At 40.7% G+C, this 70658-nt stretch overlaps 5 protein-coding genes across 7 annotated transcripts in view; 1 reads left to right on the top strand and 4 right to left on the bottom strand.

The window, feature by feature from the left end:
* LOC102307210 (adenylate cyclase type 2) overlaps positions 1-9368 on the bottom strand; it is a gene marked incomplete in the record, with an annotated part of 25986 nt that extends 16618 nt beyond the window's left edge. Inside the window, 6 exon segments of the mRNA XM_014329958.2 lie at positions 10-164; positions 898-1047; positions 3052-3213; positions 3413-3610; positions 6273-7523; positions 9074-9368. Of these exon segments, the coding sequence (XP_014185444.1) occupies positions 10-164; positions 898-1047; positions 3052-3213; positions 3413-3610; positions 6273-7169 (1562 nt within the window).
* Positions 9369-17718: 8350 nt separating this feature from the next.
* Positions 17719-34336, bottom strand: khnyn (KH and NYN domain containing). 2 transcript variants are annotated; one of them, XM_005949309.3, is made up of 9 exons: positions 33618-34336; positions 31395-31653; positions 29011-29145; positions 25230-27046; positions 23526-23656; positions 21483-21579; positions 21237-21344; positions 20912-21013; positions 17719-20825 (listed from the first exon to the last, which is right to left on the bottom strand). In XM_005949309.3, exons 2-9 carry the CDS (start codon positions 31614-31616, stop codon positions 20432-20434), a joined length of 3006 nt encoding a protein of 1001 aa, XP_005949371.1. In that variant the 5' UTR covers positions 31617-31653; positions 33618-34336; the 3' UTR covers positions 17719-20431. The 2 variants fall into 2 exon arrangements, with proteins under 2 accessions (XP_005949371.1, XP_014185442.1); XM_014329956.2 differs by lacking the exon at positions 33618-34336 and having other exon boundaries at positions 31395-33611.
* A 4461-nt stretch (positions 34337-38797) lies between these two features.
* On the top strand, positions 38798-56776 carry ripk3 (receptor-interacting serine-threonine kinase 3). Its single transcript, XM_042215049.1, has 15 exons — positions 38798-38912; positions 39754-39917; positions 39994-40159; positions 41141-41296; positions 42766-42917; positions 43321-43370; positions 45062-45223; positions 45909-45991; positions 46433-46496; positions 47671-47735; positions 49911-49962; positions 50086-50276; positions 52053-52274; positions 54506-54538; positions 55841-56776. Exons 2-13 carry the CDS (start codon positions 39760-39762, stop codon positions 52272-52274), a joined length of 1521 nt encoding a protein of 506 aa, XP_042070983.1. The 5' UTR covers positions 38798-38912; positions 39754-39759; the 3' UTR covers positions 54506-54538; positions 55841-56776.
* A 628-nt stretch (positions 56777-57404) lies between these two features.
* On the bottom strand, positions 57405-62599 carry si:dkeyp-74b6.2 (cerebellin-1). Of its 2 annotated transcripts, none has more exons than XM_005949310.3 (4): positions 62380-62599; positions 60850-61462; positions 58934-59053; positions 57405-57941 (listed from the first exon to the last, which is right to left on the bottom strand). In XM_005949310.3, exons 2-4 carry the CDS (start codon positions 61153-61155, stop codon positions 57744-57746), a joined length of 624 nt encoding a protein of 207 aa, XP_005949372.1. In that variant the 5' UTR covers positions 61156-61462; positions 62380-62599; the 3' UTR covers positions 57405-57743. The 2 variants fall into 2 exon arrangements, with proteins under 2 accessions (XP_005949372.1, XP_042070984.1); XM_042215050.1 differs by lacking the exon at positions 62380-62599 and adding an exon at positions 61559-62363.
* A 2561-nt stretch (positions 62600-65160) lies between these two features.
* On the bottom strand, positions 65161-69858 carry LOC102306609 (E3 ubiquitin-protein ligase TRIM39). The gene is made up of 10 exons (XM_005949311.3): positions 69642-69858; positions 68316-68550; positions 67348-67714; positions 67131-67226; positions 66803-67036; positions 66567-66714; positions 66455-66481; positions 66296-66360; positions 66020-66142; positions 65161-65731 (listed from the first exon to the last, which is right to left on the bottom strand). The coding sequence occupies exons 1-10, from the start codon at positions 69655-69657 to the stop codon at positions 65330-65332; spliced, it is 1713 nt and encodes a 570-aa protein (XP_005949373.1). The 5' UTR covers positions 69658-69858; the 3' UTR covers positions 65161-65329.
* Positions 69859-70658: the final 800 nt, after the last annotated feature.

The raw sequence follows: 70658 nt of genomic DNA, 5'->3' as shown, positions 1-70658 counted from the left end.
GATGCTCACCTGACGTCTCTGTGCTGCCGTACATACAGGCTGTGAAAGTTGTTTGAAGTTGATTTATTCTCGTCGTCGCTCTTGGGATTCGACAGCCTGCTTATTACCTCCGTCTTCAGCTCCACGGCGATGTACCGTGGCAACACGGACAGCAGGAGCTGCTCCTGTTGCCGGGGAAACAGACAGGACGGGGGTTACGTGTGTGTGTGTGTGTAGAGAAGGTGGGTGAGGAGTTCACAATGGCTGTAAAAGAAAGAGATGGCCATCAAAAGCCTCCTTGAAGCGCTGCCATGTTTACTCGGTGGATCAAGTTTCATCTATTTGTTTACTTGCTGTAAACGGTTCCCATTCAGGCTCGCCTATTATATACGCTGCTCGACTTCAGACAAGTGAATGATTAATCTATTGGACTAATCGCAAGAAAAGCATACAGTGTCACATAAAGAGGACTTTAATGAGAGCGATTACACATACGAGTCAATTAAATGAGCTGCCCCCAAGAGGAATGGAGGAGAAATTAATTTATCAAATTATCTCATTTGTTTATTTTACTACTTTAGCTGTAGGATGGATTAAAGCACACTCTTGTATCTTTATTTCAGAAATTTGAAGCAGGAGCGAAGAAAATTAACTTTCTGGCTCGTCACGCTGGCAGCGAAAGAGACATCGAAACAAAATCATATTTCATTAAAGGCAATAAAACGCTCCAAGCCAAAATCAGTAGAGGGCGGGGTCAGATACTTTAGTTTTGTGTCATTCATGTAAGCAAATAACTGCAATGTACTAAACAAAGGTAAGCAGAGCAGACGAATGCTCTGCCCAAATGAAACGACAATGAAACGGGTCTGAAAGGAATTCGTGGGCCTGATGTGAGTCACGTCTGTTTGAGAAGCTGACCTGCTGATATTTCTTTATTTCCTTCTGGGAGCGTATGGCGCTGAACTCCTCTCGCTTCTGATTGGATATCCGGAGGTCTTTCTCAGTCCTGTACAGGTGAAAAACTCCCACGGCGTTCACGCATGCAAACAGCACAGCGTTCGCCACCAGCTGAGAGAAGAAACAGTCAGAGGAGAGGGGGTGGTTATACTTTAGCCGTCCTCTCATATGCGCTGTTATATGAAAATTAGAGACACAGAAAACGAGATATGTTTCACTAACTGAGAACTGCAAACTGCACAGCTGCTTACAAACACATTTAATTTGATTTGATCCATGGATCATGAGCTTGAATGAATGCCGTGGCAATTTTTGGACTTTTAATGATTTCTTTGAGCTGTTCTTTGTCCAGGGTGCACAAGGTTGAACATATACTGCTTAAAAGTATACATAGAGGCTCAAATATATACATGCACTCACTTAAACATTTAATATGTTCTACAGTGTCTCCTCACTAACTTCTCGTAAGTGGTCATGACTGACTCCAACTGGTAGTTTCTCTTTGCAGCATAAAAATGATTTGTTTGATAGAAATCATCGAGAAGATCTGAGAAGGAAAGATTGTAGATTTACAAAAGCTCATCAGTTTAAATGATTTTATGTAAGTACAAGTTATCCGATGTGTCACCACTAAGACCTGAGAGAAGACCCACGGATGTTCAGGAATAACCCACGAACCACCAAGGCTCAAGACTAACATGAAGTGGAAACTGCTGGAACACCAGCATCACTGTCCACAGTTTGAAGCCAATATTACATCATGGATTGAGAGGGCGTTGACCAAGGGAGAAGCCTCTGCTTCAATCTCGACAGGAATTTGCAGCTCTCCACATGGACGAGCCAAATGCCATCCAGAGAAAAGTTTTCTTGTCAGATGAGACTGTTATGAATTGCAAAGCACGTACCCAAATACAGACTCAAAAGCTGAGCTGAATAAACAGACACTGACCTTTGTTTACAGAAGCAGAAAAATCCCAGACCCCCAAAACAAAGTCCTCAAATCCAAATGCGGAAACATGCAGGCAATGTACAGGAAACAGAGGAGGAAAAACAGTAAAACAAACACAGACAAACAAAGGCTTTAAATAGACACGAGAGTTATCGGGAAAAACCAAACAGCAGGGCAATTAAGAACCAGATGAACCTAAACCAGGACAGGAAAGGAAGGAAAACTAAACACAATGTACATGAGGCAAAAGACTAGCAAACAAAACAGAAGGGCCGCTAAGCCACTTACAAACAACTTGACATGAAGTAACCCTAGATACTGAGATTTCCAAACATACATAAAAACTGGTTTTGGATCCGATAGAGTAGGCTAACATTAAACTTCTGGAAAGACCTTCAAAAGTCCCCTCGACCACCTTATTGAGGCCAGGGGCTACTTATCTTCGCTAGCAGGCCTACCACTTATATTACTGCAGAGGTCCATGACCTTCGTAACACACAGTTATTACTGCTTTCTAGGGGATGCCTTCTTTGGGGATCTGCCAGGCCCAGGAGCAGTCCCCATCCTCACTATGCTTAAAAGCCGGGTCTGTGCCAGGAAACCAACTTATTTAAATGAATTCTAGTGATTCTGCCAAGATAAGTAGTCACACATCTAGCCAGAATTATGCCAGAAGCTTGTTGATGGATATCAAAAGCGTTTTCTTGAGGCCCAACATGTCAAGAGACAGTAACCCAAATATTAGTGGGGGGTGTGTCTATATCTGACCCTTGAAAATCCAAAAGAAATCATTAAAAGTCACGCACATGATGAGTGAATATGAACATCTGACCACAACTGCATGTGTTTATGACTTCACTAATAATAACAACAGGTGATTTACATTTTTCCAAAGTAACTGAGCCCTGTTGATACCGCTATATCACTCTATTTGAATTTGAGGTTTGTTTTTTTTCTTTTCTGGCTCATGCAAAAGGAAGCATCTCTCCAAAATTTACATATGAACTTCCAAAGCACACACACCAATTACAATTTCAGCACGACCAAACCCTTTTCATTAATAAGAAATAGGGAAAAACAATTAACGTCACAAGAGGAAGGCTAACATGACCCTCGTGCCGTTAGAAACTAGTTTAAATATATTCAAATATGATATGTGTGTGAACCTGCACAGCCAGATCTGGTGTCTCTGGTCTGGTGACAGGAACGTAGACGCTGATGATGATGACGTGCGAAACACTGGTCCCTATCCCGACCATGAGGGCCCAGGCCAGCGAGAGAGGCAGCACCGTGTACACGCTGAGAGAGAGGAAGAGGAAGAACGCGACCTAAGAAGAAAGAAACATGCAGCAGTTTAGAGCTTATCCCAGCTGTCCTGGGCGTCTTTTCACTTTTAACTTCTCCTTTGTTTCCCAAGGAGTTGCCACCGTGGACAGATGTGTATGTGTATTTGGCGCAGATTTTACACCGGAGCCCATCCTGATGTAACCCTCCCATTTATCTGTGCTCAGGACCATTGGGACTCACCTGTTCCCACGCTGTCACTTGTCCGCCCGTGAAGACGAAGACCATCGCAGTGATGTATAGTATCCCCCAGACGAAGAGGGCCAGCGCTCCTCGACAGCGCCTCACCGTGGCCAGCCAGGGCAGGCAGACGAGCAGCATCGTGCTCAGGCAAAGAACAATGCTAACAATGGACAGAGCGCCCACATGTTCGCTTATTGTCTGTGAAGCGACAGAAAAAGTGAAATAGTGCTTTAATGTCACCAACATCTTAGCTGTTTGAAAGTTTTAAAAAATGCTCTAAAAGAAAACTAAATTGTCTGCTCCTGCACAAACTCCTGCACAGCATTAACAGTGGCAGGGAAAGGAGCACTTCCTATTAATATTAATGCATTTGGAAGAGCTTACTTTGCTGTTTACTATATCCAAAAAACACCTGCCTGCTTAGCACAAAGGAGCAAAATTAAAATGCTTTTATTCATCAGACGTGAAAGCCGGGCTCAGCTTCAAACAGGTGGTGCCATGTTTTTAATCTGCTTCAGCCACAGGAAGTAAAGGTATTTTAATTTTCACAATGACAGGGAGGATTGGTTATTTTTAAAATGGAAATATTAGTTTTGACTAAGTGTTATGGTCATCTATCCACTTTAAAAGTTGGTATTTATAAATTAAACAGGAGGGAGATTAGCATGCTAGCTTGGTGATGCACATGCAGTGTGCGGCTAGCGTTAGCACTAAATACTGCCGTGCAAACACAAGACTGGACAGTATTATGACTCAAATGTAGGTTTATGTGTTTCAGAGAACATAAAGTGAATTGAAATTCACGAGTACAATGAAAAGAAGTGCTTTCTCCTTTGTCATTATATAGCTTAGCTGGGCTATAAATGAGAAGCAAAATGTGATTATATTTTATTTAACTTCTTAGATGTCTTTTAGACCTCAAAACAGAAAACTTGTTGAGCAGGTAAAGGTGAATAGTGAATGTTTGGGATAAGCTCGAGTGAAAGCCTTTGTTCAAGCCTAAAAAGGCGATTAATCAACTTTCTCCCCCCCCACCCAAAATTTAGATATAAAGGGAAGCCTTTGTAAATACCATTAGCGAAAATGTTACCTTGCATATATGTACATTTTATCTTGTATAATATTATTGTTCTTTGGTTATACTGGATCTATTTATTCTTGCTCTGTCCAATCTACTGCTGTAATGATATGAATGTACCTATCTACCTATCATTTATGGGACTAATAAATAGGGGTGGGGGAAAAAATCGATACTGTGTAGTATCGTGATATTTTGTTTGCTAATAATGTATCGATACAGGGACAGCAGAAATCGATATTTTGTTACAAAAAAAGTTTTTGTGGACTGGAACATGCTCTGACTTCAGAGCAAGAATCCTGACATTCCTTCGCTGTCCAAATGTGTTTAACTTTTTTTATGGCAGCAATAAACACGACAGTTTACTTATTTTAATTTAAGACATGTTTTATTTTAATTAAGTTTAAAACTTTTTTATTTAATGTAAAATTATATTTCCTTTTAATTTACTTTCAAATTCTTCAGTTGCTGAATGGGCTGCATAGTTTTCATAAATTGCATAGTTCAGAATAACTATAATTGTACCAGATGGTTGCATTGAGTTAAGTTGGAGTGTGAGACTTTGATATTAGATAAAATGAATATTGATAAAGTTTACCTTTATGTACAGAATCTGAATATCGCAAAATATTTAAAAAAATTGCAATAATATCATATCGTGCGTTAAGTATTGTGATAATATCGTATCGAGGAATGTATGGTGATTCCCACCTCTACTAATAAAGGATATCTTAACTTATATGATCTTATCTGAAAATGATAATTTTTTTTTAGCTTTTTAGATAATTTGATGTTTTATTTTTATTGTATCGTCTGATACGATAGCAACCGGTTCTTACAGATTTTTCCCCCCACCCTCTTACAGATCACCCTTTTTTAGAGACAGAAAACAGTACTTAAAACAGACTTTTCAAAGGCAGGTAATACTTGTATGTACGGCTTTCATGGACAACAGTGACTTGCAATTGTAAGAAGTCATGTGGTCTAAGTGAAGTGCAACAGGAATGCTGTTGCGTTTTGGTGAAACAGGTTTAATCCTCCATTTTCTTGGTGCCGCTGGCTGTAAGATTTCTCCTTTGCTTACGCTCATGTTGATAATCTCAAAAGTGGCAGTTCTGATCTTTTCTTTTAATTCTTTGGCATGTACGTGACTTGCACTTATCTGACTCTATATGCTGGCTATGTTTTGCTGCTTTAGGTCTCAGTCACAGGCCACCTACTGGCAACCATCTGTGCAACAGAAGTCGGATTCACACTCACACACAGTTATAGAGCTCTTTACTGTTTACTGAACTCTAAGAACTTTTAATCTCTCAGCCTATCACACCTCGATGGATGCATTTTGGGGTGAAGTATCTTGTCCAGGGAAACTTGGACTAAAATAGCCATCAATGAGGCTACTCTGCGTTAAGATAAGATAAGATAAGATAAGATAAGATAAGATAACCTTTATTAGTCCCACACGTGGGAAATTTGTTCTGTTACAGCAGAAAGTGGACAGTGCAAAGTTACATAGCAAAAACTAGAAAAAACTCTGAATACGATAAGAATAAGATACTGATTATGTTGTCTGATCTACAATTTCAATCAAATTTTGAACTCAAGAAACTACAGATCCACGTTCTTTTATTTTGGAAACAGCAACTGTGTGTGATGTGGACATCTACTTCCCTCTTGCATCAAAATCAGACATAAAGGGCCCAGGAAATGGACCTCTGGTGCTCAGTGGGGTGCATTTCCCAAACTGAAGCATGGCTGGTTAGTGTTCATTTTAATTCTCACCCTTGTGGCGGCGAGGACGATGATAATGACCAAACTGAAGACCAATGTCAGCACCAGTCCAGACACCATTAACGGAGTCTCCTCCACGCACTGCAGACAAGCCCTGTGGGTGGCCTGATAGCAGCAGCACACGCCCTCTATCACAGTCTGCCTGGACAGGTTGCTTCGTCGATCGTCATCTTCGTTGGCCCACCTGATGTCGATGCTGTCTCCGGATTGGCTGGCCCTGGGGGAAACACTGGGTAATTCTGGCGAGCTTCCACTCAGTGAATTTTTCGTTTTTGCTTTAGTAGTTATGTCAGTTTTAGAATCAATGCTATAGTTGTCATGACTGTTTTTAGGGGTTTGCTCAAGCTGAGAGGTGTTCAAGCTGGATTCAGACAGATTGATGGGAGAGATCCGGCTAGCCTTTTCGAATACATTTCCATCGAGCTCAGACAGCTCTTCATCACAGGAATCAGCGCTTAAACTTGCGCCACCGTAACCGGGAAGGGATTTTGAGCTGCCGTAGTCCGAATCACTGCAGCTGTTCTTTTGCATCGAATCCCTGCTGTCACTTTGTAGCTTATCACGATCTGCACCTGCTCCCCTCACCAAAGAGTTGGCTTTGTTTGGTTCGGGGGCCTGTGCAGTCTTGGCCACTCCCACCTCTACGGAAACCTGGGATGCACTGAGTCCTGACTCGCCTCCGATGACGAGGCTGCCTGTGCTACCATTTCTGCTTTTAGCAGAGCGCTTTAAGTTGTCTGTGAAGTCCTCCAGCTCAATGATGTTGCGCCCGTTGACTTTGCCCTCCCCGTCGTTGGAGACGACAACAATATTTGGCACCAAGGACAGCTGCGAAGCTTCTGCTCCAGGCTTCCCCTCGTCCTGGATGCCCCGGGACTCGTCTGGCATGGTGACCCAGTGTGAGTGCGAGGGCTTTCACAGTCTGCCAACCTGTCACTTTGCTTTTCCCCTTGTGCCCGTCAGCTCCTCTGCATGACAAAAACACACTAGAACAGTGTTTGTTTGTCTTTACTTTCCCTTGTCGGATGCTGTTAACGTCTGAGCAGCAAGGAGAAGAGTCAGAGAGTATTTCAGAGAGAGTCCAGCTCCTCTGTTTTCAGCACTCTGCAAGTCAGGCGATGAGGCTAAAGACGCTCCCTCTGGATGTGTTACGGACTCAAAGATTGTCGATAAGGAATCTTAAACTGCAAGATAACCTCTTTAGATGAGCTCTGATCCATACTGGGGGGAAGAGGGGTCTCCCTGTCAACAAGAAAAACACAGAAAGACCACACATTCAGCAAAGGTTAAACCAAGCCAAGCCAAGCCTTCAGCTTCCAAAGCCTGATAACACGCGCACTCAGTTTGTACCTGCCCTCGGTTTTAATGCTATTTTAATGACTGACTTCTTCTAGTCCTTTCCCCATTATGCAAAAAAAACTTGTTAGTCTGGCTGCAGGCACTTCCCCAGTAACACACTGTTACCCTGTTCAGGTGTGTACTGGAATGACACGCAGCTGACGCACTCACTGAGCATTGTAAACATTTTTTCAAGCCACCACCTAGATGCAGTGGTTTGCTCTGATCTGCCTCTTCCCCTTTCCTCACTCTATCTGATTAGTATGCAAAACATCATGACTGCCACTTCCAAGTCCCCATCAATTCACAGATTAAAATATCCTTTTGATCTGTCCAGTCTGCTGCAAAAAAACCATCAGATATCAGATTTAATAGCAGAGTCATGGAGGGATTACCCGGTAATTCATCTGATTCAAACCGCTCACCTTGACCAACCTGCACCCAGCGCAGGAGGTCAGCTTTAAGCCGCACACTTTGAGATTGAATGACAACAGCGTGGTTTCTTTCATTCACTCTCTAACACAGGAGCACTGTGTCTGCTCATGTGGCAGAGACAGCGCAGTTATTGTTCTTACTTTGTGGTCCTTTTCCCATGCCTGCTGGTTTCACTACTCTATTCTGTGTCTGTGAAGCACTTTACAGAAAGAAGAAGGGGCTTTCCAAGAAAATCAATGCAGATACCTGGTCCAGGTTCTCAAAACTGTGTAAAAGACTATTTCATAGTTAAGATTGACAGTTTAATAAAGTGTACAAAACAGGATCTCTTTTTTAACACTTACAGGACACTTAAAGCCATTTTAAACCACCTTTTTTTTTAGGTTATATAACAAAGAAAGGCAATTTGAAAGCGTACAAAAAAAAATCTCGTTATAAAATTATTTTAAACTTAATTCTGTGTGCTGAATGCCACAAACTCGACCCACTGTCTTGACTTTGGCGACTAAAAATCATTGGTCAAGCCAAAGAAAGTCCCACAATTTAAGGATTTCTCGCACAAGTTCAAGGACAGCTGGTGAAGTTTAGAAAGAGCCTCTCACAGAGAGATTTTACCTGCACGGAAAACCTGGAAATCAGAGTTTGTAGAGAGCTTTAAAAGCAAATTCAGACAAAAAAGATAAAAGGGGGAAGGTAACAAAGCCACCTCTGTCTCTGTTTCTGATGGATGATGGAAGCATCTGTCAGAGTTTAATAAACTAGTAATTGGCTAAAACGAGAGGGATAAAATATTAAGGAGTGAGAACAGTTTAAAATAGGTCTATCCGTTTGACGTGCGGCTCTTGCTTTTGTTGGGTGGTTATTGTCGCTTTAAAACCGATTTAACTGTAATAAATTAAAGCGGCGACGTGAACTGTGCGTCAAGGCGGAAAAAAGGCGCTTTTGCGCATTAACATCTGCGCTACAGTTACTCGATTTAAACGGCGTCAGTGTGTTAGAAAGACAGGTGAGATTCTTACCTCATTTTTTAATGATGTTAACGTCTCACTCACTGTCACTTACAGCCTTAGATCCCCCCCACACAGTAAACCTCATTTCCCTCTTTACGCGTAACTTCCTCCGTCATCCACGGAGCGCTCACACGCAGGCTTCACTTTCACAGAAGTTCACAAAAAATTAATAATAAAATAAAAAAGGTGAAAAATATCCTGTGAATTTAGTCCTTTCTTTTCGAGAACAGACGTCAGAAACTTGCTGTATGTCTGTGCGCACCGAGCGACCGCTGGATTGGTTCTGGCGCGAGGCAGGCAGGTGAGCGGGGGCGGGGGCGTGTGTGAGCACGCGAGGACGAGCGCTCCGGTCAGGCAGCAGCAGCTATGCAAATATGATGAAAGTAAACAGAGAGGCAGAGACTGCCGAGGAGGACGGGTCAAAGGTCAGGCTGCAGGTGTGTCGTGTTTTCCTCAGCGATCCTGCGTGGAAGCTGAAGATCTGACGCTGTTTCGGGGTTTTAGAGGTGATATTAGCTAATGAGAGAGCTGCTTCAGTGCTGGACTGTTTTCAGCAAAGCAAACCTCAGCTCTGGAATTTTGGATTCTTGTTTAAAACAACTGAATTCTGACTCCTGTGTTGATTTCACAGCTCCCCCCCCCCCCCCCTCAAGTTGCTGATTCTAATCTTTAGCTTTTGTGATCTTCCCGATTTCTTTGGGTTTTTCCCCCCCCCATATTTATCATGACTTCAAGTTTCAGATCACGAATCAAGTTTTAAAATAAGACAAACATAACAAGTAATTAAAAAAAGCAGTTTTTAAATTACGGTTTCATTTATTAGAGACAAAAGCTACCAAAACTGAACCCACACTTCATGCAGAAACTCAGATGGGATCTTCTCTTTGGTCAGAAAAATGGTTCTTCAATTTCTTTTGTAACTGTAGACTGCAAAACAACTGGAGACATGAGATGAAAACAGTGCAAAAAAGAGTACACTGTGTGGAAAACTGGTGACAAAAAGTGGCCAACAGGAAACGCAAATATATGATGAAAACGGTATAGCTCAGCAGAAACAGCAAAGATGTAGGAAAAGAGAGAAAATGGGAGGTACAAATAGTTCACAAGGAGTAAAAATATGCAACGAAAGGGGAAAACATCACAGCTGTTTCATTGCATAGATGTAAGAGGTCGAAATCACTGCACCAACTTGCAGGTATACATAGAGCCTGTTTGTTGACCCCTCTCAGAGGAATATTTCTGCTATTTGTTGAATCGCTTCACACTGACCTCTGAATCATTCAAGCATAAAACAGGGATGAACCAGTGTTGTGACAACTTAGCAAATAACCAATTTTAAATTGTATCTTTAGGCCAAAGATATAATAGACTGAAAGGCACACACTGCACATATAGTACGTAAGTAATATACATTTAAATCTAGTATCTTTCAAATCAGGTTTATTGGTCAACTAATATTTTTTCTATATTGGCAAACCAGTCATTTTATGACATCAGCAAACACACACATTCGTACCATGGTGCAGCTGCTGGTTTTACAATCCTGCAGAGCGTGCGTGATGAATGCGGGTGCTAAGATCAGGTATGCACGATAACACTAAATCTCAAATTACAAACACACAGCAGTGTGCTAATTGTGTACTGACAGGGACTAGAAAGAGAGAGCATATTTCTCCTGTTTTGGCTTCCCTTCATTGGCTTCCTGTTAAATCCAGAATTGAATTCAAAATCCTGCTCCTCACATACAAGGTCTTAAATAATCAGGCCCCATCTTATCTTAATGACCTTGTAGTACCATATCACCCTATTAGAGCACTTCGCTCTCGCTCTGCAGGCCTACTTGTTGTTCCTAGAGTATTTAAAAGTAGAATGGGAGGCAGAGCCTTCAGTTTTCAGGCCCCTCTTCTGTGGAACCAGCTTCCAGTTTGGATTCAGGAGACAGACACTATCTCTACTTTTAAGATTAGGCTTAAAACTTTCCTTTTTGCTAAAGCATATAGTTAGGGCTGGACCAGGTGACCCTGAATCCTCCCTTAGTTATGCTGCAGTAGGCCTAGACTGGTGGCGACTTCCCATGATGCACTGAATGTATCTTCCTCAGTCATCTTTCTCACTCACTATATGTTAATACACCTCTCTGCATCGAATCATTACTTGTTATTAATCTCTGGTGGCAAACCTGACCTGGTTCTGCTGGAGGTTTCTTCCTCTTAAAAGGGATTTTTTTCCTTTCCACTTTCACCAAAGTGCTTCCTCTTAGCGGGGTTTTCTCTGTTTTCTTTCTATTATTGTAGGGTCTTTACCTTACAGTATAAAACTGAACTGACTTGATCTGAATTCTAAGAAACAGAGAAGAAGTTTACTTGATGTGTTTGATTTATTTCAGTGAAACTTTGTTTTTTTGCTGAGCCAGTTTAACGTTTCCATAAAAGCAGTCAGGAGTTGCTTAACGCAGTTGGGTGGAACCACATTACACAACTTCTTAAAATAAAACTAAAGATGATTCTTTAAACCAGCAACAGTGAGATTTCATGTTTTTTGAGTGTATGCAATCTACAGTCCATGTCAGCACATTTGAAGCTCTATTATGAAACCTCATGTATAAATTTGTTTGCAGGCTCAACACTTTTGAGAACGGGATCATCACGGCCCTGATGGATATCAGGTTAATGTTATCGGTTTTTATTATGGAGACACTGGTGTGGATGTCTCGTCATGGTGATTACGCTGTCTTTTTTATTTTTATTTAACTTGTTTTTTGTGTTTTGTGACTTATTTTTGGCTTCTGGAATAAATAAAGAATGATTATTTTTCTTTTAAACTTTTTATGTGCTAAAGGTGGCACTGTGGTGCAGCTGTTCTGGCTTTTGCATGAGTTTCCTCCACCCAAAGATGTAGCTGAAGCTTAGATTCGGTGTATCCTATGTAGGCTGGACGGATGGCACTTCTGATCAGCTCTATGTAAACACCAATCAGTCTCAAGACGACTCAGAATCAGAAGTGTTTTGGGGTGAAAATGCTGAATTGACAATGAGGCGATCTGTCACTTGACACAACTGTTAAAGCAGAATCAAGGTTCCACCCTTAAAAAGCACTTTTTAAAAAAATGTTTTGTACCTCTCAGAAGGACTTTTTAAAAGCAGAATGGGAGGCACAGCCTTCAGCTTTGTGGCAACACCTCCCAGTTTCGATTTTGGGAATTTGCACTGTCTCTAATTTTGAAATTATGCTTGAAACTTTCCTTTTTGATAATGCTTATAGTTAGGGCTGGATCAGGGGATCCTGAATCAACTTTTTAGTCACGTTGCTGTAGGTTCAGATTACATCTTTATCTTGCATGATGCACTCCCAGCACTACTTCCTACCCGAGCCTGGTTTTGCTGAAGGTTTCTTTCTGTTAAAAGAGTTTTTCCTCCCCACTGTCACCAAGTGCTTACACATGTAGATTTGTTTTATTCTTTGGCTTTATCTAAATCGGTGCAAGAGGACTGCTGTTGTGATCTGGCGCTATGTAAATAAGATGAACTCAGAGCCAGCCCAAGGTTTCATGGAGCCCAGAGGTGAACTTGATTTGCAGCCCCTGCCTCTAGCGAAACCTATTACCATCCACCATTGTCCATACTTGATCATTTGTGTATTATACAGCTAAATACAGCCATTATCGTGGCTTGCTAGTGTGCTAGAAAGAAATAAAATAAACAGAGTGCATTTTTAAAACAAATTAAGTGTTTTTGAAATGTCCCAAAGGGCAGAACAGTCGCAAAGAATTTAACATAGACCTGAATTTATGATTTAAATAAATGTAAATAAATGAAACAGACACTACATAACTGACTAGAGAGCTAACAACATCATCAGCATCACCTAAGCGCACCACACCTTGAATGACGTGAATGTGCGTCTGGTGCTTCTGTTGAACCCTTTAAAACCTGAACCAAGTTAAATATCAACTTGACGAGTTTTAATTTGTATCGTATTTACTACATTTGCATTTTTGGTGCATTTTATTGCTGAAACATGTATTGTGAAACTTTAAATTTAGGTTTTTGTAAAGGGGAAAAAACGAAACACTGACACCAAAATAAAACAGGAAGCATGAACACTGAGACAGAGACCAAAGCACAAACTTCGCAAAGATGAAACGTAAACATGGGGAAGAAACAAAGGAAACAAGAAGGGAAATAACTAAATGGAAACGTAACATACACACGAATCGACTAAATGCAAGGGAACTGACACAGGAGGAAGGGGACATAGAGAAATTTAACTAAACACAATGCACACAAGACAAGGAAGTGACAAAGTAAGACAGGAAGTACAGACTACAGAGACAAACTGACACACAGACAGAAAGGGAAACAAACACGGAGACAAGACTGACTGCATACGGGGGACGCAAGGGAGGACACACGGAGACGAGACTAAGACAGACTGGACATGAAAGGGAACAAAATTAAACATCTAGAAACACGAATAACTAAACTAGGAGAATACAGACGAGACAATAATCACAGTAACTACAAACTGGATGAAGAACACAGGAAAAAAACCTGAGAACCATGACATGCATCACATGTGATACACATGGAGTTACAGGGTTAACTAATGTCACTGATCTTAGTGAATATTAATGATAAATAGCTATATGTAGTAATTCATGGAGCCACTCTACTTTAAACCCCACTTACTATTGTCCACAAGGACGTCATTACTTTATTGTCTTACTTAGATATGATTTCAAACCATCTGCGTGTCCACCATCATGTGACAGGTGTCCAAAAAGGCAGCGAGTGCTGAAAAGTTCCCCCATAGAGGCTAATTTCCCCCTAACCAATGCCTGTCTTTTGTGCCTGGATACAGCCCAACATACAACACAATGGCAGCCGGTCATGGAGAGAGAGCAGGATTTCAGAACAGGCCAACAGGAAACAAGCTGCTTTCAGGAGACCTTTGCGACGTGTGATTCACTAACCAGCGTCACTCCATCAGTGCTGCTGATTCAAGCAAATGAAAGCTCACACTTATTTTAGTGGACCTGACACAATCTGATGAAATGAAACTGCGCAAGTTAAATCAGGAAACACAGAGGTGGAAAGTTACAGCCGATGATGCTGCTGTATCTCTTTTTCGGGTACCAGGCCTTAGAACAGCAGTGAACCGCTTGACTTTTTATGTATTATGAGTGAAGTTTATCGCAATATTGACAGTTTTTTCTCATGCTGTCTGTACCTGTCAGTCACTGGGATGCAGGGAGATGGGTTAAACTGGTTTTGCAAAGGCTGAGCAGACCTACAGTCTCCACCTTAAGCTCCTGCAGGGGTGACTAAGACGCTGCTGAATAATTTATGACAGGCAAGTTAATTAAGTGACCTTTAGTTTCTCTCTTTATGCCTGAGGGCCTGTGTGAGAACGCTCCCCATGTTGCTCAGTATGATCCTAAAATAGATGTGAGTGTATTTCCTCTATTGTTCCAAACTCAACCAACCAGTTTAAAAAGCATCTATTCTCAGCAACAGGTGGATGACACGTCCAAAAAAAGTAACAAGTCATAATCTCTACCTCTTGTTGTATACAAACAAAGAGAGCATATGCATTGTTGAGTCTTTTAGTTTTCTTATCTGCAAGAGAGCAACTAAACAAACTAACAATAGCAGAAAAGGAAGCAACAGAAGGGAAAGAAACTAAAAAAGCAATACAATAAACAGGCCAGGATTCTTTGGAAAAACAAAACAAAACAAAAACCAAGATCTTTATCCTTTTGAACTATCCCGGAGAAAACATGTCTGAACTTCATCCCAAAATCGAGCTGCTTCAGGGTAGAAAGTTTGTGAAACCTCGTCCTGTAACTCTGCAGCTCCACGTAGAGCAGAGCTGGTTCTGATGTAGGCTAATTACACTGATAAAAACACAACATCTGTTTAAAGTCACTGCAGAGAGGTATGAACCTGAAACTGCAGCAAGGATCAAAGCCTGGTGTGCACAGACACGATAGCGGCTGAATCAGGTCTCAAAACGTGACAGAGAGCGGCCTCCGGTGGAAACTCTTGCAAACTGCTAGTTTATTTCAAACAGACATTAATGAAGTGATTCACCAGCTTAAAGCAAACCTGAATCTTGTGTTTTATGTTTTTAACAGGCGACTGTTGTTGTGATTTGGTGCTATATAAATAAAATTGAATTGAATTTTTATTTTTATCGCAAGGCATGAAAGTTTTTACGCTTAAAGAAGCCCTGACGAGGTGGATGATAACAGAATCAAGTTGGAGTAAACCGAAAGCAACATGCAGTACTGTGCGAAAATCCCATCACCTCAATATTTCTTTATATTTTGCTGTAAAAATAGCAAAATAAAAATAAATAGGTTTATTGAAGAATGTGCAAACTTGGGAATACCGTATATAATAGGGCAAACACAGAGTTTGTACAGTTCTATCAAGTTTGAAAGTCTTCTTCATTCTTCAGTTAAAGAACAAATGATCTGTTTTGTGACAGGCTGCTAGTAACAAAGTAAAGACACAATTTAAACTATTATGTAAGCAGCAGGTGTGGACTTGTGTAGCTGCGGTGAAGCAGAGATGCAGGGCTTTTAGTTTGTTTCTCCACTGCATTTCCTGTATACAGCCCCATGTTCTTCTCATGTCCAAACTGATGCTGACTGAAAAGACACCACATATGCAAATGAGTTTGAATGCCCCTTTAAATTTACTCTCACATGCCTTTTAATGTTTCTCTGTCTGGTGCCAAGGCTCCAAAATGATGATTAGGGGAAAATATAATGCAAATCTGAATGGTTGGTTTGTTCAAACAGGGCTGGAACTAATATTATCCATGGCTGTGTTCCTCTCATTTCTGAAACAGAGCCGTCGTTATCAAAATTAATAATTCCCCTCTGGGTTATTCCTGTTGTTTATGGCTGCTGAGATAAAAGTCTATAAATCTGATTCATTTGGGAAAGATAATAAAATACAGCTTTTCCTTATTTGGGTTTTACAACATGTGTTTGTGTACTCAAAAAATATGAACAAATCCAACATGAGACCTATCTTTTACTCTAGATTACAAAAAAATACGAAGCATAATGCTTTATTAAAAATAAACTACATTTTGAACTGCTTTAATTCTTCATGGCATAGATTCAACGAGGTGCTGGAAACATTCGTCAGAGACTTTGTTCGACACTGACATGACAGCATCACACAGTTGGACTGAGATCTGGTGACTGTGGAGGCCTTTTGAGGACAGTGAAGCAATTTTCATGCTCAAAAATAAGTTTGAGATTATCTAAACTTTGTGACACGGTGCGTTATTTTACAGGAAGCAGTCATCAGAGGAGAGTACACTGTGGTCATACAGGGATGGTCGTGATCAGCAATAACACTCAATTAGGTTGTGTTTTTAAAACATGATTCCCATACAATTTATTCCTGGGCCTTGGTATGGATATGCTCTCTGTTCCTTTAAGACAGCCTTCTTCTCATTGGCTGGTCCTCACAAATAGGAGGTGTCAGTAGCACATCATGATAGTTATGTGCATATACCTACAAGTTCAATAGCCTTCGGAAGCCTGAGCTCCTTGTTTACAGAGATTACATCCACATTACATGTACCCTGTTTCACTTAAACTTTTAGCCATGTTCCAAAATTGTAAGTGTAAAAATGATAGAAGGTAAGAAAAAGAAGAGAGTGCAGCTCCCTCATAGGGCAAGGACTATACAAAAACTTGTTTTAGGATTTTTATATTACAATATGATGACATCAGCTTTTATGGCACCAATGTAACATTATAGGGCAAGATATTGAAAAAACAAATCTTCTCTTAATATGGTTTCTTCATATTGGCTTTTTCTACTGGAAAAGTTCAAGGGGGCCGAATACTTTTGCAAGCCACTGTACGTCCCTACCCTCACCTATGGTCACTAGCTGTGGGTAGTGACGGTGGAAATGAGCTTCCTCTGAAGGGTGGCTGGCCTCTCCCTTAGAGATAGGGTGAGAAGCTTGGCCATCCGAAAGGGGCTCAGAGTAGAGCCGCTGTTCTTCGCATCGGAAGGAGCCAGCTGAGGTGGTTCGGGCAACTGACAAATATACCCCCTGGGCGCCTCCTGGGTGAGGTGTTCCGGGCATGTCCCACCAGGAGGAAGACCCTGGTCAGACCCAGGAAACGCTGGAGAAATTATATCTCTCGGCTTGCCTGCGAATGCCTGGGTGTTCCCCGGACAAGCTGGAGGAGGTGGCTGGGGAGAGGGAGGTCTGGGCCTCTCTGTTTAGGCCACTGCCCCCGCGACCCGGCCCCGGATAAAGAGCACGAAGATGGATGGACGGTTTCTTCATATATTTCTTGAAGGTGAGCTTTGATCTTAGGGATGAACAATGAAGGTTAAGATCAAATGCTTAGCCCTCCTAGGCACTTACATCTCCCAAGGCCTGGATTATTGTTGTGAGGCTTGAAGATGATCGAGTAAGCTGTGGGTAATATACAGCTGTTTTTAGCAATCTACCGTCACACAAATTTTAAAAATGATATCTCAAAAACCAGACTGCTAACAAACAGACAGACAGACAAACAAACTCAATCGATTACATACTCCCTCGCTTTAGCTGGAGAACAATACATCCTGATGGACACAGGACAGAAATTGACAGAGGACAATAGAAACACCATTTAAAAAAATATTTTAATTACGAACAAGAATAAAATATATAAATATTAACAATACAAATAAGATTATGGCTATTTACTCACACTGAAGTAGCCCACATTAACAATGACATTTGGATGAAGAATGAATTTTCCATGTTTTGGTTTGCTCTTAATTTCTTCATCCAGACATACCTTAAAGATATAATTATAGACTCATAACCAAAGTTATGCGAAACAAAAGACCTAATTAAAATAAGTTAAAATATATAATTGTGCAGATTTTTGCAAAGTTGGGTTTTTACTTTCTCAGCATGACACACTCTTACACCAGTTACTGTATATCCAAAAATCTATTCTCAGTGCCAACTATGTACCTCTGAGAAATCTTTCAACCTATTTTCTAAGTAAACCGGTGGCTGTAAAATTAAAGGAAAAACAACAGAAAAATACACAAAATATGTAATTTTATATTACCCAAGGCAGACTAACTGTTTATAAAATGGCTCTGTTATGATACCATATGGGATTCACAATCGTTTTCCCAGAGTTAAAACTACCCGGAGAAAGATAGTTAATAGGTGTCATTACACAATGACTATATTAGTCTTATAAAAATACAAAAAAATAAAAATAAGACTCTGTGGCTGAGCTAGTGTCTCTAAGGCTGGTTTTATGGTCACAAATGTGTCCATCTGCGTACAGCTTTTGGTCAAACAGGGGGGTTTTCCCCCACCCAAGACGCTCTCCCATGCAGTCCTTTGAGATCTAGACTGCAGGTCGCTGTAAGTGGATGATATTTGCAACTGCAGAATGCTGACTGGTTGACAAGTGGGCTGGAATAGAGAAGGGAGCAACCTCGAAAAATGACTAAAAAAAATAAAGCACGAATAGCACAGACAGTGGCTGCAGTAATATTTTCATAGTTTTTAACACTCGGTTTCACTTCAGCTCTCTGTATGTAAAAAATTCGCTCACAGACAAACAAAAGTAGCCTGCACAATGGCGGTAACATACCTTGTACACTGCCTCCATCTGACAACAGCGCTCACTGCAGGTGGACGGGCAGTCCCTGCTACCTCTGCTCAACCATAAAACCAACTTAAACCTAGGAAGCTGTACTAAAGCTAAATGTCAATATTAGCATGCTAACCAATATGTTTATATATATTTACATTAATTTGGTGTGTCAGAACCAAAATGTTAATTTGGTGTTTTTGCATGCTAAAACGCTAACTATGTATGTTAACATTCTAGCTAATATATTCATGCTTATGTGTTCGTTTGGTAATTAGCAAGCTAACTAAGGCGTTAACCATATGTTTGTGTGTCAATTAGGTGATTTAGCATCTAACTTATGTCTTGACCAAATTTTTAGATGTCAATTTAATGCGTCAGAATGCTAACTAATGTATTAACCATATATTCACATTAGTTTGGTGTGTTAGCATGCCAGTATTTGGCATTAAAGCTACACTGGAATGTCTTCAGTTTTACTGGTGCTTTGACAGAAATCAGACTAACATAAAATACACAATAAACACTGACAGCAATGCATAAATGTAGAAGAATAATACATCTGTATAGTTCTGAAAGAAAAATCAAAACAACAAACACAAATAATGAACTGACAATCACTGAGGGATTTTCCTGGTTCAGTTGACAGAGCTGGTCTAGTTTTAGCTTTAATTAAGGATCTATCTATCTATCTATCTATCTATCTATCTATCTATCTATCTATCTTTCTTTGTAGTTGCTGTTGTGCTATATCCATACAGACTGTATATGGGAGATGGATGTAACCTCCGAATTTGAAATGTGAAGCCAAAACCAGTGTTGCCAACTCCTCAGTAAGGAAAATCGCTATTGGCTGTCCTAGAAGTTGCTAAATAACGTCATTACCTAATTTGCACAATTGGTCATGCTTATGTAATTGTAACCTATGTTGTAGGAGAGAGAAATATCGTGGAAGAGACATAAAGTGAGTAAAAAACACAATAAATTAATTTAGAATATATTTAGAACTACAAATTAAATTTCTTTTAGCAATTATTGTTTTTTTTATGTCACAATTCTAACCCACCTCCTGTGTCTGGGCTGGGTACTGCCAAAAGTGACCTGAAATAGGCACTCTGGCAGAATTACTTTGTGTGTGTGTAGCTTTAAACTTTGTGATTTGCAAAAAGTTGGAGCAAAAGAAGAACTGACTGTGTTACAGTCAGTCACTCATGCGCCATTCATTTGCAGTTTTGGAGGCGTAGGGGGTCAACATCTCCTGCTCTGACAGCAGCTGGGTTGCGACTGCTGCGTGACAACAATCCGTCACCTGTGAGCGCTTTGGCACAGGCGAGGTGCCCATGGCGACATCCGCTGCTTGTTGAGAGAAAGAGTGATACGTGCTTTCACGTCAAAAAGTGGTTCTAAGTCTTCCTAATAACACCACCAAAAGTCGCCAGATTTGTCGCTAGTCGCTTTTTAGAAAAAAAGATGCTGAGGAGGCCTGAAAACTCGCTAAGTTGGCAACACTGGCCAAAACTGAGTGTACAATATTCTAATTTTCTCAGCTAAATCCACTTCACCTTCAATGGTTCTGATTAAAAAAACAAACAAACCAATGGATGATGTCACAGTTGCTAAAATCCATCTTTTACATAGAGTCTATAGTCACACGAGAAAATGAATAACAACTCTGTGAGAAAACTCTATGGTGAAACACTAAAACTGAGAGATTTCTAGTTTGTTGATTGCTGCTCCAAAATCAGATCAGACAGCACGTTGATGTCCGTCTCTGCCGAGTGGCACTGCAGCACCAGCGTCACCATGTTGTCCTGATTAGGGAAAACCTGACAGAGCTGCTCTCTCAGGCTGGCTGTTTCTTCAGGACTCCTCTCGGTCCGGACCCCCTGGCCATGACCTGTAGCACCATACTGCTTCTGCTTCTGTCCCATGTCCCATCCCTTTCCTTGCCCCCTCCCTCTACCCCTGCCGGCTGCTCCCAAAGCGTCCAGTGCGCCCCCTAGTGTTCGGTCACGGAAGTTGATGACCTCTGTTTGGGAGCGTGGCTGTTTGGAGGAACTGAAAGATGAGGCCGAGCCAGCAAAAGAGTGATTTCCTGGATTTGGACTCCTGAAAGATGTTGAGAAGGAAAATGAAGCATCATGTGAAATTATTCTCAAAGGATTGGGTAAGATCGGATATCTTGGGTCTGTTACCTATGCTCTGAACGCAGGAAGTCATCCAGGTGAGGCCCTCCTCTTCCAAGAGGGTCATCAGGGACCATGAAGTGATCCCCGACAAAAGTGTACTGAAGAAGACTGGACGAGCAGCAACAGATCACAGAGGAAAAATGTATTTAGTGAAAAACATTGTTTAGGGTATTGACAGTATTTTCTGTCAACCCAACTTTTTGGATCTTTTAGATAAAAAAGGACAAAAACGTCCGGAGACTGATTTTTTATTACATTTGGTAAATGTGAGTGAAACCATTTCAGTGCAAATCAAAATTTCAGTCCCCCTGACTGCGCAGCACTGCCCTACCTCTTTTTAATGATGTCCCTCCATACGGGGGACTCGTCCAAGAGGTCCCTCAGGTTGTCGTTGGTCACGATCACTCCGCCTGTCTTCTGTGCGTGCTGCAGTATCATTCTGCATAAACACAAAGACATGGGTATCAATTTTTGGCTTATCTGAACTGTATCCAGATAGACTGGAGTGTGTACAGCAACAAAACCACATGAAATGTGATGGGTTGTGTAAACAAAACAATATCTCAGTGTCTTGTACCTGTCATCATACGAGCTGATCCTCTTGCCTTGGACCTCTCTGGATGGCGTGTAGGAGAGCAGGCCCAGCTGCTGCAGCTCTGTCAGATAGTGCTTCTCTGAGAGACAGACACAAACAACTCTTTGTTTACGAAGCAGTCTGCTATGAGGGGAAACACCCACACGCATGCTGAAAGCTCACATGAAGTCTGCATTCACCAAGCATGACTTGTTTTCTCGTTTGAAGTCTTTTGCAGAATCCAGAGTTAGCAGGAGCAAGGAGCAAACACGCACAACAATGGGGTCACAGCCTGACCCCAATGAGATGCTAGCTACACACTCATAGAGCGGAAGTTATAGCCATGAAGTAGAATTTTTGGAATTAAACCTTTTAGTGAAATATTTTCTAAAGCTGCAGTTTCAATCACTCATTTAAATTGAGCTTCATCAACAGTAAAGCTTTGTTTTTATTAACTGAGTTTAACACATTTGCTTAGCAAGCAAAAGTTGCTGGTTCGATTGTGATCGGAGACACGGTGTCTTATGCAACACATTTGTTACCTCTGACAGACTAAACTAAGTTTCTTACTTCAACAAAAAAATAATCAAGAAATGAATCATAAATCAAGATTTTTCTTAGCTGGGGCCCTAAAGTCTACACACGTCACTCTTCCAGTGCTTTATATTTATCTGACTTTAACCTGTCAGCTCCTTTGTGGCAACTATGTGCGAACAGAAGGAAGTATTGGCCAGTAAACTCTGGCAGTAAAAGCAGGAAGGTGTCATGTAAGCTGAGAGCTGCATGCTCTCGGCTTACACAGCTCTCCTACCTACACCAGTGCTCTGAAAAATTAAATACACCCTTCATGCTTCCATAGTCTAGCAGGTTTTTCCCAGCACACAAACACTTGGACACAGTGCTCGGCTTTGCCTGTGTTCTTTATTTTCTTGTTGACTTCCACTTTTTAAAATTGTCTTCTCAAATAATGCCCGGTTTTCGCTCAGTTCTTCTGGCTTCTCCAGCTGCCACCCGTGAGGTTCTCTCCCAGCCCGAGGATGCTACTGTGTTAAATGGGACACCGAAAACGCATACTAGGCTCTCCTGGCACTGCCCCCTGAAACCTCTGCTCTACAGCTGAGCCAGATTAGCCAGGCATTCACTTATGATGACAAAAATGTAATGACTTGAATAATAATAATTTATCCACAGAAACTGTAAAAAAAAAAACCACACAAAAAAAAACAACAACCAATGGCTACATCTCAGACTCTACAGGGCTCAGTTAGCAAGTTCGTGACAGCACAGTTAGAAAAAGACTAAATAAGTATGGTTTGTTTTCTAAGGGCGGCCAGAAGAAAGACTCATCTCTCTAAAAAGAACATGACAGCACAGCTTAGATTTAAAAGGCGACATCTGAAAAAACAACAAGATTTCTGGTGTAGATGCTAATATAATACCATAATGCACAGCATGGGGTTGGCTGTAGCCCAGGAGGTAGAGCAGCTCATCTGCTAATATCCTTGGGCATGTTGCCCAAGCTTCTATCTATGGATGCTAACATCCATAGATAGATGCATCCATCAGGGAATGAATGCATGTGAATGTTAGATAGAAAGCACTTGCAGCAAATCTACAACAAAATAGCTGAAAAAGAAAAAAATCAAGGTGCTGTGAAAAAACTCCAGACTTTAACCCGACTGAAATGTTGTGAATAGACCTTAACAGAGCTGCGCACCAACTCATGCCTGAAAACCTCAACGAACTGAAGCAATTTTGTAACGTGGGCCAAAATTCCTCCACAATGATATGAGAGACTGATAAAGTCAACAATTCATTGGGTGTACCTAATTATTCACAGTCATGTGAAAGACTTTCTTTTTCACATGTCTGTAAGTCAAAACTTAAACCGAGTGTATTCCAGTAATAAAAAAAACTGCTCACATTTCCTGCTGTGTGCTACGTGTGAGAGAAGAGAACATCATTATGTGATAACGTTATGACACTCTCCTGACACTGACAAGAGTTCAATTTCAGCAACACATTACGTAAGTTTTAAAGCGTTACCTTTGACCCTGGGGTCGCTCTTTTGCCTCCACTGTGGAATCAGGGCGCTGATTTGACGATGGCCTCGGTCCCAGAAGTGCTGTACAGCCAGAGCGATTCCACGAGAGGAGAAGAAATGACCCAGTCCGTGACTGTGGAAAAATGAAGATTGCCATTAAAGTGTTACAAATAATGCTTCATATGATCACAGTTCACTGGACTTTCTTTCTCTTTTATCACTATGTGCGTCTCCAACAAACATTAACATTGAAGTTGAAGTGCAGTGAAGAATAATATGCTGACTTCCAGTTCTTGGAACCTCTGACTTTTGACGATTGTGCTGTCCAATCAAAAGCAACAGATAAAAATACACCTAAGAGGAACTAGGCTACATGTCACTATGCTAATCACGAAACAGTTCCTAATTCCCCGCAGTATCGGACCTTGTGACCTTATCACCCCTTTGTTTGACATCTGTATCTCTGATGATATGTTGCACTTATATTTTCCACCAGAATAACCCTTCAAGTTGGAATTTCCACTCGAAAAGTCAGAGAAGGCCCACTAAACCAGATTTCCCAATCCAGGATAGCAAAACAGTAGTGAAACTGCAAAACTAGCACTCGGTATTACCACTATCGTGTATTTGTGGTTCACCAAATAAGCCATATGAAGAGCATCAGGCTTTACCCATGCAGTTCGAAGAAACCAAAATGTGTTGCTACGTCCCTCTGCAGCCCCTAATCTCCTCAGTGTGTTCAGCTGGTGGTAATTGGCCACACCTAGTCAGGTGTTGATAAAAGCATATCTGAGGCAGGCTTTCAAAAAGCCTCACCAGCCGTGCCTTGGTGGTACCAGCCATGTTAGCCAACCTGCTATGCATTTTAGGATTAAAACCTCTTCTCACCTACAATCTGGTATTCGTCTCCTCTCTTTTTTGTTGCGGCTTTTGAGCCGGGTCGTAACTGATCACACGGTCAAATCGGGACCAATGCAACTCCCAGCTCTGAGGTAAAAATGACTGCAGCATATGCATTTGTTGATGGTGCCTACTCTTACCCATCAAACCCTTTAAAAAAACTGTTTAGCACCTACATGCATAGATCTCTGTTCCTTCCCTTCGCTTTGTGTTTCTGTGTAAACGTCATGCTTCGCCAATAGTTCTGGGTCAGTTTATCTTCCTGCTCCCACTCGCTGGGTAGGTAAGCCCATCGCAGACTACAATTATTAATGAACACACTGCCATCACAACTTTATAAATCTTTAAACAGAGTCTACACATCAGCCACAGGTGTTCCTTTACCATCTACTACATGAGAAAATACAATCACCATTCCCGGAAAGTTTACAGAGGCCCACTGCAGCATGGGTATCTTATTAATGCACAATTCCATTGTTATAACATGTTTAAATGTGTAAACATGCACTCAACTAATCATGCACATTCATAAACTGTGGCATAATGTACCACTAAGCTGGAATAATAACTATATCTTTCATTTTAAGCTTTTGCTTTTAGAGCAAAAGGACACAAAGAGTAGATCCTCATTTCTAAATATGTTTTCAAATTCTCAAGAAGTCCTTCACATTTGGCCTAACAGGACTATCTATATTTCCTGTTCTCATATTCCCTTCTCATAAACACCCCACCAAAATAAATCTTCTACTCTATTGTATACTTTACCGCATTTTCCCAGTACGACCTTTATTTGCTGTAATTCTTACCTCATAGCCACGTTACTCCCATCAATTATGATCGTCCTCAGTGTTGGGTCTCCGGGCTGGTCTGTCAGCTTGAGTTCAAAGGGGATCTGCAGGCTCTCCAAGAATCGCTGCTCTCCTGTCACCACCACTGAAGGACTAGACACGAAACCCTGTTTGTCCCTCGCTCTGGTGGGAGACGAGTCCTTCGTGCCAGGGAATAAAGGCTGAGGAGCTTGAAGGGCTTGCTTAAAGGAGTGCTTTGAGCCATTGTTCTGAGCATGATGATTCTGTTTTGTGGGAGATGGATTAGGCAAGTAGTTGGTGTTGCCTTGTTGCTTATGAGATTGGAAATTGGTGAGCTGAGGATCCATGGATGAGGCATAAGTAGGCATTGGTGGCCCTTTGACCCCAGGTAGGATGATGTCGTGAGGAGTTTGTGACTTTGAAGGCTGGTGTTGCTTTTGCTGTGAGGTGTACAAGGTCACCCGTGACTGCTGGGGTTTATTATTCCAAATATCTCGTCCCTCAATAGGGACACTACTATCAATCCTTGACACCCTTATCTTTTCTCGCCCATCGAATTCTCTCTCTTCGGGAGGTGTATAAGGCTGAAGTTCTGGTATTATTTGAAGTTTTGACCCGCCAGTGTCCAAGACCACATCATCCATCTCTCTCGGTCCTTCTCTGAAGGCTCCTGCCTCTTTGACTCCCTCTTTCTGCAGCTGCAGGAGCAGCTGGTGAGTCGATCCATCAGGCAACAAGTTGTACAGTTTGGTTACGTTCTGTTCGGGGTACCCACAGCTGGCTGCCGCTTTCTTCAACACCCCCAGCACAAAGTCTTCCTCTTGCTCTTTATTCATTACGTCTACGCTGACTTTTCCCTGATTGTGTCTTGCATCCCCTGTTGCGTCTTCCCCCTCTCGTCCTTCTTCTGTTTCTCCATCGCTACGTATGGCTCCACCGCCTCCTGCTATTTCTCCCCCATCTTCTCTGTGTTCTGTCTCACAGGGTCGGTTTTTCTCTGTCTGATTCAGGTCGACAGCACCTCCCCTCTTTGGGTTTGGGAGAACCCGATTCCTCTGCTCTTGGTCACTGCGGTCCTGCTCCTGTTGAACTAAGTCCAGAATCTGCGATGCCTCTTTAGGTCCTGTTCTGGCAAGCACTCGTTTCACAACCTCCTCTGTGTATCCCATGGCGGTAAAGAATTTCAAAAGAAGCCAAAACTCCTTGTTTCCCATCGACAGCTGCAACTCCTGCTCTTTTTCCTTCCCAGATGCTGTTGCTTGGCCCAAGTGCTCTTCTCCCACCTCCTGTGGTGAATGCGTGGGTCTTTCCTCAGCACCCTCTGCCCTCCCTCGGGTGCCTGCAGACATGGAAAAAGCCTGGAAGGAGTCTTTATTTGCAAAGTCATTTCCTGCGCCTGCAGCCATCCCTTCAGCCCATCGCTCAGTAGTGGTAGAAGAATCAGGGACTGTTTGCTTGAGGGCACTGGGTATTTTAGACCTATCCTCTGAATCCCCATGTGGCCTTGCCTCTGTATTTACATCAGTCAGTGATGAACTAGGGCTTGATCCAAGTCCCGTTTCTTTCACCAAGTCCAACAGGATTTCCTTTACTGATCCTGGCAGCACAAGAAGATCCAGGATGTGCCTGTCTTCCCACTTCTCCACCAGAGTTTTAAAGGCCCGTCGTGAATCCAGGGACTCACCTGAGCCTCCGTCCCCCATGCGCTTGGACTGTGTGCCCTCATACCTCTCTACCAGGTCTGTAATAAGAGAGTAGGCTCGCACCACCGGCTCCACCAGGCCAGATATGAGCAGGAATCCTGGAGAGCCGACCTGATTTGGTAGGAGAAAGACAGAAAGGCATTAATTTTGAGTTCTACCAATGACTGAAAAATAATAATATAACAGATCATTTAGACCAAAAAAGACCAAAACAAAAGAATAAAAGAGTTCTACTTAAACAGGTCAATGTTTAATTTATTTATTTTGCCTTTGCTGTTTCCTTTAATGGATTGTGGACCAACTGTTAATTTTCAGGTCTTGTATCCACGGACCATTATATCATACAATGCATGAAAATTCAATAAAAACTTAATAGAAAGACAAATCATTGTCTGACAGTATCCAATGAGTATTTCAGTATTTGCATTTCAACATAAACCATCACTACTTGAAAGACTGGATGATTCACCTGCGTGCAACCAAAACTATAAGCACACTCCAAACAGAGTAAATACCATTCTCGCCTACAAATTCTTCATATTCAAATACAGAATCTATTTAAAAAAGACTGAGAAACTAAAAAAAGGAAGCAGGATGGTGACGGCTGTAATGGTAAAGTTAAGTCATGGAATTATGAACCCATGGGAGAGGCCAATGGTAGGTGTCAGGGTGGCAACGTTTTCATTACAGTCTATGGCTTCTCCAGGTGTGGAAATCTGCCAGTACAGTTACATACACGTACAGGACACTTTGTTAGGTACACTTGTTCAACTGTTCATTAAAGCAGATGTCTAATCAGCCAGTCACATGGCAACAACCCGTTCAAGTTCAAACCAAGCATCAACCAAGCAAGTGATTTTGAATGTGCATGGATATTGGTGCCAGTGGTTGGAAAAGCCAGACGTCAGAGGAGAATGGCCAGACGACCTCAAGCTCATAGTAAAGCAAAAGTGCACCATATGGACAAAACTACTGGGTCCATGTCCTGCATGGACATGGCCTTAGCTCCTACCTGGAAATCAGGTAGTCACCCATAAAACTCACTCCTTAAGCCTTAATTTAAACATTTACACACATTAAAACTGGGACCTCAAAATATTCTTACTGGAGTTTCCTCTTCCTCTTAAGTAAGATTATTAAGATACGTTCCAAGAAATTTATGGGCAACAAATCATACTGAAAAAGAAAGTTGTCAGAATGCAGAGTTGCATTTTTACGGTCTATAAGTCGTCTTAAGAACAGACCAGAAGTTCCCAAAAACTGTTTCACGGTCTTAGTTTTGAAGGCAGTTTTTAACTTGTGGAAGGCGTGTGACACATTTCCATCTGATGGCGTAAAACTGATATTGACTAATAATGTGATTTCTTATTGGAATAACAGGACTGTAATCTCTTGATATCACACTATTAGTCACTTTGTTGCATCATCAGTGAATAATGGCACACTAAGCTTGTTAATGTATTACACCCTTTAAACCTTTTTTACTTTCATTTAATGTGTTTTTTTCATTTTAAGTCTCTGAGACCCAGAAATGAACTTCTGTACACTCCCAATGGGTTCTAGATATCATGACTAGAGACAATCCATAACAAATTGAAACTGGTGAACACAATTCTTGTTTTTAAGTCAATAAAGATTATGTATGCAGTGCTTATCCCACCCTGGAAAAAGAACACTTCAAAGAAATCATTAAATGCCCCAAATGACCATGACATTAATACCCATAATTATATGCACATCAGTTGTGTCACATTGGTTGCTACCCGTTAAAAATTGGGCAATGACAAACTGAAAGGCTTTAAAACAGATCAGGTATTGTTTATAAGGAGGATTTCTTTGCCTATTTGGGGCAAAAGTGGAAATAAATACAAAAAAAGAAAAAAAAACTGTTGTTATTCTAATATCAATATCAGCTCAGATTTCTACAATTTGTGCATCTTTAATAAAAATATCTATTCAGTAATACTGAAGTTATTAAAAGGTTAGAGAACCAATGTAGTAGGCAAACAAAGGTGTAACAAATGCCTCTCTATAGTAACTATTACTGTGAAACCGGCCTGTTGTTGAGCTCTTACCACTATATGTGCTGAGGTGCTTTTGATCAGGCTGTCCATGAACAGGCCTTTGGCTCCGCAGAAGACACAGTGAAGCACCCCAGGATACTTAATCTCCTGCTGTTCCTCCTGGTTCACAACTCCTTTCACAAATAACTGAAAAAAATAAACAAAAAAACAAAATAGTGTTGTTAAACTTTAGTAATTATGAAAAAGAAGCTCCATGGGAAGAGCCAGAGTTGAATGCTCTGTCCATGCATCGTGCTGGGAATATTTAAGGTTTTGATTATTTTCTACACTTAGAGAGAAAGGTGGAAGTTCAGAGACACCAAAGGACTGACTGCACGAGAACGGTCAGTCCACTTACTAGCCGGATGTGTCTAGGTATTGTGTACTACCTAGTGGATAACATGGATAAATTTGTGTTTATCTGGGAAACACTTTACATTTCGTAAAGCATATCTAGCTACGCGAAGGCGTTTAGCTCAAACATGCAGTCAGATTGAGGTCAGATCACGTTCTCACCATAAACACGCTTCGTAGTCTGTTTGGGACCGAGCCAAGACCACCTCCTCTAAATGGTCTCGGTGCGAATGACTGAACCCTGACCCCACTGAAGTCCATCCACAGGAGATCCACCTTCCCCTATTTGTGCTTAAGTTTCAAAGTCTGCAACGTCCACGCTCTAATCTAGCTGCGGACGTTAAAGAAAGCAGGAAAAGTAATAAGCAGTTTATTATAGTTTATGTTTATAAAATCATCTCGCTGACAGCAGCTGCAGCAGATCCACTGACTGACTCTATCTCCACCTCCGTTGGTCATTTTTACACCTACTATTCTCGTTTGAACATCCACAGCTGCGGTCTCCACATGAAGGAGAATTGTTTTTAGACACAGCTAAAACAGGACAGTAAAACAATATAAAAATAAATAAAACACAATACACTGACATATCACTCAGTCAAGCTGGCCTTTAGCAAAGAGGTTTGCATGTCTTCTCAAACTGCCTATATGCCCGACAATGGTGTGATTACAGCTACTACTGTTACACTACAGCGACTGACTTTGCAGTGCATCAGTCTGCTAGTCTTTGTATGAGTGAACGAATCTTTCTGACTGCATGTGTCAACAGGCACTTGCATATGTGGACTGAAACCTAACGGGTGAAACAACACTTAAAAAACTTTGATGACTCATTACCTGGGAATGGTCCCTTAACACTCAGTAGACTGTAGACACAAAAAACCCAACTAAATTTACAGCTGGGTTAATGACAAAAGTGGGTTAGCCCTGCACGAGGATGCAGAAATATGGTGCACAATGGAGAAAGCGGGGCGGGCGACGACACTGAAATAACAGTAAAATCTGAATGATTGCACAGGAAACTTGTTTACTTGAGTGATTAGGCAAAAGAAAGGCCAAAAACTGGCTCGGGCGGCCCCTGAGATAAAGGCTGTGATTCGGATAAAGAAGAAAAGATTTCGTGTGAAAGTTGATGCAAGAAAGATTAAACACTAAAAGAGAAAGAAAAGGCCTCCTGAAATGACAGATCGTGATGAGAAGCTCAAAGTAACGAACGGGCAAATATTCCTTAAAAGGGATATTGCCGAGAAATGAGAGTAGGGGTGATGAAAGCGCTTCAGTTTCACAGCTCTTAAATAATTTCCAGCTACCGTACGCAAATATTTGACTACTCAGACGCACACTTTATCTCGCACCTCCCTCCTGCTTGATTAGCAACAGCGAGGTGTGCTTTTTGGACATTTTGATGTCTCTCTGGCTCTCTTTGCAGTACTTCTAAGTAAGTCACAGCACATACATTAATTCAGTTCAGTTTTATTAATATGGAGCCAAATCACAACAACAGTGGCCTCAAGACTTTATATTGTAATGTAAAGATGATACAATAATAGAAAGAAACACGTAACTAAGGTCACCTGATCCAGCTCTAAATAGAAGGTGTATAATTCATCACAGTGAGTTTGTTGTGGTTATAAAGCAAATATGGGTCACTGTCACGCCCCTCCCACCGTCACGCCCCTCCCACTCTGGTAACAGAGTGGCCCTTGAGCTATCAGCTGTTGATTACTACTTAACTGCTAAAGCTCCCCATAAATGGTATTCTGGCTTGTTTTCTTTCACTGCTGTGGCAACGTTTTAAACTAAAGCGTAAAATCAATGCAGTCACACTGGATAAGGAAAAATTAGCACCACTAATGTGAACTCAAGTCCAGTTTCAGTTACCAGTTAGAATTACTGATAAGTGAAACTGGACTTGGCCAGAGGTTACTGCAGTGAGCAACCTCTGGCAAAGTCAACTTCCATCGTGTTTATGAGCCACACTGCCTAATAACTTATCTCTGTTCTGGACTGATAGGGCATTATAAACAAGAGCAGGGCCTCACCTTGGCGGCTTTCACACTGGCGCTCGGCCCTCGCAGTTTCAGCCATATTTGGCCGTTGCTGCCGTGAGGCAAATCGTCCGCCCCGATGCTGAACGCCACACTGAATATCCGCTCCACCGTGCTGTGCAGGGAGGTCAGAGACCCCCGCAGCATCCCGGCGCACGCAAACTCATCCTCCAACTCCGCCTCTCCTCCGCCTGCGTCGCTTCTCTCGTCATCCATCCTTTCTTCTTAAATTGGTGACAGACGGTCGAACATACTGCGAAAAACACATTTCAGTATCCGTCGGGTTAAAAAAGGTTAAAGGAAGAAAACATATAAACTAAGACTGCTGCCAGTCAATATCTTAGTTATTAGAGTGTCTGGTGTTTTGGATAACTACAGCTGGCTTTTTTCTAACATGGGTAAAAAGATGTTTACAGTTTTAGAAAGGTGAACTCACATAGTCCAAAAAAAGCATGAGAGATAACCAGGTCTCACAGTAGATTTTAACTATCTTTAAGCAGCTCCTGCTGAAAACCAGTTACGAATTTTCCCGTCTGAGGGAAGCTTGTCATTTCCTCTATTTCATTCTGCTGGGAATCTTTCCTGACATCAGCGAAAGACAGGAGTTTCAAGTCAGTGCAGCTTTTGGACACCTCAGTCACATGCTGACCTTTTCTCTCTTTCGACCGTAAATGATGTAAAGAAATATCTAAAAATAGTTCAATAGTCCAAAATCTAAACATAATCAGTTTACCATCAAAATAGTTACTGGTTAGTAAATGTTGTCAGCCTATTCCAAGCCTGAAACTGCACATGGAACCTGAGGGTCTTGGCTCACCCAGTTCAGAGTATAGCTTGTGGTTTCAACTGTTAGGCTTCTGAGGTCTAGATCAGCTGGATAACTCTTCTTCTTCCTACTTCAGATGCTCTCTTTAGAGGTTGCCTCCCTCTTTCTGCCTGTTCTCCATCACTATTATCCAAAACATCCTCTGCGGTCTTCCTCTTTTCCTCCTCTGCTCGTGTCCAAACCATCTCAGCCTTGCCTCCAAACCTGTCAAGCTGAGCTGCCCATGTTTATACTCATTCCTCATTTATCCATAAAAAGAGGACCTATGAAAACCTAACCCTACCTCAACCTGATGCAGGTCACTAGCAACCCGGTCTATCTTCAACCTAAACATAGAGCCCTGCGTCGGGCCTGCATAGAACCTACAAAATAACTGACACAACCAGGTACCAGCATGTATACCTGTGCGGTTGCAATCACTTAATTTCTAGGGTTTGCCGTTATGACTTGCTTATTGGGTGTAGATTTCAAGCAGACTCAAAAACACAATTCATAAACATGATGCAATAATTCTGAATAAAATGCAAGTGAAATATATAAAATCAACAGTTCATTTATTTTAAATGATAAGAAATCAAGGAAAATATCCTCACTATTCAAGTACATGTCATTTGGCCAGATTACAATAAATGTAACAACTACAGTGTACTCAAAATGACATTTACGTGTATATTTTCTGCTCAAGCCTTCTGTTTGCCAGATGTAGCCAATGAGAAGAAAGCTATCCTAAGCTGAGGGAAGCTCCAATGGCCTGTTATCAATAAACACGGGTATAACTGATGCAAACACGCTCTAGAAGAGTCTAACAACTAAAATATGAAGCTGGAAATAATGGGAGCCCTGTGATACCGAGGCAGTGTTTGAATGCAGCAGGTCTTGGCTGGAGGGGAACCGTTTCCCCTTTTTTTGTGGAAATACTCATATAGTAACTCACAGTCATCTGCAACAAGTCAAACGGCTGGGGGAACACCCGCTGTAATGCAGGCTTACCCACATTTCAAAGCAGGGGGCACAGAATGACAGCATTACAAATACGTCTCCGCCACCTTTGTACCTGAAATCATCGGAGTTCATGTAAACAAGACTCATATAGTATTACCAGCTCCATACAAAACATCCGCTTTAACGGCCAATCCGCCACTCCAGCTCCCACCCAGCCAAAGATCTAATTTATAGAAATAAACTGTAATCTAGCAGCAGCCTGTAAACAATGGCCCGATGATTCGGCTCTATTAGGACCTGCCTGGTGTTTGGGAAACGCTTTTCTATTAGATCTGAATTCCAGGAAACGATCTCGCTTCTCTTAGCGGAACACACAAAAAAGGTTTTCTAAACATATCAAAGCATCAAATAATAACGATAACAGTAACGCGTCGGTGTCGTTTTCTTACGTGAGCTCGATCCCCGCCGTTAAAGTTTCGTTTCCAGGAGAAACAGCGGCGGCAGCTCCCCTTCAGTCTTCCGCAACCGTAAAACAAAAACAACTACGCAAGCGGTCCAAAGTTTACCACATGCTCCTCGACGCGCACTGCTCGGAAGCACAGCTCACAGTCACGTCCCTGCAGCGGCGGCGGCAGCAGGGGACGGGCGGATGAGGAAGCCAGTGAGCGCCGGGCAGGGACATCATACCAACCGGTGAAACCCCCCGAGCACAAAACCGAAACTAAAGCAGCGAGCGAGGCCCGGGTGGTTACCTCTTACTGGGTCACCTGTAGTAATACCCTGATGATAATAACCCTGCCGAGGCCGCGCGCGGCTGCAAGGGAGAATTACCGGACACAGAAAGAATTTACGGTATGCTCCTTTATTGATTCAAATAAAGGAGGGCTCATAGGTTTTGTCTTTTGTTTACGTGAAGCTGGACAAAAATATACGACTGTGTGATTAAACCACGCATCGGAACATGTGTTTTAAAATACATTTAGGTGTTGACTTTTGTCAGAGTCACAATGGAGATAGAGGGGATTTCCACTGACGTCAGAACGGGTTTTTCTGTCGCTCCTTTTCTAGTTTTTCTAAATTTTTTTCACTTTGCTCACTGACAGGCTTTGTAAAGTGGAAAGCTGGGCTGTTTGGTAACGCATTTCTCTTTCAGTAGCTCAAATTTAAAAAAAAAAGATATTTGTTTTTAAATTTGCAGGTTTTTAATAAAAGTCTCCGTCCACGGTTCGAGGTGGAAAAAAGGGGGGTAGTTTGTCTGTCTCGAAGACAGGAAGAGAGCTGCTACCTCCTACACTACATCCGGTGTCAACAAATCCAAAATGAATGACAATGAGCTCATCCCCTTTAAAGCTTTTCTGTGTGGGTAAAGTCTGATTTAGGTCATATCGCTGAGCTGAGGAGCTTCCCTAAAACCAAAGTATACATTTATTATCCTAAAGTCTGGGAAAACTGTGTTTATAAAGGAAGTAAGATCTGCTGAATAGCAGAAAATATGATGAGGTGACAGCTTTACTCATTTTTCTACCATGAAATTTATTTAAAAACAAAAACAAGCAAAGAACTTCAACAGCTGTTGTTCATAGACCCTTTTTAACCACTCACATGCCATGTCATTAGGTACGCTTGTTCAACCGCTTGTTACCACAGATGTCTGATCGGCCAATCACTCAGCAGCAGCTAGGTGCAGATAATATTGTGACAAATGTCTGAAGTTCAAACTGAGCATCAGAATGAGGAATGAGGAAGAAAGGGGATTTAGGGTGACAGTGAACATGGTGTTGTTGGTGCCAGGCTTGTCTGAGTATTTCACAAACCGCTCATCTACTGTATATTTGCACACAACCATCTCTAGTGTTTACAGAGAACCGTCTAAAAAGGGAAAATATCCAGCGAGCGGCAGTTCTGTGTGCGAAAATGCCTTGTTGATGCCGACAGTAACCCAAATAACATCTCGTTCCAACCAAGTTTGCAGAAAAGCATCTTTGGATGCACAGCAGTCTGGTAGCAGACTACAGCAGCAGAAGACCGCAGCGGGTGTCGTTCTTGTCAGCTAAAAGCAGGAAACTGAGGCTACAGTTCAAAACTGGAGGAGAGAAGATTGAAAAACATTACCTGCACTGATTAGTCTCAAATTCTCATAGGTTTATGTTTTCCCTTTATTCTGTCACCCCTCTGTTATTTGCTGAGTGACAGCTAACAGCTTACTGTACAGCCTCATACATTTCTCTTGCTCTCATGATTTACCTCACAGAATCACTGTTTCACACGTCTTTGAGTTACCACCCACCATAACCTCCATTGTGTGACATAATGAGCTCTGTATACACTAGAACCCCCATATGATGTGTGTTAAGCAGTTTCTGTGGAAGATACTTGTGCATCAACAATCAACTGCCCTTCCAAGTCATTTTTTCTTCTTTACATCTTGATAAAGAATCAGAAACAACTGAGCATGCTCACTAGATGCTTCCACCCCACAGATGCAACTACATGACTGTATGAAAATCAATGCCTTCCTGCAACACGAAGTGCATGTACACGTGTTGCGTTTATCTCTAGTTTATCTCCTGCATGACACGTCACTGAGGAAGACAAACACTTGTTATCAGTGGTTATATCGTGTCTGTTCAGAGAATAGTGGTTTATGTTGGTAAGCATCATTTTTGTTTTAGACGTGCTGCAACATTTACCACGTGTTGTGTCATTCTTATGTAGGTTTGATAGCCAGCCAAACACAGCACAGCAGTGCAAATCCTCCTTGTCAGGCCTGCAGACCTGATTAAAATGTTTCCCAAAATCTTGAGTTGTAATCTGAAAATTCTGACTCACGAACTTAAACGTCTGAGAAAAAGCTCAATATTAAGAAAATAACTTGAAGTTTAAAGATTATAACCCATTGGTTTTGCAGAAAATTCTAGATTTTTATTTCTGTCCACCTATGACACCTCATGTTGCCCTCCTCAGGTGAGACATCCCCCTTCATGTCCCCAATAAATCAAATCAAATCAAAATCAAATCACTTTTATTGTCACATCACATGTGCAGGTACATTGGTACAGCACATGTGAGTGAAATTCTTGTGTGCGAGCTTCACAAGCAACAGAGTTGTGCAAAATACAATAATGTAAACAAGCAAAATACAAGAATGGCTACATCTGAAACTAATAAATATATGTACAATATATAATAGTATATGCATTTCTGGATGTGTATACTAAATATTTTTCTACGTGTGTGTGTGTGTGTGTATACACATATTTTACAAATTAAATAGAGTAAACAATAAATAAAATATATAAAAATATACAGAGTTGAGACATGTGCAAAACAGTGGCATTACTGTACAGTATGGAGTGCATAATGTTAAAGTTCCAGTAGTGAAGCTGAGGTGTCTATGACGTGTTCAGCAGTCTGATGGCCTGGTGGAAGAAGCTGTCTCTCAGTCTGCTGGTACGGGACCGGATGCTGCAGAACCTCCTTCCTGATGGAAGTAGTCTGAACAGTTTATGGCTGGGGTGACTGGAGTCCTTGATGATCCTCCCCGCTTTCCTCAGGCACCGCTTCCTGTAGATGTCTTGGAGGGAGGGAAGCTCACCTCCAATTATCCGTTCAGAGCACCGCACTACTCGCTGGAGAGCTTTGCAGTTGTAGGCGGTGCTGTTGCCATACCAGGTGGTGATGCATCCAGTGAGGATGCTCTCAATGGCACAGTGATAGAAGGTCCTGAGGATGCGGGGGCTCATGCCGAATCTTTTCAGTCTCCTGAGAAAGAAGAGGCGCTGCTGCGCCTTCTTCACTGTTTTGTTTGTGTGTACTGACCACGTAAGATCCTCAGCCAGATGTACACCAAGGAACCGGAAGCTGCTCACTCTCTCCACAGCAGCGCCGTTGATGGTGATGGGGGTGTGTACTTCTCTGCACCTCCGGAAGTCCACTATCAACTCCTTTGTCTTTGCGACGTTGAGGGTGAGATGGTTGTCTTGACACCAGTGGGTCAGGGCGCTGACCTCCTCCCTGTAAGCCGTCTCATCACCGTTGGTGATAAGACCCAATAAACATTTGCAGCTGTGCAAACAGAGAGGTGCTCTTTCTGCACACCTGCATGCTCAGTACCTGGCTAACACAAAAAGCCTTGAAAAAATGAAAGGTGACAAACAAGGTGATGGTTTTTGATAGTGAGGAACATTCAGTGGATTCTTTTTCACTGAGGCAGTCTTTGTTTTTCAAGAGCAAAGCCTGTTTGAACACTTTTATGTGCAGCTAGTTTCATGAAGGGCTGGCTGTACCCAGCGTGATCGTACACTTTATGAAGGTCAGTTTGAAAAAGCAACCCAAAGATGATCACAGTAGCTGAACTAACAGTTAGAACTTTAACCTGAATAGTCTGCTTGTTTTTTTCTGCTAGATCAGGTTTGTCAGACATAACCCCCGTGGGCCAGAACTGGCTGGACGAAGACTCCAATCCTCCAATCCAGTCATGCTACACCAAAGCAATTAGCTAATATAAACAATTAAAGGACAGAAAAAGGCACTTTTTTTTCTTTACAATCTGCTATAGGACAGAAAAAGGCACTTTTTTTTTCTTTACAATCTGCTATAGAAATTTCAGTCATTTTTGACAATGGGTCTAAACATAAATCATGTCACTATAGATTAATTTTGCTTTATGTCCCTGTATGTCATTGTGATTCAGCATGGCCTTCATTCAACCTGAGTTTGACGTTCCTGCTCTACAGGACAAGAATGCTCAGCACACACGCCCTGATTCTTTAGCATATGATTGCAGAGCAAATTATCAGTCTTGCTTTCAGGCTTGCATCGAATGACAACATGTCAGGTGTGTGTTCAGACACACCTGTAATAAAAAAGCAAGACACAGGAATGTCTGAACTGGGGCGGTGTTGTCATTATTTTAATCATCTGGAAACAAAGCCTGTTGATGCGAACCTATAAACTGTTGTCATTACATAAGGACGTGTTTGGCTTTTAATGCCAGTGTTTTTAATTGATCATGTTACAAAGTTAGGGCTAGTTAACCTGCATCTATAATGTTTAACCAACCTTTAATGAAATTACCCTAAGAAAAAAAAAAGATCAACACAGGATGCTATCTTTTCTTACCTGTTTTATTTTTAAATGTATTTTATCTGTATTTATTGGTGGGTATTTATTCATTTTAATTTCAGGATTATCTTTACTTCCTGGTCTTTATTTGTCTCATTTGTGTTTTAGCCCTGATTCATCCACATAAAGAAGCTCAGGCCAAGACAAAAGCGTGTGATGCCTGTTTTGTCAGTCCTCCATACTTGCGGTGTTGTGATTTTGTAAAACCCTCCCATTTACTATAACTCAGCTGACATTACTGACACACTGAGTTGAGCACCATCTGCTGGCCAAATTAAAAAAAAAATCTTACAGAATGATTATTACTCTCACAGCAACAAAAAAGTCTTTTGTAACTTTTCACCTGATTATTTCTCCTCTTCCCTTTTTTTTGGTGATAAATAACACTTAAAGATTTAAATCTGTGAAATAAAACTAGGGTTAAAAAAAAATAAAAAAGGAGCAGGACAGAAGCAGAAGTTAAAAAAAAAAAGACATTTATTGGTCGGAGCTGAACTTTCGCTTCTGCTTCCACCAGGTCCAGCCTCTAGTAGCGAGTAGAAAGTCACTGAATAAGAACAAGGGTTTTCACACTTACTCGGTATGATTGAATGATGACAGAGAGGAGCGAATAACTAAGGGTGAGTAATTCCCCATGTTTTGAAAAATCCACTAGATTCTCTTACTAGTGTTTATGTGAGTGTCTTGCAATGAGTTCGTAATGGTTTCAAACTTTAATGTAGTGTCAGTCTGGTTCAAAGAAGACACAACATTAGGCATCCTTTAAATTAGTATAAATTGCAGTTTAGGGGAACAACAGAAGCTACTAAGTCTCTAATACTTCACAGTGTTCACTAAAACAAAGTCCACAGAGGTAGCTTTCACAGCAGGGCTGTCGTGTTTCTGCATTGTTGACACGTTTCTTTTATTTTGCCGACTTTCTGGAATTTTTGTAGCGTGTCAAGGCCCCTGAAAAACAAAGAGTGTGGTTTCCTGTGTAGGCGTTGAGGTGTGTGTTGAAAAGCTAGTTCTCTGAATTTTACCTTTTAAAATGGACATTACCAGAGGCACTTTAGTTCCTCCTAACATACGGTTCAGCTTCCTCAATGACTGAAACAATAAAGAAAATCAGTATTTATGATGCTGCTGGCAGCAAATTGAACAGATGACCACATAACAAGGTAACACCTGACAGAAGTAAACATTTTTCAAAGGGGAACACATTCAAACTCCATGACGTGAAAGTCTTTAGCTAACACTTCTGCTCTTTGGGTACCAATTTTGGCATTTCAAGCCAAATAAACCCAGAAAAGTATTTATTTTACCTACTTCTCATTTGTATATGGGTATGCATGTTGAATGAAGCAGTGCCACACTGAATGCCATTCACACACACATTCACACACTACACATATTCACAAGCTACAGTTGTATAATAACGAAAGAAATTTCCCTGCTGTCTTCATTTATATAATATTCTAGTGAAATATGGCACTGCGCAGCTCTCCCACTCACGCGGAGATTGGAGACTCTGATCTGGATGACTGGGAAGTAAAAGGCTCTGGAGGTTTCGGACAAGTCTACAAGGCCAGACATCAAATGTGGTGCTGCGATGTGGCCGTTAAACTGCTCCACGATGACGATGGGTAAGTGGTTACCCAAACTGTTTTTAGATAATAACAAGAGTTGGATTTTACTGACGGGGGAATCCGACACACACAGGACCAGTTCATCCTTGCTGCGTGAAGTCAGAATGATGTGTAAAGGAAGCAGCCCATACGTCATTCCAGTCCTTGGGGTCTTTAAAGGTCATGGTCCCTCTTTTGGACCAGTAAAGCTTGGGCTGGTCATGGAGTTCATGGAGAGAGGATCACTTGCCAACCTGCAGGTAAACAACATACCTGATCCACTTAGATGAAGGCCAAAAGGCTTGACGAATTATAGTGTCTCAAAATTAATTGGATAGATTGGCCTAAAATTTCCTAAACAAGCCCTTCTAAAAATGCTGTACTGTTTTTTTTCAACATGTAAACTACCTCTCCTTGGGTCAGGGAAATGTCATGTTTTAAGTTAAGGGCTTGTTTGGTTGAGCTTAGATATAAATTGTTTTTTTCAGTGTACAAGAATCATTGCCATCATGGTAACAAGTCATGTGCATAAAGCTAGGAACCACTCATAAGAAGAAATCAATGTTAGTTAATAGTAAATAAATCTTGGTTTGATATTGTTTAGGTTCAGCTGAACAATACAACTCCCAATAATGATTATGGCAGTGTGGGTTATTTCATTACAAAAAGTCCATTACTGTCTTTTATCCATATGGACAGGAGAGTAGACAAGGGGACTTTGTAGCTAACCCTAGCACTCGCTAATTATGCATACTGTAACTTCAAGTCTTAAAAGTAGAGCATTATAACATGGAAGTCTATTGGGATTCACCTTTAGGGAAATCCACACATATTTGTGACTCAGTTTACGGTCAGTAGTTCAGACTTTATCAGTATGTCTGGTTGCAAAATAATTAGCTTTACCTTAGCTGATGCTAACATGCTAAATTATCATGTCAGTTGCAATCATTTAGACATCGTGTCTTTAAGCTCAACCTCAAAGAGCCTTTAGGGTGGCTCTAGACTAATATTGATTGTTCTCTTTCTTGAAATTGTTATAAGGATTAAAGGTTAGGCCGGTTTTCATGTGTAACATCTTTAAACAACAAAGCAGCTGAACTGGAAGAGTCCAGTTACAAATACCTGGGTTTAAATTGAGAAATTATGTATGAGTAGGAGATTATACTGAGCTAGATGAGAAAAATGTAAGACAAGAGATTGTCAAAGTGTAAAGCCAAAACGATCTGCCCTTACTCTAACAGAGAAATTTACAAGGACCCCCGCCCTGGCCGCTGGCCTTCAGACTGACCCACCAGGTGGCCCTAGGTATAAACTTCCTCCACAATCTCTCTCCTGCTCTGCTGCACCTGGACCTAAAGCCGAGCAACGTGCTGCTGGACTCCTTTCTGAATGCCAAGGTGATTGTTTAGACTTTAAAATGGTGCTCTGCTGATTTAGAAGTAATTATTTTCTATAAATTTTGGAAGGAAAAATACAAACAGCTGCGTTTTCTTCTTCACATTGAAAACTCAAACCTTTGAATCACCAGCAGAGGTCTTATATTAGGGTGACCATATTTTGATTTCCAAAAAAGGGGACACTTGGCCCAGTCATAAAGAAATTTAATAATACTATTTGCTTAAAGAAAATTGTATTTTCTCTAATGCTTTCCATCTGACTTTGAGCCACACTCTTTAGCCTAACCACAATGACATCATGGTGTTTACCACAAAAGGCTTTGCACAACTGTAAACAGACTTTAATGAGTAAAACTGGTGGAGTTTCCTCTTGAAAGAGTCCCAAACCTCATCCAACTGTATTTACTGTGACTGAATCAGAGACGTTATGAGAAACAGGACTTCCAAAGTAGCTTGAGTAAAGATGTTGGCAGGATTGTTCGCGATGGAGAGCATCCACCCAGACAACTGAATACTTGTCAATCACAAGCCGTTAGCCAACAATTCTTTATTTGATAAATCTCCTTTGGTACCAACCAAGGTGACCTTGTGTTCATCTGTTGATGATTAAATTTAGGTCCTTTTCAAGCTTTGAAGAGACAAAGCATGAAATGGACACGTTTATTACATGTTTGAGTGTTTTATTGGTGACTCTACAAATACAATAATGATAGCCAGAGTCTAGACTACCTCTTACCCTGTGACAGCGGCAATAGGTCCAACTTTCTCAACGAAGCTAAATTTTGATGATTTTGGTGAATAGATGGGTTTATTTTTTAATATGTTAGCAGATATTAGATTGATTTGAATAAAGAGTTTTAAATCCATTTCTTACTATTGTTAGCTTAATATTGAGACCACTTGACTACTTTATTATGAAGCACACCTGTAATAATTGGGTTATTAAAAGGTTTTTGGTGAATAAAAATGGTTTAAAATTAGCTTACATATGATTTTATTACTACTATTATTTTTTCTAATTAATAATATCCTCTAAAACTCTTAATACATCTAAAGACATTTAAAAACATTTGTTCTGTGATGTGTTTATAAAATTAAAATGTAAGATTTTCAGAAAGTTGGCCAATATAATTAATTTTGGGGGGTTTTTACAAAGTAGTTTTACTTCAGCATTTCGCATGGATTTTTTGCTTTGTCATTTCAGTGGTTACTCAAGTGCAACTTACATACTCCACAAGTCATGAATGTAATTTTAAATAATTATCCATGACTGTTTTCATGGATAACATCAAAGACCGGAAAGATTGCAGTAAAATGAGATAGATAACAGTTTGAGCAGTTTCTTTTAAGGTGTCTTTAATAAAGCAGTAATATTTTTAATACAATGCACTGTGGGTTTGTGTAAAATACAGTATTTTTGTCCAAACAAACTGCCTGATTATCTTCTCCTTCCCTCTGTTTCCGTGTAGCTTACAGATTTCGGCCTTGCCAAGTTTTCCCAAAGTGTCACACGGAAATCTAAGAAGTACAGCGACGAAGAAGAAGGGGGAACTATCAGCTACATGCCCCCAGAGGCATTTAGCATCTCATACAACCCAACTCGGGCATCTGATATCTACAGGTAAAAGAGTCAATTTTTCCTTTGATATTTAGGAATTAGTACCAATGTCAAATTTCACCTTCACACTCATCTTAAAACATTAGATGGTGAACTTTGCATTCTAATCCACAGCCATTAACCACAGGCTCATTGCTGGTGGGTAAATAAAAATACGAGTGGTAACACACGAGGTTAACAGGTTCCAGGGAACTTGGCTGAGGAATAATGTATCGTAATTGTAATCATGTGACTTCCTCATTTGACGAACTGCAGCCAGTTGCTTAACTCCTCCCTCTGTAATCTGGTCGTGTTGTTGTTACTGATGTCATGGAGCAGACTGACAAACTGATAGCCAAACTCGACAATGACTGCAGATATACATTATTATAATTGCTGTGTTTGATTTTCTCCATCTCTCTTTCAGCTATGGTATACTGTTGTGGTCCATCGTCACAGGAAAAGAACCATATCCACGTAGGTAGCTTCCACAATCGTCCCCCTCCTTGGCTCAAAAACAGCTTCTATCCTTATTTGACTCTGAGCTTCACATGATTGAATGCATATTGACAGAGCCCCCTTTATAGCCAGTGTTTTTGATTCTAACTGGCAGCAAACTGAAGCCACATAGTGGAAATTCACCATGTGTAACCAGAAGATAGAATAACTAAACTAAAGACTCCACTGACTGTTTTCAGACAATGAACCGACAGTCAAACAGAAAGTTTGACGGTCTGTGATCAGCATAGAGTCTTAGGCTACGTTCACAATGCAGGCGAAATCGCATCAAATCGACTTATTTGACCCTATGCGACACATATCCGATCATGGTATGACAGTTTGAACAGAACAAATCTGATATTTTCAAATCCGACCTGGGTCACTTTCGTATGTGGTACTGAATCCGATACATATCTGATGTTTTAGAAAGCGACTGCTGTTTGAACGGTCATCATCATCAAACAGACAAAAAAAATCGGATTTGATCAAAAAATAGGAATTGAGCATTAAGACTTGCAGTGTGAACGTAGCATAACAGATGGCAGTTACTCCCAGTCTAAAAAGTGAAGCCCAGTTGGCCATCATAGAACCACTGGTTGCTAGGGAAAAATGTGTATTTCGCAAAATTGGTGGATCCTGAATGTTTCTGTTAGTGAGTGAAATCAGTTGCAAAGAAAGTTCAGCTGTGATTGCCTTGATTGCTGGCAGATTGCAATAATTTCCTTTAGTTTTTCATGTTAAGTTTTTTGTTCAGGAATTTTTAGTAAAACTTGTGTCTCAGCTCTGTATCACAACATCATAACAAGTATGTCTGTGCAGGTTCTCAGTCATCCAGATCATCATAGTCTAAAACATGCAGCAAACCTTCTCCAATCTCGCTTTGTGTCGCACTTCAGTTACAGCTCTGAGAGCAGCGGGACAGTGTTTGTAGATAAATCTGTCGCTTCCATTCAAACTATGCAGCAATATTCTTCTTCTTAAGTGATTTGTAGGATGGCATTGGCAGTCGTGGTCCTCCAAGATACCCTCTCTCACATAGAGTGCAGCATCTCATTTGGTGTTTTCGTCACCAAATGTCACCTTAATCTCACACCTCTAAGTGGCTCACTGTTAACAGTACATGGTTAGCAATCACATGTCTGCAAAACTCAATAGATAAATGTGTGAAAATGGCCCTCGCTTTTTTAAAAGACAAAATCCTGAAACAGTAATTGATATGTTGAGAAAAACGTTCACAATGTTCTGCTGTCATGTTTATAACTTGTTTTACCTCTGAAAGTCATAAAAATATATGAATAAATAGGGCTGGTTTCAATTGTGCGGTTGCATCAAAAGTGCAGATATTGAGTTTATCTGGTGAATTGGTTGGCAAAGAGACACCTTATAACATTAGCAGGCTTATTTGAAGTCATGCTTTTTGCCACTCAATAAGCTTAAGTGTTAACACTTATGTTATAGCATAAGTGTTATGCTACCCTGGAAGAGGGCAGAGAGTGTCCCATAATAGTAAGGTAAATTTAGCAAACCAAAAAACACTTTACTTTTAGTCCTTTGTTCATATGAAGCTATTTGTTAGAGAAAATTTAAACACATCACTTCAAAATAATCATCAGTGCAGAAACGTAAAATGTTGATGCTCTCCTGACGCACACATCCCTCTGATGCAGATGCATTGTCCAGCATAGTTCGTCTCCGCATCCCGCAGGGAGACCGTCCATCGCTGGACGAGATCCGTTGTTTGGCTGCAGGGCGTGCCGGGTTAGCACGACTAATGGAGCTCATGCAGAAATGCTGGGAGGCTAAACCTGCTCAAAGACCCACTTCTCATGGTAAGAAAACTGGGTGGGATGGTTGTCATAGAGCCTGAGGTGGGGCCCTACTGACTCTGCAAAGGCTTAAATCTGAAGGTCCTTTTGTCATCAGGGTCCCTCAGATTTTTAATGATGTGCCTGAGGAGATGAGGCTTGCAGAATCAGTGAAACAGTTTTATAAACTTCCTTTTATGTCATGCGGTCTTTCTGTTCACCCTTTTTATTGCTTTTTAAATTTCTTATGTGTATTATCCATTTTTATGCTATTTTATACTTAATGCAGTAAAGTAGTTTTTGAACCACAGAGGTTGAACATTAGCATTATTCTTAAAGCATCTAGCATAGCTGGAGACTCTTGTTATTGATTAGAACAGGACTAAGCAAAGAAATGGAGATTTTATTTCTATAACACATTTTAAACCAAAGTGCTTTACATGCACACAAAACCCAGCTTCCTTAAGAAGCTCAAATTTGGGTAAATTTGATTATAAATTTGTGAATTCAGTTCATTATTTGGCTAATAAATAACAGCATAACTTTTAGTTTTAAACGGGTGGACTAATAAATTTGTTAAGGACAGTATTTACTTTACATTTCACATTTTTAATTGCTGAAGAAATCTTTCAAACCAGGTTATCTAAACTCTAAAGAAAACCAGAGCAGCTTGGCTGGCCCTAATGTTTTGTCTTCACACCCTCTGCAGTGTGCACAATTGTGACAGAAGAGCTGTATAAGATGCACAAACGTGCAATTATTGACGCCGTTCATGGAGTGCTGAAGAAGCTGGTGAGGGACAAACCTCTTGTTTTCATAGACATAAGTAATTTTGTTACTATGTGAAACTTTGACATGACGCAGCATATTTTTTTGTTTTTTCTTAACCTCCTAGGACCTGGCGTCCACATATGTGGACATCACATTTTGGGTTATTTAGACCAAAATACTCAATTTTGCTCTACAAGGGCCTGATATCCACTGACGAGGACGTTATACTGCTACTGTTCTATCAACATTTTAAACAAATATCCTCATAGGTGGCTCTGATTTTTCATAAAAACAAAAATAAGGTTAAAAAAAAATCTGGTAATTCTTTGTTTTTACATTCATTGGGCCCCAATATGCCCAAATATCAAAGAGAAATTAAAAATGCATGCCGTGGAAGAGTTCGGGTCTCAGGAGGTTAATTTACGTCACGGACTGATTTTTTGTTTCTTTTCCTCTTTCCAGGACCAAACGGAATCAGAGGAAATGACTGAGCAGTTTGAGAGGTTTTCTATTGCTCAGTCTGCAGGTCTGTTTTACCATATTCAGCGTATATTAGATTCTGTGATATTGTTTTGTATGTTTCGCACCATGTTTAACACCACACATTTAAAGCGTACTTGTGAATACATTACAACTTGGTTATTTAATAGGTGTCACAGCAAGAAGAGCAATACGCCCTGGTTCAGATATTTATACCAATATCTGAAGCCAATAAGCATATTTTTGATTGAGTGCATTAAAGAAAAAGTCTACAATATTTGAAAATGCACTCATTACATTTTTTCTTGTCTGTTGCTATGTCAGATTAGAGACTCAAGTCAATGCAAAGATAAGCTAATTTCTCACTTAGTGTCTAAAAGATGATTTTTTCTAAAGCTTCCACTTAAAGTTTCTACGGAGCCCCACAGGGGACATGGGAGAAAAAAAATTAAGACGGACTTTTGCGAGATCTTGCAAAACAAACTCGGGATCTCGCAAAACCTTTGCGAGATCTCGCAAAAGTTGAATTCCAACAATGGTGGCAGCTACTTAGTTGTAATATCACTCTTTCTGGGTCACAAATTAAACTTTTAAGATATTTTGAGGCGTGAATGTAGTTGTATAAACGTCAGATATCTGCTCGGTTTACAAGACATCACATATTTGCAAAAGTGCTCCGACGTTTTCGGAGATCTGACACCCACCATCTCGAAGCTAACGGGAGGTCGAGACCTACCACAGCCGGGAGGAACACTGCTTTCCCGGCACAACGTGCCTCGACCTCCCGGTCGGCTTCGAGCTGGCGGCTAAAACTTTTGCGAGAGCTCGCAAAACTTTTGCGAGATCCCGAGTTTGTTTTGCGAGATCTTGCAAATTTTGCGAGATCTTGCAAAATTTGCGAGATCCCGAGTTAGTTTTGCGAGATCTCGCAAAAGTCCGTCTTAATTTTTTTTTCTTCCATGTCCCCTGCGGGGCTCCGTAAGTTTCTGTGTGAAACAGAGCAAAAAAACAAAACAAAAAACCAACAAATTTGTCAAAACCAAACTTCGCTACAGCTTTCATGTTCTTCTAATTGTCATCAACATGTAGCAGTGTGAACTCTATTTGTCTTTCCGGCTAGAAAATGAACTGATGCTACAGAACTACAAAAGAAAACTACAATAAAAGCTTGTTTTATCTATATAATAACAATAATAACAATAGCAGTATATGTTTTGCAGTGAGCACCATAGTGAAACCTGCAAACATTTGTGAAGATGTCCCTACAGGGCGCCCGCCCATTCAGGTGAGCAGAAAGAGCCACGTTTGCTTGAGTTCAACGCTGACAAATTATATATAGTTGTCAGAAAGGATTAGCTCCAAACACCATGTAGGTTTGAAATTATAAACCAACCATCAGTGTTGTAGTCAGAATGAGCTGAGTGGCAAAAAACAACATTCAAATACTCAAAATGTGCTCTATGCCATTTCTTTCCCTTTTGTCATGAATTGGCCAATACAGTATTGTTTCAACACTGCGCTTCTTCAGTCACGGGGAAATACTGTGTGCATCACTTCCTACTGCACTAGGGGAATTTTCAAAGAGGAATCCTGAACACAGCAAATGTAAAATAAGCACGACAACCTAAGCATTACATGTACAAGTCATGGAAACCCATGCATGGGGCTCCTTGTGCACAGGTTTTGTGCTGACGGTAATGCCAGAGGAGGTTTTTCAACTTTTAGACTCAGTGACCCCGCTCTGTAACGCTACGTGGTCTGAGGTACTCTGGTTCTTAAACACAGGGGATTGTTGACTAACTGGGAGGCAAGAAACTTCATAACCTGACTCGTTGCAACGATGGCGTCCTGTTAACAGCACCACACTGTAATTCAGTGAGGTCTTCAGAATGATCCAGTCTTTCACATATGTTTGTAAAGGCAGACTTTATGGCCAGAGGCAGGACTTTATATACCTGCGCACATGAGACTGAAAGCACCTGAATTCAAAGATTAAGAGGTGAAAACCAATACTGTTGTCCACTATATTTAATTTTAAAATTAAGGACATGTGTGTTCTGTCCTGTCTTCCTCCCTTCACCCACAACCGGTCGCAGCAGATGGCCGCATGGTCCATGCACCTGGTTCTGCCCAAGGTTTCTTCCTGTTAAAAGGGAGTTTTTCCTTTCCACTGTCACCATGTGCTTGGTTGTAAGCAGTTGTCTGATGGCTGGGTTTTTCTTTGGATTATTTTAGGGTTTTTTCCTTACAACAGGGGTGTCGAACTCCAGGCCTCGAGGGTCGGTGTCCTGCAGGTTTTAGATCTCACCCAGGGTCAACACACCTGAATCAAATTATTAGTTCATTACCAGGCCTCTGGAGAACTTCAAGACATGTCGAGGAGATAATTTAGCCATTTAAATCAGCTGTGAAGGATCAAGGACACATCTAAAACCTGCAGGACAGCGGCCCTTGAGGCCTGGAGTTCCCACACCCCCTGGTTTAAGAAGCCATCAACCTGGAAAAATCCCTTAGTGACTATGGTTGCTCCCCTCCCCATAACAGACTGATAGACTTTCACTTCAGGTTACATTTTTATTAGAATCATAAAGCATACTTTTCTTGAAGGACTAACTAATGATTAATATCTAGAACTGCTGGTCTAGTGGTTTTTTTACATTAAGGTTCACATTGGGCCATCACTGAACAAAAAAAAAAAATCAAAAATACCCCTTCAACATATTGTAATTCAAGTGGTCTGAATGGTAACTAGACTTCTGCAATACATTGTGGTTTAAATTTCATAATAGAAAATAGTCCATATAGGAAGTAAGACCAAGTGGTGCAATCATCTAAGTAGAGGACTTTCATATGGGGGGGATGGAAATGGACTCTTACGTTAAGCCAAAATGTAACGCTGACTATGAATCACATACATGTAATCATAGTTGTGTAATGAGAGGGGCGTAGATGTAGATCTGTCTACCACACATTTAATTATATTGTTTCACTTAAAAAAAACAAGAAAAAACTAAAGTTTAAAACATTACAGTAAGTGTAGATGCTTTCCAAGATGTGGATTTTATAGATTTACTCATAAAAGAAATACGTTAATCTTGTTTGTACATTTTTAGCATATCTTGTGAAAGAACGACAATCGTGAGAGACTTTTAGTGGAAAGCATGTGTGTTTTTAGTACCATTATTAGTATCAGTGTTACTTATCTTGAGCCCTAATCCAAGGGAAGTGACACTGCGGTAAAGCTCATCAGCCACTGTCGTCACAGTTTTACACACTGTCACTACACCAAAGCCACAGGAAGCATCTAAATAATTTTCACTACACTCCGATCCCATTGAGACCCTGTAAGAACTGTGAGAAAATGAAGCCGGTAAAGATTGTTTATCCTCACTTTATTCCACATTCTTCATCTTTGCTGTAACTTGCAACAGAGCAATTCTTTTATTTCCTTTTCTTACAGGAAGTGGCTGGCAGTTGGCCTGCAAATCAAAGAGACAACACTAGAGTCAAAGGTAAGAAGGAAGTTGTTGCTGAAGCAGAACAGAAACGGTTGACTGAAGGGGGAACCTTTTGTTGTAGTCAAATAAAGTGCCTGTTGTGGCTTCATGTCTGAAGATAAATGTGTTGCCTTCCAGAATCACCTTCACATCGAACTGCCAATGTGTCTCAGGTGGACCAACCCCACTCAGCAGGCTATAAAATGAAACCATCCTCTGTTCAGCCCATTCAGTCGCAGGCCCCGTCAGCTCCATCGAGGAAGCCGCAAAACAGATCATCGAAAAACATTTGCCCACCTTTTAAGCAAAACCATTTCTCTCAGTACCAGGTGTGTGTGTTCGTTGTTTTTCACCGACTTAAAGACTTTTTCCACAATGAGCAGGTCTAATGTTTTTCAATTAAAAGAGCTTAAATATACTAATTAACTTCATAAGTTAACCTAATTCAAAACTTACCAGTTCACCAGCAGAGACGGGCAGTAACATGTTAAAAGAAGTATGTTACTGTAATCCAATTACTTTTTTCAAGTAACAATTAAAGGGATTGTTATTGCAAAAAAAGTAATTGAGTTACTGTTACTTTCCCATAAGCACGCTGTGTTATTGCGTTACTAAAAATTCAATTGTATATGATGGATTGTGCAGAAAAAAAGAATTGGGCTGAAAGGACCATTGCTTTGTTACATATTCAAGTTTTGTATCATGTTTTTAAAAAGTAATGAAGTTACTAATTACTTGCAGAAACTAAGTAATTTGTAAAGTAACTGGATGACTTTCTTGGAGAATTAATCTGTAATTAGTAACTAATTACTATTTTCAAGTAACTTGACCAGCACTGGTCACCAGTGACCTGGCAAGGGTTATGTTCATGTCTACCCTTTTTTCCTATATGGTACACCCAGTCTGGAATCTCAGATGGCCAAATGCATGTATAATATGTGATTTAATGAATGTGTGGGAATGTTAGATAGTCAGGAAAAAAGCAGTTGTATGGATGGCTGTGAATGAGGCATGTTGTATAAAGCGCTTTGGGTCCTTCAGTACAGTAGAAAAACAATATATGAGAACTGGTCCACTTTCCATAACTATTTTATGAAGATCTGCTTGTTTAGCATGCAGCTACATAACCCAAATGTTTCTTGCATGTTGTGCCTCATAAATGTTAAAATGTGTCAAAATAAAAGCAATTCTAGTAAAAATATATGTAGGCAGTAGTTAAAAACCCGAAAAGAGCGAACTTCTCCAAAGCTCTGCTGACTCAGTAACTACAGAGCTCCAAACATCATCTGGCACTAATATCAGCACAAACATATACAACAGGAGCTTCATAGCATGTGTTTGCATGTCTGAGCAGGTCCTGTAGGTGGTATGTGAAGGTGTCCCATTACTTTTGTCCACAGAGGGCCAAAATCTTCAGTTAGATTTGAGCTTCAGTCATCAATTCTTGTGCTAAGAAATGTTTTGATTAAAAAAAAAGATTAAAAGGTTTACTGCATGATACACAATTTTTAGCCACGAGATGAAACATGGTACGCTCCATTCCAGCTTCATGTTCAAATTTTTACTTTAACTTTGTATCATTTACAGTTCACAGCGGTGTCTGTGGCTCAGGAGGTAGAGCAGGTCGTCTACCAATCGGACGGTTGGTGTTTTGATCTCAGGCTTCTGTTGGTTGCATGTAGAAGTATGTTTGAGCAAAATACTGACCCCCGATGTATCCACTGAACAATGAATGTATGAATATTAGGTTAAAAACACTAGAACGTAGGAAAAACGTGCGTGTGTGTAAATGACTGAATCAGGCTTGTAGTAAGAAAGTGCTTTGAGGGTTCAGTGGGGTTACTGTATTAGGGACGTCGGCTCTCAGTGACATCATAGAGGTCCAAAAGTAGAAAAACTGAAAAACAAAAAGAGCTGTCTGAAGCTAAGAAAACCAAATGAAATGTTTCCAAAATAGTTCTTAGAAAAGACAAAAAAAGACTGAATTTTAAGTGCTGGAAAATGAATGTAAACATTTTTGTTCAATCTTACAGCGGCTCAAACTAACATGATTTGCTTTTATTCTGAACCGCTTAAAACAAATATTCTTCTTCTTTTCTCTGCAGCGTCAGTCCTCCAGCCCTGGTAATTTCTGCTATCCTGCCACACCTAGAATCAACATGCACTTCTGCAACGTAGTTGGATTACAACTTGGTGACAACAACACCATGCACATCTGCGCCACAGATCCTTTAGAGCGGAAGAGGCACCCAACAGCACCATCTGCCGTTAACGTCCCTCTGCCACACTTGGGAGGCTGGGGGAACAAGGCTGGAGGAGTTGGCTGAGTGTGTTGTCTAATCTTCCCTCTTTCTTTTTAACTTCTCAAATTTGAGATCATATTTAAGGTTTTTTTTTTTTGCATGTTTGTTTGTTTTTAATCTGTTGTGGTGGATTTTTATATCTGGACAGGTTTCTGAAAAAGCTTTTTGTTTTCTATTATTTTCTGTATTTATTCTGTTTATTTTGTTTGAAATGCTGAAACCAGTGAAAAAAAACATCACACCTTTCTTTTGCACTGTCAGCAGTAGAATTATGGGCCAAGTCTGGTCATATGGTTGATGCTTTTTCACCTACTGTGGTCAACAAATATCCAAAGACACAGTGCCAGGAAATCATCTTAAGCCAGAAATTGCCTTAACGGCAGACTGACTATTAATCACAACAAGTCAATATGTGTTATAAAACCAAACGTAGGATTTGCATTAATGCACAGGTCTCCGACTCCAGGCCTCAAGGGCCGCTGTCCTGCAGGTTTTAGATGTGTCCTTGATCCAACACAGCTGATTTAATTGGTTAAATTACCTCCTCATCATGTCTTGAAGTTCTCCAGAGGCCTGGTAATGAAATAATCATTTGATTCAGGTGTGTTGACCCAGGGTGAGATCTGAAACCTGCAGGACACCGGCCCTTGAGGCCTGGAGTTTGACACCTCTGCAATAATCCATGGATATGGGTGGGACTTCTTTGGCTTGTCAAGGAGGTTAAAATTAAACACATGCCTTTCAGCATATACTGTTTGTATTACTGTATTTTTCGGACCATAAGGTGCACCGGATTATTAAGGCACACTGTTGATGAATGGGTCTGTTTTCATACTAAGGTGCACCGGAATATAAGGCGCATTAGGCAAAACAAAATCAGATCAAACTTTACTCAACTCATTCTTCTTGTTTCCTCCACTTCCGTACCATTGATTCATTAATGTTGAATTCTGTCGCAGCTGCTCTATTCCCGTGTTGTTGCAGTATAATAATGACTAACTTCGTGTTGTGGATGTATTATGTCAGCTGTTCTCCTGACTGAAATTTGGTCCATTGACAGCATCAGGAACCCTCACATTAACTTTTATCGAGTGGAAAAAAGTTAGCGTTCACCCTCCAGCTTCATTGTGTTTATGCTATGCTAACATAGCTGCGTCGCTCGTAGCGCATCATTATATAGCTAGCCAAACTTCAGCAACCCTACAAACATCACTGCTGTTTAGTATACGGTATGTGCAAAAACCTGGTTTGTACTGTATTTGTATGTTTGCTTACACATGCTGTTTTGTTGGCGCATTAAGTGCAGCCGAGATGTTAAAAAATAAAGGAGCTGCATTAAAATTGGCCCATTATGGACTGTCCAACCTCCATATTTTAAGAGGGCAGCTTTGCAGCGTTCACAGTTGAAAATAATCTTTATTTATCTTAAACTGTGCCTTGGTGCATACCCCCCATTTTAGCAAATCTCCCCTTAGCAAGGTTTGAATAGCAGGTGGGTCACATTGGGGATATCCACTCTCTTGTTAAATCAAAGAGTGATTTTTAAGTTGAAACTTTTCTCTCACAGTGATAAACTGCATGTACAGTGTCCTCATTATTTAATTTTTTCTACACACATGCTTTTCCTTCATTACATGATAATCAGTTAGATTAAAGTGTCACCTTAACTTAAATTTCAATCAAGAATTTGTTTTTGTTTCTTGCCCAAGAAACACATTTTTCATTGCGCAGAAGCATGATGTAGCTTCAATGAAGTGGTGGAACAATGCTGTGTGAAATATTTATTTGGTACGGTTGTGTTGTATGTGTACAATGTTCTCATATTAGGATGGTTTTTATCTGAACTTTACCACTTTTTGAAATCATCCTAATGTGTATCTGATTTATTTTAAATGATGGGTAGGTAATGTCCAGAAACTGGACTTTTTAAGAAACAGGACGCAAAAAACATTTCTTTTTTGCCTTCTATATGTTGTAATTTCAGATTTTTATCTCAAAACTTACAGTTAAATGTCTCAAATTTTCTACGTATTCAAAAGTTTGAATTTTGAGATAATAACTTGAAATGTTAAACCTCATGTTCAGCCTTAATTTTTTTTCCTGTGAATTTTGTGAAAGAAAAAGGAAAAAATCTGATGTTGCTTTAAAGAAAAATCTGACAATTTAATAAAAAGTTCATTTATACTAAGAAGTTATTGGTGTTGTATTTCCTTTACATTTTTTATGTTTTGTTATCTGCTCTTTTCTTATTTCAGACACCAACATAAGCAAGTTCTTGAACGATGCAGGTAAGGTAATTTTTAAGCTATCAGTCAGAAAGTTGTTTAAGTATTTCATTTTTATATTGATTTGAGTAATGTCTCTGCAGAGGATTTTTAGGTCCACCTTGAGAAAAATGAAAGTATTTCTCCAAAAGTTGATTCTGTTAAACCTGAGATGTTGAACATACTGAACAGAGACCAGAACTGCTACAGGGTCCAGTACAGTCATGTGGATGGCTTTGTAAAATGTGAAAGTTACAAAAGAAGGCACAGATTCGGGAGTTTTCACTATATTTTCATCTGAACTGCTAACTTAATCTTATCTATAAAAAAACATCTCCAACACCTTGTGTTAACTTTAACATTTATTATAGAATAAAATCAAGACAATAAGCAGCTGGTTCTTTCTATGTGATTTTATATAAGCTGCACTGATAACAGTAGCTTTTCTTTACAATGTGGAAAACAGAAGCCCCAAAATTGCATTTATTTTTCTTAAGACACATCAGGTATGTCATTAGAATAATTTATTAAGCATTTTAAACAGTTAAAGAATCCACTAAGACTTTAATAGGTGTTTATTTTAGGTTATTATTTATTTTGTTTTACCATGCTTAACAAATTCATTAGACCACTTGTCATAAAACAAGAACAGTGAAAACCTGTTTAAAACACATATTATTTTGTTATTTATCCAGCAAGGGAAAAAAAATTATGTTTATACCCAAATTTGAGCGAACACAGCGGGCTTACATATGAGAGGAGTCAGAAATGAATCAACCACTAAAACTAACGTTTCTCTTAATAAACATGAGTAAATAACTATAATTCTAATCAAAAAAATAAGAATCCGCTTCACTATTTTTTTACAGCTTTTATTTGGTTGGTAAAATAGTGCATTGGAAAATTTATAGATGACAACAATAAATAATTGTATGTCATGGTCCTGGTCTGTGACTTTTGATTCTTGTATATTTTATATTCTGAGGTTAGGATTCTGTCCCTAGTTTTGGTTATTATAGTTGTAATCCCTCCGTTTATACTGGTATCTTAAGTCTTAGTTTTGTATTTCTGTTATCATTTCTGTTACCATGTTACCATGCCTCCCCTGTCTGTAGGGGGCACTGCTGTTTTTTTTGTTCAGTGATTCAGCCCAATCACTGATGTATAGCCATGTCTTTTGTAATCTACATCAGTAATTGTACTTTAGCTGTGGTGGTGTTTTTATGAATGTTCCCTGTCACATTTTCTGTGTTTGTCTTTAACTTTGAAGAGTTTATCTCTCTTTTGGAACCAAAGTCTTCACTTCATGTTGTTTTTGTACTCCAGACACGACTCTCTAAAGTGCTAACACAGGCCTCTGCTGTGCACCGGGACGTTGACACTAATAGGTTGTGAAGGTCCAGTGTGAACTCAGCAGGCTCCTGGCAATGGTTTCATTTTCTACTGCCAGCCCTCCATCTGTCACCGGATCCACCGCTGAGAGGTGCACTGTCGCTGTGCGCACTGTGCGTCAGAGGGAGCGACGAATACAGACAGAAATTCATGTATAATTTATGACTTTTACAAAAAAAGCTGCAGTTTTCATGACTGAACACCTTTTCTATGTGAGAAAAGTACCTGCATTTTTTATGGGCATAGTAAAACTCTCAATAGTACAATATCTCTTACCTTCAGGACAGCTCTTGGGACAAACAGCAGGGAGGCCTGCTATTTTCAGAACAACCTTCTGTTTGTACAGAGCGATTTATAGAGCATATGTAAAGTGTGATAGAGGGTGTTTGGGGCCACAATTGTGTCAGCATTTAACTAAGGACATATGTGGTAAGCAAAATGCAGCCTTTGTGAAGAAAAGGGAAACAGTATGTTCATTAAATAAACGGAAGAATGGTTAACAAGCTTGTATGGGCCTGTGTTTATTTGAATAATAATTATGGATAATTATAGATATTATAACTGGAAAGCTAAACGAGTTGATGTAGTCTACCTGTAGCTTCTAAATAAAAAAGTAAGCTTATCAGTTTCACAGCTTCCTTTGAGTCACATCAGTATTTTTTTTCTGTAACTCAAGCTAGCTGTAGCTAGCTGCTCTAAGGCCTCACCTGTGCTAATTCGAGTCACTGAGCTGGACATCTCAATGTCTACTTTTGGAGTATTTTTTATGGAAATATCTGACTCATATTATAGCTTGGTATGCCTCACTTTCACTTCTGTTATTATATAGAATATATATTATTATATGGATATATAGCACTAATTAGCATAGGCCTGAGTGAAAGCTACAATCTCTATGGTCCTTGATTCAAAAACTTGTTTTAGCAGTAAGAACTTAAAGATCTGTACAATTGGCCATTATATTTTTCATCCATTCTGTTGCAGATTTGTGCTTTCAATTGTTTTTAGATGAGCCAGTTTGAGGCTAGCTTTAGCTGTCAGACAGATAGCCTCACATTTGACTTGAGGGTAATTTGGTATACAGAGGAGTTCATGGCTGTGTGAGTGACTGCACAGTGCCCTGGTTGAATAAAAGAATGAAGTCAGTGTTAGCCAATGAGTGTGCTGTTTCTCAGTCAAATATGCGTATTGCTCACATCCCATTTCAAAACACAAAGAACATTGAAAAGCTTCAGACTGGATTTTCACAAAACATCTAATCTTTGTATGTCTGCTAGCTAGCAAGCTTGCATACTGCTAACTTTGCCCAAATTTGTCAATCCTCTTTATTATAGCAGTCTGTATACTTAAGACAACAATGAAGTGCTACACTGAACATTTTAATGAAAGTGAAGTATCTTGGATCATATTCTCCTTCGTACCTTTCTGAGATAAAGCATTTTGGCAAGCTAGCACTGAAAATATTAATTTGTTAGTGCTAATAGATTGATGCAGTCAGTAGACACAATTATTTTCTTTATTGGCCATTTCTTATTTCATGCATTAAAAGGAAAACTGCAAGCAACCACAGACTAATGACAGAAAAACACACAATAAGCCATAAAAATGCAATGGAAATGGAAAATACATCCAAGATTATTTGGTGCAAGGTGAATTCACCAATTCATCGATACACATCAAGATGCGTCAGTGCAGTTCAATGTATCAGTTAATTCCTCTTCCTTTGTGTTGATGGCTGTGAAAGTAACAAAGAACTCTTTATGTTACACCCGCCCTCCCCTCCACACCTGTGACTATGGTCAGAACACCAGCTCTCATAATCCTACCTCAGTCAACCCTACAACGGGAACACCAGAAACCCAGAGAAGGTGGAGTACTTCCACCCTCCCATTAGGTTCCCCCGCTCCAGTTTGAGGTAAGCCTTGTCCCCCCTCTCCATAATCACCAGACCCGCATTGGTGGCAGCTTCCCTGGTCACATCCTGGTCGCCTGCGAAGGCTGAGATCACAGGCCAGCCGTTGAGAACCAAACTCACCTGGGAAAGCAGGATGTAAGATTTGTATGAAAGTTTGGTTAGAAGACAGTGTCCCGAAACTCTTCCTCTGTATAATCTGTGAATTATTCTCTCTGCACTGATATCATTAAAATAGCAGTAAGAAGTAAAACTGCACTCATGTCCTCAACTCTGGAGGCAGAGGCACAAAGTTCAATGTGATGTGTACAACTGCGACTTCATTTTTGTCGTACAGCGCAATCGCGAAAGTGAGTGAAAGATGTTATTTTTATTTATAGTTGTATTTTAACCTCCTAGGACCTGGCATCCAGATATGTGGACGTCACATTTTGGGTTATTTAGATCAAAATACTCAATTTTGCTCTACATGGGCCTGATATCCACTTAAGAGGACATTATACTGATACTGTTCTATCAAAATTTTAAACGAATATCCTCATATGTGGCTCTCATTTTTCTTAGAAACAAAAATCAGGTAAAAAAAAAAATCTGGTAATTCTTTGTTTTTCCATTCATCAGGTCCCAATCAGCCCAAATATCAAAGAGAAATTAAAAATGCATGCAGTGGAAGAGTTCAGGTCTTAGGAGGTTAAAGGAACACAACCTTTAGTGGCCATGTGAATGAGTGCATGTAAAACAGAATCAGGTATGTTTGGACGCTGATGCAGTTTTGATGATTGTGTGTCTATACATCAGTAGAATCAATTTTAAATTGAAGAGCAGACTTCCAGCTTTAATTCAAGGGGTGGGACAAAAACCTCACAGTAATGGTTAATGAATTACAGCTGTTTTTAAACAGACTCTCAGATTTGCCCCTTCCTGGGACTCCTGTCAGTACTTCTCAGGTCCCAGCTCATCTGGTACTGTGTGGACATCACAGAAGAACCAGACTTTAGCACCTCTCTGTCTGTTGTTAATTCACAAACCTTAGAACAGCAATAAGTCTAACTTTTCTTTGAGAAACAAACAGATCCGTTCAGTGTTACGTGACGCTTTTACATTTTTGCTCTTACTTGTATCGTCTGCCGGTTGTAAACTTTGACAACATGAAAGCTGAAACTGTAGACTCCTTTTCTGGGTGCCACAAAGATGCTTGTTGCTGGATCGAAATGGCTGCCAACGTTCACTATGATCTAAGAAGGAAAAGAGAGAAGCAAAGAGTTTCACAAATTCAACCAACCAACTAGCCACAAATGTGTAATCCATAATCTTTCACTGAGCCTCCACTGTGGTTTATTATTCTTATTTTTCTGACCTAAATTTTTCTAATGTTTCTCTTTTACAAGAAAGTTGGTCTGCTCGTCCTCGCATGAGAACAAGAAAAGGAGGGAGAGAACTGGCAGTCAGTCACTCCGTCGTAATAGTGCTTTTCTGTGAAGGCCTTTTTTCTGTTTGTACAGTGTGATCAGTAACTGGGGACTTTGATGGCAATAAATCAAGTTTAGTAACAGCAGAAGAGGCTGTATCTATAAATGGCGATGGCAGTCTGTTCTGGTTATTATAAAACTGGCTGGTTGGTCAGTTCACCACATTGGTTTCTCAGTAAACTGTCTATGCATGAGATTTTCTCACAGACATCAATGCTCCTCTCTTATCGACTGTTTCTTGTAGTCTTATTTGAGAGTCCTGAAAGTCATGCAAAATGTAACTTGCAAAATTTGCCTGCTGACCTGCTATTTCTATGTATATGGATAGAGGTCTTTAGTGTAGTGGTTTACCTAACAAGCTGGAGACAAAATTAAAACGACAAGGTTGAGATGGTTTGGACTTGTGCAGAGGAGGGATAGGGGACAAAGGGAATGAATATGGGGAAAGGGAAGCCCACAGAGGAGGTTCGTGGGTGTAGTGAAGGAGGACACGCAGAGGGTTGGTGTGACAGAGGAGGATGGTAAGGATGGAGTGAGATGGAGACAGAGGAGGAGACAGATGATCCACTGTAGTGACCCCTAAACGGAGCAGCCAAAAGAAGAAGGAGGTTTACATCTAACAAGCCAGAAATCTCAGTTTGGTCCTGGGTGGAGACACAAATCTCTTTGTGGTTACATCAGGAAGTGCATCTGGTGTAAAAATCTGGCAAATCAAACATGCAGAGCTATCTGCTGTGGTGGCTCTTTGCAAATAAGGGAGCTGACGTAGATTCTACACAGAGGTTTTTAGTTTTTAGTTGAGACCTATTGTCCCAGGTTTGCAGTTTATTTATATTTTTACTTTTTTATTCCACTATGAAAATTCACCTGTGCACAAAGGGACATAAGCTCAGAGGCTGAATGACCTACACATACATCTATTTATTTATTTAAATTTATTAATTTAGGGGGTTTAGACACACTTTATCTTTTACTTATTTAAAAGCTTCCTCAGTTTTAAGTTGGAAATTTTGAAACAAAGATAATCTGGTCTGGTATACAAATGTGTCGTCAGTGGTTTCCATCTTTCTGTGTCCAAACAAATGCATGTTTCCTTTGCACTGTTTCCTTGTGTGATGCTCATTTAATATTTGCATTAATTTCTGTATCATTCCTTTTTGGTTGTTTCCTGTCTTACTTTGAAAGTTTGTTTTCTTTCCTCTCCTGTGTTAGTTTTGTTTACTGTCCTTCCTTGTCCTGTTGGCCATTCCCTAATCAGCTCTCAGTCTTTGTCACAGTGTCTATGCTTCCCCGCATGTTGCTCTGTGTTGACTGGACTTCTGTTTGACATTTTGGATATTTTTTTTAAAATAAAATACTAGCTTTCTGCCTGCAGTGTCCTGGATTTGGATCCTCTCCAGATTCAATACAAAATGAGGTCTATGTCCTTTGAAACCTAAGTTTCTGTTGACCGTTTTTAGAGTGCAGCAGAAGGAGAAGCGTCATTTTTGGTTGAACTCATGAAATTCAACCAAAACCTTAACTTGCACCACACTTTTCCAAAAACAAGCCTTAAAACCCACCTGGTCAAAGTAGATGGTCATGGTTCGGTTGCTCATCTCTGAGGGTTCGTGGTTGGTGTTACGAATGGCCGAAAATGCCACCCGCCCAGTTCCTGACCTCACTGACATGCCCAGGGCATTACCTGACGGCTCCGCCGACGGGGTGGAGTCGCACACCACCAGACACTTTCCCTCCAACACGATCGGCTCCGTGTCATTCTGGCAGCTGACCTCGGAGGGCCCCCGGTGGACGAGCAGCAGCAGTCCAACGACAAAGACGGAGTGGGCATCAAGGTAGAGTGCAGGGGTAAATGACAGACAAGACATCTTTTTTTCTTCGCGTTTCTACTGCAGAATGGTCACCACAGCTCTTTAGCGAGACTCTTCTTGGCGCGCACCTCACTTTACCAGCAGGGTCATAATTTCACCTGGAAAGAAAACATCAGCCAGGGCTTTGTCTCATCTCTTTGGAGATTAAACGATTCAGGGACTCCTCAGCTGGCTTACTACGACTGACAGGAAGTCCATAAATGCGCGGAATAAGTGGTGGCGTCCGGTCCCTCACACCAGGGCAGGAGTGGCCATCAGCCAAGTGTGCTGAGTCAGAAGTCCAGACTGGATTGAAGCTTCAGGCCTGCGAGTCAGTGACACAGTTATTCACATGAAAACATTGCACGAATCTCAATATGACTGGACGACCTGATCATCTTTAGTTTGCAAATAAACTTACTGGTGAACAATGGCAACAGCTGTTAAAAAACCTGAACCTTGGTGACTCCTGCCCCTAGTTTGCTTCAACAACCCATACTGTTGGAGAATCCACCATTTTTACATATGTTTAGCCCTTTAAAACAAGTTCATGCATCAAAATATTAAGTATAAAAAACCACTATCCTCGTTCTTGTTCTGCGTTTTAATAACAGAACATGACGACTGAAAACAGGCTGAAAACACAGCACGGTGCTGCTGGAGAAAAGTTGTGTGCCTCAGCACAGTTAAAGTCTATCAAACCCGCACTGCTGTAAATGTAATAAAAAGCCCATCCCGGTGCTCTGCCACATCGCCGCTTAATTAAACGGTGAGAATATTAATAGAAAACCGCTTTGTATTGAAGCAGAAAATAAATAGAAGTGATGAGGTAATGCTTTGGCCAGGAAGAGGCCCGCGTGAGCGACGCCAGCTGGACTCAGGAGGGGGTACAGCGGACTATCACAATCCCACCGCCGAGAGGCCATCTGTGGGTAAATACTCCCACTCATTCACCTCGTGCACCTTTCCAATTTAATCCCTGTCTCTCTCTTTGCACTTGCATTCCTTTACACAAACACGCTTACTATCAAAAAAGCCACTGTTTTAAGAAGCAAACACAAGAATTCAGACAGTACTTTGATAAACTATAAAAGAACCTTTTAGCATTTCCTTGTGTCACATTAGAGATGTTGCTCCGAAAAATCCTCAAAAGCATAGACAATAAGTGCAATGATAAAAAGTACAATCGCTCTAACAAGAGTGACCCTCAAAGAAAGAATCTGCAGATGCTCCATCACCCACCTTTCACGTCGTCAGCGTTGCTCCTGCAGCAACATACAGAAGCCAGCTTGGCTCAGTAAAGTTAGAGCTTCGTTTCACACTCACCTTCAGCTTTATCTCTCCTCCTCTCCCCCTCTCTCTCTCTCATTCTCTCTCTCTCGCTACATCTCTGTTCCAGGGGACCCCTGCGTTCGAGCAGACGTTTAATCACATCACGAGCGTTGCCATCCTTCTGTTTTCACTGTTCCTCAAACCCACCCCCACTCTACCTTTTTCTCCCTCCTTCTCATCTAACCTCAGATATTACAGAAAATGCGCTGGGACTTAAAGGATTCATCACGAACTCACGCGTATCCCTGCTATAATTAAAAAATGTTTTGTTTTTTAATTAGTAAATGACTATTAATGGGTGATAGCGGGTACAAATAGCTTTTTCCCCCTTTTAAACATTCATCAATTTAGACAGGTATATCGCCATGGTAACTTATGCTGTGAACAGGGTATGTTTCGGATTAGAGATCAAGAGGTATGAAATCACCGCCTACTGATGGACCAGTGCTCCAGAAAATCACCATCCCTGAAGATTCCTCAGACTTCTGAGTGGGTGTAAATTTTTAACAGCATCTAAAGTGTTGATGTCTTCCCGATGAGCATCAGTAATAAACATTCATAGACACATCTTTATTCCCAACTTTACTGGTTTTATTTCCTTTATTGTTCCATAAATATCCTAAAACAGAGCAGGTACTTGCAGTATTTTTATGTAGTTGTGGATCTAATTCACTCAGAGAGTTACATTTATTCTTTACTCTCAGATCATTAAAGACACTCAAGCCTGCAGCTGAGAATAAAAAGTAAAACTTGCTCGACATTAATTTAATTACATACTTTACTGTAATCCATCAGACTGTGCTTTGTCCAAATGAGAGAGCTCTGTTAGAGAGATACGTTAATTTACACAGTTTGTATTTTTCCCTTTTTTTCCTGCCTTCCAAAAAGCTAAAATGTGTTAGCATAGTGGCGCTCTTCCAGTCTTTCTCACCAAAGTGTTTAAAGCGCTCACACATTCATTCTGTTTTTAATACTAAACTACTGCGCAGAGCTTTTCCTCGCACACACACCCACGCTGCAGCTTTGTCTTTCAGTCCGCATTGTGTGTTTAACCTCTACACCACCATTTGTGATTGGTCACATACTGACACCTGCCCAGTGGAAACACTGAGTTAACTTATCATGTTGATAACCAGCTTTGTGTGTCCGCTTATCCTGATCGTCAATGTTAGGTTCAGCATACTCGGGGTATTTTCCATTATCTGGATCTGCTCACTGTGATTCAGAACAGGGCCCAGGCCTAGTAAAATGAGCAGAGCAACAATTATAGGAGGGAGGAACAAAACCATAAAGATGCCGAGTACTTACGTCTGCTCACATCCAGCAGAACTGTGCTCTGACGTCAGAATCGCTTAAATATTTATAATACTCTGTTACTGTTTGATGTAATTTTTTTTACTGAACACACACCACATCTGTTTAATCCTTTTTCTGTTAACAGGGTCTAAATAAACTTTTAACTAACTGTTATATGACCTGTGCACATTTTTTTGTTTGCATGATGGGTCTGATGGTGGATGATCTCTGTCATATGGTTCAGTGTTTCTAAGGAGGTAATAAAGGAAGCACTAAAGCATGTTTGAGCTCTTATGAGGCCTTCTGGATCATGCACTCATAGGGCCCTCTGTTGATGTGATCTGTGTGTGTTCTGAGGTGCCGGGATTTATGTTTTACTGTGTGCAAGTGCAGGAAAGTAAGTTGTTCAGTTTGTTGTCAGGGCACTGATATAGGATATGTTTCAGGGTGAGCTTTAGGTACTTTCAGCACAAATCTGATGAAATGCAAGAGTTTTTAAAGTCAGAACGTCTCAGTATGCCTTAGAAGAAACCAAAAATTAAAACGTATATTCTGACAAACCTGTCTGATGACATAGAACATCTGAACAACAACGTCTGAAAAATACAAAAAACAAATACTAATTCAAGGCCTTAATGTTCAAACATTAAAGCTGGATTTCTCCTCTATGTGAAGCCTGATGTGTGTGTCATAATACATAATGAATATAATGGTGAGGTGCAGCTTATTTAGACCTCACATTAAAATAGACAACAAATCAGCTTCCTTCAAAATAACAGGACCCAAAAACGCATATTTGAGTTTTGTTTGTTTTTCTTTTTCCCCCCCAAAAAACTAGAATTTATTTTCAGTTTCAACTTTTGCATCCCAAGTACAGTAAATACTAGTCTAGTAGTATTTTGTGAAGATTTGAATAATAAAAGTTAAAAACCCACTTTGCACACACTTCATGACAGAGAGAGCAAAACTTACTCCCATCTTACAGGTTATGCTAGGGTTTGCACACTCAAACAGAAGTAACTTGCTATGTTAGCCAGTGGCAGGGTTGCTTAATAACATTGTGCACACTGTTCACATCACCTGTGGAACAAAGACGCCTGCGTGAGACTCAAACTACAGTGTTAGTGCCTCTTCCAGCTGGACTGCCTGCTAACTCAGACATGTGACATGTGGTTTCTGTAGGAACAACCATTTTAATCATCTAGGGCATAGGTGTCAAACTCTGGCCCACGGGCCAAATTTGGCCCACAGCCTAATTACATTTGGCCCGCGAAGCCATACCAAATTATTATTAGAGCTGGCCTACTGGTATTATACAGCTAATATATATATTGTTTAGTATTAAGCTTTGCTTGTTCCACATTCAGTTTTTCAGCAAAACTTGTTTGAGTCCATAAGAAGAGATTCATTCTTAAATCTGGAGGAAGATATTTTTCAATAAATATTAACGTTAGCCCGCGACCTTGTTCCAGTTTTGAATTTTGGCCCACTGTGTATTTGAGTTTGACACCCCTGATCTAGGGGAAGCACAGGAATGAGATCTAAAACATTAGTTAGCGTCACATCATACGGTTAAATCGATGCCTGTGTCCTGTTCTTCCCTGACACCTCCCTCGAGAGGACAGATAACCAGCGGGGCCACGTTTCTCCCGTTGCTTTGAACACAGGGGTTGAAATACGGGTAGAGAGGCTCACTGAAGCTGCATCCGCCGTAAGTATAAATGTGAGTCTTTGCCTCTGCGTCATAGAAGGACACCGACCTTTCCTCATAGTCCAGGAATATGCTGACTTTCTTGGGGATTTCGTGAAGGTTGAGGGTGACCGAGGGCCCGGCGCAGGCGCTCAGACTGCCACCTTTTCGCCGGCAGATGGCCCAGTAACCGTTTTCAGGACGAACTGTGATGGCACCCTTCCTGTTGATGGACTCCTGGGCCACACCGAGATCCCAGTCTGTTTTATCCCCAACCTGAAACACGGTGTACAAAGAATTAGATGGAAAAAGCAAGAGGAAGAGAAAATAATAACCACTATGAATAATAGCTTTCCCCCCCAGTTGTGTTGAAAACTACATTACTTTCTTTATATTTTGCTAAGAAAATGGGACATTGGTGAAGAGATTTATTAAATTGTGCAATCATACATGTAAATACAGTATATAATGCAAAAACATCAACTGAAGGGCTAGAAGCATCTCTGGTATTTGTTGGATTTTTTTCTATTTCTTAAGGACATGACTTTCAGATCCTGATCCCACCTGAACTACCCAGTAGCGTCTTCCAGATGTGAAGCTTTGTTTCCCCAAAATGCAGACGCAGGAGTCAAACCGTTGGGGACTGTCTGGGAGCAGAGTCTTCTTCTTCTGGCTGGCGAGGCTCACCTGAGGATCAACAATGGGCTCATCATCGCTGCCAAAGAAACTTTCATTCTGAATCTCCTTCTCCACTTGAGCATAAAAAGCTTACAAAATCAGCATGTCCATCTAAGTGTGTTTACTGTTATCGTGATAGAGTCAGTGATTGTAGGCTGATACCTTCTTTTTATCTGGGGACAGGACCAGCCAGCCTGAAGCTGTCTCGGGATCCAGGGTCACATTGACTGCAGATACAAGAAGCAAACAGCAGGTCAGGTACTGATGAAGCTCAAATAAATTTATAGGAAAAAATGGCTAACTATATATTTGTGATCATACCTGCATATGCACTCATCTTGTCCACTTCTGCATGACAAAGAAGTTAAAGAATCAGATAATATATTTATTTTTTACAATGATTTGTTGTCCATGTTACTGTAGGGTTACTCACCCTCTGCTGAGAGTTTGTTTGCAACTTCCTGGCACATGTCCCCCAGCATAGAAACGGCTCTCCTGACCATCCCCAGGGAGTTATCAGAGTGCACTGCCACCTCTGACCAATCTCTGGTGGCCGGGAGCCTGCTCAGAGACGGGAAACTCTAAAAGCAGAAGGGAGCTTTTTGTGAGCACCAGCTTTAAGATGCGGATGCAGAAGAGAGACGGTAAAATGCAGCAGATAAATCTGACCTGTAGGAGGTGGAGCGAGCTCCGCGTGAGCTCCAGGTGCTGCAGCTCGCTGCTCCTCGTCTGCAGTTCGTGGATTTCCTTCTCCAGCTCTTCGAGCAGCTCCTCAGCTTTCCTCTCGGCTTCCAGCTGCCTCTCCTCGAGATCCTTGGCGAGCTCGGCCTGCTGCCTCTCGATGGCGGTTATCAGCATGCTGCAGATCTGAGAACTGCTCTGGATCTCTCTCTCTGTGGCCCTCTATTGATTAAAATGATCAACTAGATAAATAAATAAACTGATAAATGAACTACTTGGTTGCAAGCCTGACTTTTTGAACCAATCAACGACCTACTTTGCTTAGATCCACTGGACTTTTGATGTCTTCCATTTTTTTCAGCCTGTCCTGGATCATCTGTTGGATGTCGGACTTTGTCTCCCTCAGAGTCATCTGGAGAAGATCAAACAACGTAAAAATGACACAGTGAGAAGAAGAACGCACAAAAATCTGTGAGCTCAGGAACCCCCCCCTCCCAAAAAACGCAGGGCAAAGGAAGGAGCTTTTCCCTCACCTTCACCCTCCTGCTCTCCTTCTCCATGGGGACAATCTTGTGGTGCTTGTGGTCGCCCTCTGTGCATTTCGAGCACACGGGTGTGTGATCCTGCTTGCAGAACATCGTCAGGGGCTTGTTGTGCTTTCTGCACAGGTGGCTGGTGTTGAAGATTGCTGGATCTGTGAGGCGGTGTCTCTGCAGCGCTGGATCTCTCTGGTGAGGCACGAGGTGAATCTCACAGTAAGACGCCTGACACACCAGACACGACTTCACCGACGGCGCCTTGTTCCCGTGGCAGACGTCACAGGGCACGTCTTCACGGTCTGATAGCTGGTGTGCCGGGGGCTGGACGTCCTCCCCATGCATCAGTGTGGGTGACAAAGACCTTTTGAAGATAATGTTAAATATCATTGAATATATTCAAATATATCTGCCATCTGGAAGAGAACACAAAACGGAACAAGACAATAAATTCAAATTAAGGGACACTCTGGTGTGCCAGAAACACAATGCATAGCCAGCTGGACATGGTGTAAACATGCACTGTATGTGACATTGCAGGTAATGGTCAATATATGTGGCATTTAAGGTAGAGTAAGGCTCTATAATCAAGTTAGGTTGGATATTAGCCAAATTAAGATATGTCGGTTTCCTTGTGAAAGTTTTTAATAGAGCTAACTTCTTGGCTAATGCTAACTAAATGGGCAGACAACGTGATTGGTCAGTTGATCCTGGATCTGCTTCCTACTCCACAGCCATGAAACCACACACAATTAAAGCAGTTTTAAGAAATTAATTCTAATTCAGCATCGTGAATGCAGGGACTGGTGTACACACATTTACTGTATGTCTCTCATTTTGTATATTATTATTGCTATTTATTTATTTTTAACACCGTACATTACTGCCCTCACTTCTGTTGCACTTGTACAATGGCAATAAAGATACTGGGATTGGGACACAAAGAGTATGGAAGTAAAACAGACCTTTTGAAGAATTCAATCATGTCGGAAAAAGCTCGGTTGATCCTCAGCTCCGGTCGCTCTTTGAACGTCTCTTTGCACAGCGGACACTCCGACTTGTCCTTCGTGTCCCAGTAGCCTTCGATGCAATCCAGGCAGAAGTTGTGTCCACACGGGATTGAGACGGGATCCGTGTAGGTGTCCAGGCAGATGCAGCACCGGAACTGATTCTCCAATGGTACCGAGGCCATGTTTGTCACTGGAAAATACCACAAAAAGAGTCAGTCCTGTCTGTCCTGTTTGCAGATGGTAGCTGGAGGCATAGTTCAAAAGTATATTTAACATCTTGACAGATCCTGGCAGCCTTTTTCTTTTTTTGTGTTGTGGTTGATTTGTTTTGAATCACGTGTCAAATATGTGACATCACATGTCTGCTCAAGATAATAGACTGTGGATTGTTTTTGTCTACTTTAAATAGAAAACTTGAAGTCTGAAACTGCTGCTTTATCCATCCTTTCATTAAATTTAAAACATCCATTTTTGTTTTTGAGTCAAAAAGGAATGAAAGCTCGCAGTAACAGAGCAATAAAAAGTCCCAACACAGACTGCAAACTACAGATGAACCTCATTTAATGGTGTTAACTGAGCTGTGATCATGTAACGTCTGGTTCTGTTTCTACCAGCCAAAAAAGCTGCAGAATGGATTTTAAGATCATCATCGAAGACGTCTAGAGGGGACCTAAATCTGACTATTTGTTTCCAACAAATATTCCAACATGTTGCACCAACAAAAAATCAAGACAAAGTGCACTTTTGCAAATACTCAGTGTGAATACTGCAATAAAAGTGTGCCATGTTACAGAGGCTGACACCACTTACACTTAACAGACTAGTTTGTTTCCACTTTTAGTGCAATATGTCGCTTTGAATCATACTTTGCAAATTTTTCAGGACAGGTTCAGTCGTTTTAAGCTCCCTGTGCTGATTGTTCGACTTCTTACTGCTCATTGTTCCAAGACACCACAGAGGGATCACCCATCCAGCACAATTATTTTCTATATTTACCAATGAGTATAAAATACTGAAACTCAGACAGATTGTTGTAGATTCCTGTAGAAAACTGACCTTAAAAACCTAAATGCGACTGATTAAGTAGCTCATTCTTGTTGTGTTGTTTTAAAACATGTTTCTAACCATTCATGCCATTTACTATAACTCAGTAACTACATTTTTGAGTAAAAGTAATCTGATACATTTAAAGAAAAGCCTCAACTTGGTATACATTGTTTCCTGTCACAGTTTACAGTTTCATCTTCCAGTTTCTGCAGTGTAATAATAATAACATTGTACCTGTTTGGGTGGACATGCTGGCAGCCCGATCCTCACAGATGCAGCTCGTACTGTGTACTTCACATTCAGCCTACAGACACTTAAATACTCCTCACAGGTGCTCTTTGTTTGTGCTGAGATCATTTACACGAGCTCCTCCCCGAGTTCATTCTCGCAGGTTTTGCAGTCAGTCTGGTGTTTCTGGTTCTTCAGCTTCAGCTGCTGACTCCACTGTAGGTCATCCATAGCAAGAAATAAGGCGCAGTGATTGAGCAAACAGAGGTTAAAGCAGGGACTATCACATGTTTATATTGATTAAACATAATGATTTAGAATAAAACAAAAAGTACTGTCACAGTAACTACTTACAGTAAAATCTCAGTAAATACAATTTAATAATATTGTTCAGAATAGTTTTCTCTTCTTTTCTGTGTAATTCATAGAAGGTTAACAAACTTAAATGCTTTTTAGTTTTAACGAACTTGCATTTTTGTCACATGACACAAGTTCGCCTTTGCACCCGCAGCTCGTTTAACCTCGGATCTTGAAAATCGATGCAGAGGAGGAGGAGCCGTCTATGAGCATGCACATCACAGATTTGTTGCTTTGTCAGGTCGCAAGTGGCAACTTCAGCTTATCAGCTCCGAGTTGCAGAAAGATTTTCAGAGAGCCAAACCGGTTTTGTAGAGCTCCATCTTATCTTTGAGAGAAGAATAAACAGAACACCCCGGCTCAGTCACACATTGGAGGGAACGTTGGTCCTTCTCTGTGTGCCATCATACGATGTGTCTGTCAGTTGCAGCAGACTCAGTTGCAGATTAATGATGCGTATTGTGCATTAATCTGAAGTTAATCATTAATATTAGTAATTATTATTTAGTGTGCACACTAACTTCATGATGTTGCAAGTGCCATTTATCAAGTGTCCTGCACAAAGTTTTATCAGCGCTTAGGGAAAAAAAAGGAAATATTTCCCAATATTGGCTTTTTCAGAGGTGTGTTCTCTCTGTTCTTAGTTTAGTTTCAATTCACATGAAA

The sequence above is a fragment of the Haplochromis burtoni genome, unplaced genomic scaffold (genome assembly GCF_018398535.1).
Source record: "Haplochromis burtoni strain Fernald_Lab_line unplaced genomic scaffold, NCSU_Asbu1 Contig_648, whole genome shotgun sequence".
Lineage (NCBI taxonomy): Eukaryota > Metazoa > Chordata > Actinopteri > Cichliformes > Cichlidae > Haplochromis > Haplochromis burtoni.
The sequence above is the reverse complement of the archived record's forward strand: the minus strand, read 5'-3'. Positions and strand labels throughout refer to the sequence as shown.

Bases quoted from the DNA above. Each gene is read 5' to 3' on its own strand.
- LOC102306609 (XM_005949311.3), bottom strand. The intron at 66,715-66,802 runs GTCAGATTTATC...TTCTGCTTTTAG, and splicing joins GCTCGCTCCACCTCCTACAG to AGTTTCCCGTCTCTGAGCAG. The intron at 66,143-66,295 runs GTATCAGCCTAC...GTTGATCCTCAG, and splicing joins TGTCCCCAGATAAAAAGAAG to GTGAGCCTCGCCAGCCAGAA.
- khnyn (XM_005949309.3), bottom strand. From the start codon at position 31,616: ATGGATGACGAGAGAAGCGACGCAGGCGGAGGAGAGGCGGAGTTGGAG. The intron at 29,146-31,394 runs GTGAGGCCCTGC...TATTTTTTTCAG, and splicing joins CCAGTGTGAAAGCCGCCAAG to TTATTTGTGAAAGGAGTTGT. The intron at 27,047-29,010 runs GTAAGAGCTCAA...CTACCAAATCAG, and splicing joins GCACCTCAGCACATATAGTG to GTCGGCTCTCCAGGATTCCT.
- ripk3 (XM_042215049.1), top strand. From the start codon at position 39,760: ATGGCACTGCGCAGCTCTCCCACTCACGCGGAGATTGGAGACTCTGAT. The intron at 40,160-41,140 runs GTAAACAACATA...TTACTCTAACAG, and splicing joins GATCACTTGCCAACCTGCAG to AGAAATTTACAAGGACCCCC. The intron at 41,297-42,765 runs GTGATTGTTTAG...GTTTCCGTGTAG, and splicing joins ACTCCTTTCTGAATGCCAAG to CTTACAGATTTCGGCCTTGC.
- si:dkeyp-74b6.2 (XM_005949310.3), bottom strand. From the start codon at position 61,155: ATGTCTTGTCTGTCATTTACCCCTGCACTCTACCTTGATGCCCACTCC. The intron at 59,054-60,849 runs GTGGGTTTTAAG...TTTCCTTCTTAG, and splicing joins TGACCATCTACTTTGACCAG to ATCATAGTGAACGTTGGCAG. The intron at 57,942-58,933 runs GTAAGAGCAAAA...CTGCTTTCCCAG, and splicing joins ACAACCGGCAGACGATACAA to GTGAGTTTGGTTCTCAACGG.